At 40.8% G+C, this 71,772-nt stretch overlaps 1 protein-coding gene and 1 non-coding gene across 4 annotated transcripts; one reads left to right on the top strand and one right to left on the bottom strand.

Moving 5' to 3' along the window:
- Window positions 1-36,203: 36,203 nt before the first annotated feature.
- Window positions 36,204-62,714, top strand: Vom2r36 (vomeronasal 2 receptor, 36). 3 transcript variants are annotated; one of them, XM_063271848.1, is made up of 6 exons: window positions 36,204-36,763; window positions 46,699-46,990; window positions 50,414-51,211; window positions 53,270-53,479; window positions 57,968-58,091; window positions 60,564-62,714. In XM_063271848.1, exons 1-6 carry the CDS (start codon window positions 36,555-36,557, stop codon window positions 61,502-61,504), a joined length of 2,574 nt encoding a protein of 857 aa, XP_063127918.1. In that variant the 5' UTR covers window positions 36,204-36,554; the 3' UTR covers window positions 61,505-62,714. The 3 variants fall into 3 exon arrangements, with proteins under 3 accessions (XP_063127918.1, XP_038944185.1, NP_001092953.1); XM_039088257.2 differs by having other exon boundaries at window positions 53,270-53,506; NM_001099483.1 differs by lacking the exon at window positions 36,204-36,763 and having other exon boundaries at window positions 46,715-46,990; window positions 53,270-53,506; window positions 60,564-61,504.
- Window positions 50,249-50,329, bottom strand: Mir295-2 (microRNA 295-2). The gene has a single exon (NR_036047.1). It is a non-coding gene; the product is annotated as a microRNA 295-2 (primary transcript).
- Window positions 62,715-71,772: the final 9,058 nt, after the last annotated feature.

The raw sequence follows: 71,772 nt of genomic DNA, 5'->3' as shown, positions 1-71,772 counted from the left end.
TTTGATCTTAGCCAATCGCACTGGTGTGAGGTGAAATCTCAGGGTTGTTTTGATTTGCATTTCCCTTATGACTAAAGATGTTGAACATTTCTTTAGGTGTTTCTCAGCCATTCGGTATTCCTCAGCTGTGAATTCTTTGTTTAGCTCTGAACCCCATTTTTTAATAGGGTTATTTGTTTCCCTGCGGTCTAACTTCTTGAGTTCTTTGTATATTTTGGATATAAGGCCTCTATCTGTTGTAGGGTTGGTAAAGATCTTTTCCCAATCTGTTGGTTGCCGTTTTGTCCTAACCACAGTGTCCTTTGCCTTACAGAAGCTTTGCAGTTTTATGAGATCCCATTTGTCAATTCTTGATCTTAGAGCATAAGCCATTGGTGTTTTGTTCAGGAAATTTTTTCCAGTGCCCATGTGTTCCAGATGCTTCCCTAGTTTTTCTTCTATTAGTTTGAGTGTGTCTGGTTTGATGTGGAGGTCCTTGATCCACTTCGACTTAAGCTTTGTACAGGGTGATAAGCATGGATCGATCTGCATTCTTCTACATGTTGCCCTCCAGTTGAACCAGCACCATTTGCTGAAAATGCTATCTTTTTTCCATTGGATGGTTTTGGCTCCTTTGTCAAAAATCAAGTGACCATAGGTGTGTGGGTTCATTTCTGGGTCTTCAATTCTATTCCATTGGTCTATCTGTCTGTCTCTGTACCAATACCATGCAGTTTTTATCACTATTGCTCTGTAATACTGCTTGAGTTCAGGGATAGTGATTCCCCCTGAAGTCCTTTTATTGTTGAGGATAGCTTTAGCTATCCTGGGTTTTTTGTTATTCCAGATGAATTTGCAAATTGTTCTGTCTAACTCTTTGAAGAATTGGATTGGTATTTTGATGGGGATTGCATTGAATCTGTAGATTGCTTTTGGTAAAATGGCCATTTTTACTATATTAATCCTGCCAATCCATGAGCATGGGAGATCTTTCCATCTTCTGAGGTCTTCTTCAATTTCCTTCTTCAGTGTCTTGAAGTTCTTATTGTACAGATCTTTTACTTGCTTGGTTAAAGTCACACCGAGGTACTTTATATTATTTGGGTCTATTATGAAGGGTGTCGTTTCCCTAATTTCTTTCTCGGCTTGTTTCTCTTTTGTATAGAGGAAGGCAACTGATTTATTTGAGTTAATTTTATACCCAGCCACTTTGCTGAAGTTGTTTATCAGCTTTAGTAGTTCTCTGGTGGAACTTTTGGGATCACTTAAATATACTATCATATCATCTGCAAATAGTGATATTTTGACCTCTTCTTTTCCGATCTGTATCCCTTTGATCTCCTTTTGTTGTCTGATTGCTCTGGCTAGAACTTCAAGAACTATATTGAATAAGTAGGGAGAGAGTGGGCAGCCTTGTCTAGTCCCTGATTTTAGTGGGATTGCTTCAAGTTTCTCTCCATTTAGTTTAATGTTAGAAGCTGGTTTGCTGTATATGGCTTTTACTATGTTTAGGTATGGGCCTTGAATTCCTATTCTTTCCAGGACTTTTATCATGAAGGGGTGTTGAATTTTGTCAAATGCTTTCTCAGCATCTAATGAAATGATCATGTGGTTCTGTTCTTTCAGTTTGTTTATATAATGGATCACGTTGATGGTTTTCCGTATATTAAACCATCCCTGCATGCCTGGGATGAAGCCTACTTGATCATGGTGGATGATTGTTTTGATGTGCTCTTGAATTCGGTTTGCCAGAATTTTATTGAGTATTTTTGCGTCGATATTCATAAGGGAAATTGGTCTGAAGTTCTCTTTCTTTGTTGTGTCTTTGTGTGGTTTAGGTATAAGAGTAATTGTAGATTCGTAGAAGGAATTCGGTAGGGCTCCATCTGTTTCAATTTTGTGGAATAGTTTGGATAATATTGGTATGAGGTCTTCTATGAAGGTTTGATAGAATTCTGCACTAAACCCATCTGGACCTGGGCTCTTTTTGGTTGGGAGACCTTTAATGACTGCTTCTATTTCCTTAGGAGTTATGGGGTTGTTTAACTGGTTTATCTGTTCCTGATTTAACTTTGATACCTGGTATCTGTCTAGGAAATTGTCCATTTCCTGGAGATTTTCAAATTTTGTTGAATATAGGTTTTTATAGTAAGATCTGATGATTTTTTGAATTTCCTCTGAATCTGTAGTTATGTCTCCCTTTTCATTTCTGATTTTGTTAATTTGGACGCACTCTCTGTGTCCTCTCGTTAGTCTGGCTAAGGGTTTATCTATCTTGTTGATTTTCTCAAAGAACCAACTTTTGGTCCTGTTGATTCTTTCTATGGTCCTTTTTGTTTCTACTTGGTTGATTTCAGCTCTGAGTTTGATTATTTCCTGCCTTCTACTCCTCCTGGGTGTATTTGCTTCTTTTTGTTCTAGAGCTTTTAGGTGTGCTGTCAAGCTGCTGACATATGCTCTTTCCTGTTTCTTTCTGCAGGCACTCAGCGCTATGAGTTTTCCTCTTAGCACAGCTTTCATTGTGTCCCATAAGTTTGAGTATGTTGTATCTTCATTTTCATTAAATTCTAAAAAGTTTTTAATTTCTTTCTTTATTTCTTCCTTGACCAGGTTATCATTGAGTAGAGCATTGTTCAATTTCCACGTATATGTGGGCATTCTTCCCTTATTGTTATTGAAGACCAGTTTTAGGCCGTGGTGGTCCGATAGCACGCATGGGATTATTTCTATCTTTCTGTACCTGTTGAGGCCCGTTTTTTGACCGATTATATGGTCAATTTTGGAGAAAGTACCATGAGGAGCTGAGAAGAAGGTATATCCTTTTGCTTTAGGATAGAATGTTCTATAAATATCCGTTAAGTCCATTTGGCTCATGACTTCTGTTAGTCTGTCGACATCACTGTTTAATTTCTGATTCCATGATCTGTCCATTGATGAGAGTGGGGTGTTGAAATCTCCCACTATTATTGTGTGAGGTGCAATGTGTGTTTTGAGCTTTAGTAAGGTTTCTTTTACGTATGTAGGTGCCCTTGTATTTGGGGCATAGATATTTAGGATTGAGAGTTCATCTTGGTGGATTTTTCCTTTGATGAATATGAAGTGTCCTTCCTTATCTTTTTTGATGACTTTTAGTTGGAAATTGATTTTATTTGATATTAGAATGGCTACGCCAGCTTGCTTCTTCTGACCATTTGCTTGGAAAGTTGTTTTCCAGCCTTTCACTCTGAGGTAGTGCCTGTCTTTGTCTCTGAGGTGTGTTTCCTGTAGGCAGCAGAATGCAGGGTCCTCGTTGCGTATCCAGTTTGTTAATCTATGTCTTTTTATTGGGGAGTTGAGGCCATTGATATTGAGAGATATTAAGGAATAGTGATTATTGTTTCCCTTTATATTCATATTTGGATGTGAGGTTATGTTTGTGTGCTTTCATTCTCTTTGTTTTGTTGCCAAGACGATTAGTTTCTTGCTTCTTCTAGGGTATAGCTTGCCTCCTTATGTTGGGCTTTACCATTTATTATCCTTTGTAGTGCTGGATTTGTAGAAAGATATTGTGTAAATTTGGTTTTGTCATGGAATATCTTGGTTTCTCCATCAATGTTAATTGAGAGTTTTGCTGGATACAGTAACCTGGGCTGGCATTTGTGTTCTCTTAGGGTCTGTATGACATCAGTCCAGGATCTTCTGGCCTTCATAGTTTCTGGCGAGAAGTCTGGTGTGATTCTGATAGGTCTCCCTTTATATGTTACTTGACCTTTTTCCCTTACTGCTTTTAATATTCTTTCTTTATTTTGTGCGTTTGGTGTTTTGACAATTATGTGACGGGAGGTGTTTCTTTTCTGGTCCAATCTATTTGGAGTTCTGTAGGCTTCTTGTATGCCTATGGGTATCTCTTTTTTTAGGTTAGGGAAGTTTTCTTCTATGATTTTGTTGAAGATATTTACTGGTCCTTTGAGCTGGGAGTCTTCACTCTCTTCTATACCTATTATCCTTAGGTTTGATCTTCTCATTGAGTCCTGGATTTCCTGTATGTTTTGGACCAGTAGCTTTTTCCGCTTTACATTATCTTTGACAGTTGAGTCAATGATTTCTATGGAATCTTCTGCTCCTGAGATTCTCTCTTCCATCTCTTGTATTCTGTTGGTGAAGCTTGTATCTACAGCTCCTTGTCTCTTCTTTTGGTTTTCTATATCCAGGGTTGTTTCCATGTGTTCTTTCTTGATTGCTTCTATTTCCATTTTTAATTCCTTCATCTGTTTGATTGTGTTTTCCTGGAATTCTTTCAGGGATATTTGCCATTCCTCTCTGTAGGCTTCTACTTGTTTATTAATGATTTCCTGTGTTTCCCTAAGTGTGTTCATGTCTTTCTTGAAGTCCTCCAGCATCATGATCAAATATGATTTTGAAACTAGATCTTGCTTTTCTGGTGTGTTTGGATATTCCATGTTTGTTTTGGTGGGAGTATTGGGCTCCGAGGATGGCATGCAGTCTTGGTTTCTGTTGCTTGGGTTCCTGCGCTTGCCTCTCGCCATCAGATTATCTCTAGTGTTACTTTGTTCTGCTATTTCTGACAGTGGCTAGACTGACCTATAAGCCTGTGTGTCAGGAGTGCTGTAGACCTGTTTTCCTCTCTTTCAGTCAGTTATGGGGACAGTGTGTTCTGCTTTCGGGCGTGTAGTTTTTCCTCTCTACAGGTCTTCAGCTGTTCCTGTGGGCCTGTGTCTTGAGTTCACCAGGCAGCTTTCTTGCAGCAGAAAATTTGGTCTTACCTGTGGTCCCGAGGCTCAGGTTCGCTCGTGGGGTGCTGCCCAGGGGCTCTCTGCAGCGGCAGCAACCAGGAAGACCTGTGCCGCCCCTTCCGGGAGCTTCAGTGCACCAGGGTTCCAGATGGTCTTTGGCTTTTTCCTCTGGCGTCCGAGATGTGTGTGCAGGGAGCAGTCTCTTCTGGTTTCCCAGGCTTGTCTGCCTCTCTGAAGGTTTAGCTCTCCCTCCCACGGGATTTGGGTGCAGAGAACTGTTTATCTGGTCTGTTTCTTTCAGGTTCCGGCAGTGTCTCAGGCGCAGAAGTCCTGCCGCTCCTGGGCCCTCCCCCACGGGAGCCCAGAGGCCTTATACAGTTTCCTCTTGGGCCAGGGATGTGGGCAGGGGTGAGCAGTGTTGGTGGTCTCTTCCGCTCTGCAGCCTCAGGAGTGCCCACCTGACCAGGCGGTTGGGTCTCTCTCTCACCGGGTCTGGGAGCAGAGAGCTGCTGCGGGCCGGGATCCGCGGGTGTGGGGATTAGATATTTTTTTTTGTGTAGTTTCTTGAGACAGGGTCTTAAAGCTTAGCCTTGTGTCGGACTTGCAAAATAACTGTGGATGACCTTGAATTCCCGATTCTCCTGTATCAACCTTCTAAGTGCTGGGATTATAGGCCACCAACTAGGCTAGTTTTTTTTTATCTTTATTAACTTGAATATTGTTTATTTAGATTTCGATTGTTATTCCCTTTCCCGGTCCCTAACCCCTCCCCCTTCCCTTCTATATGGGTGTGCCCCTCCCCATCCTCCCCCCATTACCGCCCTCCCCCCAATAATCACTTCCAATGGGGGTTCAGTCTTGGCAGGACCAAGGGCTTCCCCTTCCACTGGTGCTCTTACTAGGCTATTCATTGCTACCTATGAGGTTGGAGCCTAGGGTCAGTCCATGTATAGTCTTTGGGTAGTGGCTTAGTTCCTGGAAGCTCTGGTTGGTTGGCATTGTTGTTCATATGGGGTCTCGAGCGCCTTCAAGCTCTTCCAGTCCGTTCTCTGATTCCTTCAACGGGGGTCCGTTCTCAGTTCAGTGGTTTGCTGCTGGCATTCACCTATGTATTTGCTGTATTCTGGCTGTGTCTCTCAGGAGAGATCTACATCCGGCTCCTGTCGGTCTGCACTTCTTTGCTTCATCCATCTTATCTAATTGGGTGGCTGTATATGTATGGGCCACGTGTGGGGCAGGCTCTGAATGGGTGTTCCTTCTGCCTCTGTTCTAAACTTTGCCTCCCTATTCCCTGCCAAGGGTATTCTTGTTCTCCTTTTAAAGAAGAAGTGAAGCATTCACATTTTGGTCATCCTTTTTGAGTTTCATGTGTTCTGTGCATCTAGGGTAATTCAAGCATTTGGGCTAATAGCCACTTTTCAATGAGTGCATACCATGTGTGTTTTTCTGTGATTGGGTTACCTCACTCAGGATGATATTTTCCAGTTCCCTCCATTTGCTATGACTTTCATAAAGTCATTATTTTTGATAGCTGAATAATGTTCCATTGTGTAGATGTACCACATTTTCTGTATTCATTCCTCTGTTGAAGGGCATCTGGGTTATTTGCAGCTTCTGGCTATTATAAATAAGGCTGCTATGAACATAGTGGAGCACGTGTCTTTGTTATATGTTGGGGCATCTTGTGGGTATATGCCCAAGAGAGGTATAGCTGGGTCCTCACGTAGTTCAATGTCCAATTTTCTGAGGAACCTCCAGACTGATTTCCAGAATGGTTGTACCAGTCTGCAATCCCACCAACAATGGAGGAGTGTTCCTCTCTCTCCACATCCTCGCCAGCATTTGCTGTCACCTGAGTTTTTGATCTTAGCCATTCTCACTGGTGTGAGGTGGAATCCCAGGGTTTAGTCATAAGGGATTTGCATTTCCCTTATGACTAAAGATGTTGAACATTTCTTTAGGTGTTTCTCAGCCATTCAGCATTCTGCAGCTGTGAATTCTTTGTTTAGCTCTGAACTCCATTTTTTTAATAGGGTTATTTGTCTCCCTGCAGTCTAACTTCTTGAGTTCTTTGTATATTTTGGATATAAGGCCTCTATCTGTTGTAGGATTGGTAAAGATCTTTTCCCAATCTGTTGGTTGCCGTTTTGTCCTAACCACAGTGTCCTTTGCCTTACAGAAGCTTTGCAGTTTTATGAGATCCCATTTGTCGATTCTTGATCATAGAGCATAAGCCATTGGTATTTTGTTCAGGAAATTTTCTCCAGTGCCCATGTGTTCGAGATGCTTTCCCACTTTTTCTTCTATTAGTTTGAGTGTATCTGGTTTGATGTGGAGGTCCTTGATCCACTTGAACTTAAGCTTTGTACAGAGTGATAAGCATGTATTGATCTGCATTTTTCTACATGTTGACCTCCAGTTGAACCAACACCATTTGCTGAAAATGCTATCTTTTTTCCATTGGATGGTTTTGGCTCCTTTGTCAAAAATCACGTGACCATAGGTGTGTCATTTCATTTCTGGGTCTTCAATTCTAGTCCACTGGTCTATCTGTCTGTCTCTGTACCAATACCATGCAGTTTTTATCACTATTGCTCTGTAATACTGCTTGAGTTCAGGGATAGTGATCCCTCCAGAAGTCCTTTTATTGTTGAGGATAGTTTTTTGATAGCTATCCTGGTTCTTTTGTTATTCCAGATGATTTTGAAAATTGTTCTGTCTAACTCTTTGAAGAATTGGATAGGTATTTTGATGGGCATTGAATCTGTAGATCGCTTTTGGTAAAATGGCCATTTTTACTATATTAATCCTGCTAATCCATGAGCATGGGAGATCTTTCCATCTTCTGAGGTCTTCTTCAACTTCTTTCTTCAGAGGCTTGACGTTCTTACCATACAAATCTTTCACTTGCTTAGTTAAATCACACCGAGGTATTTTATATTATTTGGGGTTATTATGAAAGGTGTTGTTTCCCTAATTTCTTTCACGCTTGTTTCTCTTTTGTGTAGAGGAAGGCTACTGATTTATTTGAGTTAATTTTATATCCAGCCACTTTGCTGAAGTTGTTTATCAGGTTTAGTAGTTCTCTGGTGGAACTTTTGGGATCACTTAAATATACTATCATATCATCTGCAAATAGTGATATTTTACTTCTTCTTTTCCAATCTGTATCCTCTTGATCTCCTTTTGTTGTCTGATTTCTCCGACTAGAACTTCAAGAACTATATTGAATAAGTAGGGAGAGAGTGGATAGCCTTGTCTAGTCCCTGATTAGTGGGATTGCTTCAAGTTTCTCTCTGTTTAGTTTAATGTTAGCGACTGGTTTGCTGTATATGGCTTTTACTATGTTTAGATATGGGCATTGAATTCCTATTCTTTCCAGGACTTTTATCATGAAGGGGTGTTGAATTTTGACAAATGCTTTCTCAGCATCTAATGAAATGATCATGTGGTTTTGTTCTTTGAGTTTGTTTATATAGGAATTGTGTTGATGGTTTTCCTTATATTGAACCATCCCTGCATGCCTGGGATGAAGCCTACTTGATCATGGTGGATGATTGTTTTGATGTGCTCTTGGATTCACCAGAATTTTATTGAGTATTTTTGCGTCGATATTCATAAGGGAAATTGGTCTGAAGTTCTTTTTCTTTGTTGGGTCTTTGTGTGGTTTAGGTATAAGAGTAATTGTGGCTCCATAGAAGGAATTCGGTAGTGCTCCATCTCTTTCAATTTTGTGGAATAGTTTGGATAGTATTGATATGAGGTCTTCTATGAAGGTCTGATAGAATTCTGCATTGAACCCATCAGGACCTGGGCTCTTTTTGGTTGGGAGACCTTTAATGACTGCTCTATTTCGGTAGGAGTTATGGGGTTGTTTAAATGGTTTATCTGTTCCTGATTTAACTTCGGTACCTGGTATCTGTCTAGGAAATTGTCCATTTCCTGCAGATTTTCAAGTTTTGTTGAATATAAGGTTTTGTAGTAGGATCTGATGATTTTTTGAATTTCCTCTGATTCTGTAGTTATGTCTCCCTTTTCATTTCTGATTTTGTTAATTTGGAGACACTCTCTGTGTCCTCTCGTTAGTCTGGTTATCTATCTTGTTGATTTTCTCAACCAACTTTTGGTTCTTTTGATTCTTTGTACATTCTTTTTTGTTTCTACTTGGTTGATTTCAGCTCTGAGTTTGATTATTTCCTGACTTCTATTCCTCCTGGGTGTATTTGCTTCTTTTTGTTCTAGAGCTGTTAGGTGTGCTGTCAAGCTGCTGATATATGCTTTCTCCCGTTTCTTTCTGCAGGCACTCAGCGGTATGAGTTTTCCTATTAGCATAGCTTTCATTGTGTTCCATAAGTTTGGGTATGTTGTACCTTCATTTTCATTAAATTCTAAGAAATCTTTAATTTCTTTCTTCATTTCTTCCTTGATCAGATTATCATTGAGTAGAGCATTGTTCAACTTCCATGTATATGTGGGCGTTCTTTCCTTATTGTTATTGAAGACCAGCTTTAGCCCGTGGTGTTCTGATAGGACGCATGGGATTATTTCTATTTTTCTCTATCTGTTGAGGCCTGTTTTATGACCTATTACATGGTCAATTTTGGAGAAAGTACCATGAGGTGCTGAGAAGAATGTATATCCTTTTGCTTTAGGATAGAATATTCTATAAATATCTGTTAAGTCCATTTGGTTCATGACTTCTCTTAGTCTGTCCATGTATCTGTTTAATTTCTGTTTCCATGACCTGTCCATTGATGAGAGAGGGGTGTTGAAATCTCCTACTATTATTGTGTTAGGTGCAATGTGTGTTTTGAGCTTTAATAAGGTTTCTTTTATGTATGTAGGTGCCCGTGTATTTGAAGCATAGATATTTAGGATTGAGAGTTCATCTTGGTGGATTTTTCCTTTAATGAATATGAAGTGTCCTTCCTTATCTTTTTTGATGACTTTTAGTTGAAAATTGATTTTATTTGATATTAGAATGGCTACTCCAGCTTGCTTCTTCCGACCATTTGCTTGGAAAGTTGTTTTCCAGCCTTTCACTCTGAGGTAGTGTCTGTCTTTGTCTCTGAGGTGTGTTTCCTATAGGCAGCAGAATGCAGGGTCTTTCATTGCGTATCCAGTTTGTTAATCTATGTCTTTTTATTGGGGAGTTGAGACCATTGATTTTGAGAGATATTAGGAATAGTGATTATTGCTTCCTGTTATATTCATATTTGGATGTGAGGTTATGTTTGTGTGCTTTTCTTCTCTTTGTTTTGTTGCCAAGATGATTAGTTTCTTGCTTTTTCTAGGGTGTAGTTTGCCTCCTTATGTTGGGCTTTACCATTTATTATCCTTTGTAGTGCTGGATTTGTTGAAAGACATTGTGTAAATTTGGTCTTGTTATGGAATACCTTGGTTTCTCCATCTATGTTAATTGAGAGTTTTGCAGGATACAGTAACCTGGGCTGGCATTTTTGTTCTCTTAGGGTCTGTATGACATCTGTCCAGTATCTTCTGGCTTTCATATTTTCTGGCGAAAAGTCTGGTGTGATTCTGATAGGTCTGCCTTTATATGTTACTTGACCTTTTTCCCTTAGTGCTTTTAATATTCTTTCTTTATTTTGTGCATTTGGTGTTTTGACTATTATGTGATGGGAGGAGTTTCTTTTCTGCTCCAATCTATTTGGAGTTCTGTAGGCTTCTTTTATGTTTATCACCATCTCTTTCTTTAGGTTAGGGAAGTTTTCTTCTATAATTTTGTTGAAGATGTTTACTGGTCCTTTGAGTTGGGAGTCTTCACTCTCTTCTATACCTATTATCCTTAGGTTTGATCTTCTCATTGTGTCCTGGTTTTCCCGTATGTTTTGGACCAGTAGCTTTTTCCGTTTTACATTATCTTTGACAGTTGTGTCGATGATTTCTCTGGAATCTTCTACTCCTGAGATTTTCTCTTCTTTCTCTTGTATTCTGTTGGTGATGCTTGTATCTACAGCTCCTTGTCTCTTCCTTTGGTTTTCTATATCCATGGTTGTTTCCCTGTGTTCTTTCTTTATTACTTCTATTTCCATTTTTAATTCCTTCAACTGTTTGATTGTGTTTTCCTGCAATTCTTTCAGGGATTTTCGTGATTCCTCTCTGTAGGCTTCTACTTGTTTATGTTTTCCTGCATTTCTCTAAGGGAGTTCTTCATGTCTTTCTTGAAGTCCTCCAGCATCATGGTCAAATATGATTTATCAAGACAGCGAGGCACCAATACCTACCACTGAGCAACATCATTTTTTGAGATAGCGTTTCACTAATCCAAGCTGGCCTTGAACTTGGCAATACTGTCGTTTCATTTTCCCTAATATTGGGACTACTGGTATGAGCCAATACTTCCTACTTTTAAACCTATACAATACCAAAAACGTATCCCATAAGCATACCAAAGAACAGTGTTGGAAGATTAAACATGTCCCAGTCCAAGAGAAACTTCAGAATAGTTAGACATTTATATCTTAGACTGTGATTAAAATAAAATCAGGTATAAACACTACTGATAACTGAGGACCAAACCCAGTCAATATTCTTTCAAACAAATGGACAAGTCATCAATTACAGGTTGTGGTTTTAGAAAACTACTTTTGGATTTGGAGTTTAATAAAATATTGTGGTCTTTCAGATTAAATATAAAAAAGTGTTGAAGTTAAATATTAAAACAAGAGTTTTCAAGTTGAACATGAAAGCTAAAGTTTACCATATGTGGTGATGTCCTACCAGCAATTAGAAGACAAAAATAGGAATATCAAGAATTCAAGTTCAACCAAGGTACATAGCCAAGTTCAAGGTTAGCCTGGGCTACCTGAGATCGTGTCTCAAAAACAAGTGCCAAAATAATAACAAAACCAAAAGGTTACTGGGCATTTAGGTAAAAAAAATCAATGAAAAAATAACTTCAGGAAAGGATTAGTTTTTTCATTTTCCAAAAAGGAAATTTCAGAGAACATAGGTTTGCAATGTGACGGACAATTGTTCAGAAGATGGTAGCATAACAACTGAATACATTTTTTTAAACAACAACGTTTACTTGGGTGTAGTGTACACATTCAGAGGCTTAATCTATTATTGTCATAGCAGAAGGCATATTGAATTACAGGCAGACATGGTGCTGGAGAAGGAGTCGGGAGTTCTACATCTGGTTCTACAGACAGCAGGAAGAAAGGATGACTGACACTATTTTTTTTTTTTTTGGAAAACACTACCACCTGCATTTCTAATATCCATGTTTTGTAATAAAATTTAAGAACAGCGTGAAGTCACCTAAGAATCTGTGAGACTCCACAGTAAGTAGTTCTAAATCAGAAATATTCTTATACAAAGCCTTTAAATCCTACCGCACATTGATTTATTATAAAATTATTAAAAGAGCCAAAAGGGGATTGGGACTTAGCTTAGTGGTAGAGAGCTTGTCTGCAAGCTCAAGGTTTGATCCTCCAAACCTCAACTTAAAAAAATATACCTAGTTTATTTTGGACTATGGAACTGAAGTCTGTGGCACTGACTGTTACTTAAAAAAAGTCAGCTGTGTGCTGAGACAGTATTCACAGAAATTCGATGAAGTTGCCATTTTGGAAACACTTTGCTGTTGTGTTTTCTAGGACTATCCCAGTCAAATTTAACTATTCTTTAGCACCACTTCAAGAATGTGATGCACAGTAACAACAAATTCTGACTTCATTTAGTTCTTTTACAGTTTTTACCATTTTGAACAGCTTTGATTTGGATTACGGTGAATCCTTGAATGCAAATGAAGACACTATCAACATATCTGTGCTTGCTTGCTCACTTTCTTCTTTGTAGATCCTACAACACATTGAGCATTCAAGATTGATGGACCTCAGTGTTGATGGTGTCCACATTTACTTACTGTTTGGATCCAGGAACAACTTTGAACTTGATGGTTCCCTGTCATTTCTGAGACCTCTGAGGAGAGTGTGGTACACAAAGGCTTATGTATATTTAGCTCTCATGGAATGGTAATGGTGACTCTAGTACTAGATGGGCTGGCCTAAGGCTTCCCCATGTGGAATAGGTCATACTCAGTATGAGTTCTCTGGTGTTTGGTAAGAGAAGGGCAGCATGTGAAGGTTTTTGCCACAGAGCCTGCACTCATACAGCTTCTCTTCTGTGAGGATCCTCTGGTGCTGAGTAAGACGGGTGCCCTGCCTGAAGGCCTTGCCACAATCCTGATACAGATAGGGCTTTTCCCGGTGTGTGTCCTTTCATGCTGGCTGAATGATGAGTAAAGGATTTTCCACACTCATGGCACCCAGAAGGCTTTTCCTTGGTGTGAGTTCTCTGGTGTTCCACGGGAAGGAAAAACTCTGGCTGAAGGTTCTAGTACACTTACTATATTCACTGGGTTTCTCTCCTGTGTGAATCCTCTGATGCTGAATGAGGGGAACAAGCTGCTGAAAGCTCTGCCATATTTCTTGTATTCATAGAACTTTTTCAGGATGAACCTGCTGCTGTTTTGTTACAGATGAGCTGTGGCTGAAGGCCTTGCCATTGCCATAGTCACTGTACTCAGAGGGCTTCTTTCTTGTGTGTGTGTGTGTGTGTGTGTGTGTGTGTGTGTGTGTGTGTATGTGTGTGTGTCTGCTCATGCTGGCTGGGAGATTAGTTATGACTGAAAGCTTTCCCATGCTCTTTACATCCATAGGGCTTCTTTCCAGTGTGGATCCTCCAGTGCTCAGTCAGGAGTGTGCTGACTGAAGGCCTTCTCACACTGACTGCATTCATAGAGCTTTCTCCTACGTGGGTTCTGTGATGCTGAATCAATGGTATAATGGGGATGGGTGGAGGTTTTCCTATACTTACACATGCACACGGCTTCTGGCCAGTGTTGATTCTATGGTGTTTGGTTAGGGATGAGCTATGGCTGAAGGTCTTCCCACAGTCCAGTGTGGATTCACAGGTTCTGAGTGAGGTGGATACCTTGCTAAAAGGCCCTCCCACATTCATTACACTCACAGGCTTTGTATCTGTGTGTGTCCACTTATGCTGGGTGAAGGAGGATCTGAAGCTGAAGGATTTCCCACATTTGCTACATACACGTGGCTTCTTGCCTGTGTGAGTTCTCATTGGTATTGGACCAATGGGGACAATCTGGTTGAAGGTCCTTCCACACTGAGAATATTTATAAGGTTTCTTACCAGTGTGTATTCTCTTGTGTTTGGTTAGTGCTGAACTGTTTCAGAAACATCTTCCACATTTGTAACACCTATAAGGTCTTTCTCCTGTGTGAATTTGCTGATGTTCAATGAGCACTGAACTGTGACTGAAAGCTTCTGCAAGTTCCTGGAATGTGCAGAGTTCCTTTGTCTGTTAGTTTTTGATTGATCATTTGAGTCCAGCTTCTTCCTCCTTCCATGTGTTCCCGACATGTAGTGATCTCACTTTTCAAAAGTCACTGGTTAAGCTGAGCGATCAGTGCCCACACTCAAGTTTCCCCCAATTCTGTTCTCCTCTCTCTTCCATGTGGGTATTTTCACAGGAATGAAGATTGCCTGCTCCACTTACTTCTCACACCTATATTCTCAGGATCTACACTGTTCTTATCCTTGAAGTGGCATACACTACCCTAAGTTTTCCTGTCAGAAAGAATACTATTTGATAATTCTCCAGAGATGCTTTGTTTTGAATCTAAAAACAAATCTATTTTCTTGTCTGATTTCTAAATCTGAAAAACAAAACAAAACAAAACAACATCACCATCAATAACAACAAAACCAAGAAACAGAAATGTCCCTTAAAACCCTTTCCAATAGAAGAGTTTGTGTGGCATATAGTTTGTGTGTGTGTGTGTGTGTGTGTGTGTGTGTGTGTGTGTGTGTGTGTGTAAAACTGATGATTTTGAAAAGTTTAGGGCACAAACTTAAAAAATATAGCTTTTTATAGGGGCTGGAAGGATGGCTCAGTGGTTAAGAACAGTTGTTCTTGCAGAGGATATAGATTTAACTTCCAGCATCCACATGTCATCGCACAAACTATAAGTACAGTTTCAAAGGAATCCAATGTCTTTTTCTGGCCAGGCACCAGGCACATGCATGGAACACAGACATACATGCAAGCACAACACTCAGACATAAAATAAAATTTAAATTTATTTATTTATATAGGTTTTAGTCAGATAGTGACACATAATTATCTTCATAGTACACAATAACCTGAAGAAGTAGGACTGAAAATATTAAAGTCTTCGAGTGGTGGTAGCAAACACCTTGATTCCCAGCACTTGAGGCAGAGGCAGGTGAATGAGTTCAAAGCCAGCCTGCTCTACAGAGCAAGTTCCAGGACAGCCAGGGCTACCATGAGAAATTCTGTCTTTAAAAACCAAAAGTGGGGCCTATGCCCCGAGCTGACCCTGGGACACAGCTCTCTGTACCCAGATCCTGTGGGTAGAGAGCTGGACTCTCAGATGTGTGGACAACCTGAGAGCACAGGTGAGACCACCACTTCTTCTCAAAAGCCCTGGTCCTAGAGGAACTTTCCTGGAGCCCTCTGGACACAGGAACCTAGGAGCAGTCTGGGACAGGATCCTTCTGGTTTTCTTTGACACCTGGAACAGACCCTGGGACACAGATCTATGTACCTAGATCCTGCCGGGAGAAAGTCGGTCTCCAGGAGTGCTGATACACAGGCTTATAGGAGGGTCAAGCCATTGCCAGAGAAAGCAAGACAAGCTAACACCAGAGAGAAGCAGATGGTGAGAGGCAAAGGCAAGAAGCTAAGCAACAGAAACCAAGTCCACTTGGCATTATCAGAACTCAGTTCCCCCACCACAGCAAGCCCTGGAAATCCCAACACACTGGAAGAGCAAGATTTTGATTTAAAAATCACAACTCATGATTATGTTTGAGGACTTTAAGGACATACTCCCTTAAAGAAATACAGGATAACACAGGTGAACTGGTAGAAGCCCTTAAAGAGGAAACACATAAATCCCTTAAAGAATTACAGGAGAACACAACCAAAAGTTGAAGGAATTGAACAAAACCATCCAGGATTTAAACATGGAAATAGAAACAATGAAGAAATCACAAAGGGAGACAACCCTGGAAATAGAAAACCTAGGAAAGAGATCAGGAGTCACAGACACAAGCTTTACCAACAGAATACAAAAGATGGAAGAGAGAATCTTAGGGACAGAAGATATCATAGGAAACATCAACACAACCATCAAAGAAAATGCAAAACACGATAAGCTCCTAGCCCAAAACATCCAGGAAATCCAGGACACAATGAGAAGATCAAACCTAAGGAGAATGGGCATAGAAGAGAGTGAAGATTCAAAACTTAAAGGGCCAATAAATATCTTCAACAAAATTTTAGAAGAAAAATTCGCTAACCTAAAGAAAGAGATACTCACAAACATATAAGAAACCTACAGAACTCCAAATAGATTGGACCAGAAAAGAAATTCCTCCTGTCACATAATAATCAAAACACCAACTGCACAAAAAAAGAAAGAATATTAAAAGCAGTAAGGGGAAAAGGTCAAGTAACATATAAACGCAGACCTATCAGATTTACACGAGACTTCTCACCAGAGTCTATGAAAGCTAAAAGATTCTGGGCAGATGTCATAAAGACCCTAAGAGAACACAAATGCCAGCCCAGGTTACTGTATCCAACAAAACTCTCAATTAACATAGAGGGAGAAACCAAGATATTCCATGACAAAACCAAATTTACACGATGTCTTTCCATAAACCTAGCCCTACAAAGGATAATAGATGGAAAACTTTAACAGAAGGAGGGAAACTATACCCTGGAAAAAGCAAGAAAGTAATCTAATTTCAACTAACCTGAAAGAAGAGAGCCACACAAATATAATTCCACCTCTAACAACAAAAATAACGGGAAGCAACAATCACTATTCCTTAATATCTATTAACATCAATGTACTCAATTCACCAATAAAAAGACATAGACTAAGAGACTGAATACATAAAGAGGACCCAGTAAAGAGCAGGTTGTCTACACATAAAGGAAACACAAGACAGTGACAAAGACAGACACTACCTCAGAGTAAAAGGTGGAAAACAATTTTCCAAGCAAATGGTCCAAAGAAACAAGCTGAAGTAGCCATTCTAATATCGAATAAAATTGACTTTCAACCAAAAGTCATCAAAAAAGATAAGGAAGGTCTCTTCATATTCATCAAAGAAAAAAAAAAACCCACCAAGATGAACTCTCAATCGTAAATATCTATGCTCCCAATGCAAGGGCACCTACATTCATAAAAGAAACCTTACTAAAGCTCAAAGTACACATTACACCTCACACAATAATAGTGGGAGGCTTCAACAACCCACTTTCATCAATAAACAGATCATGGAAACAGAAACTAAACAGAGACATAGAGAAACTAACAGAAGTTATGAACCAAATGGATTTAACAGATATTTATAGAACATTTTATCCTAAAACAAAAGAATAAACCTTCTCCTCAGCACCTCATGGTACCGTCTCTAAAATTGACTATATAATTGGTCACAAAACAGATACAAGAAGATAGAAATAATCCCATGCATTTTATCAGGCAACCATGGACTAAGGCTGGTCTTCAATAACAATAAAAAATGACAGAAAGCCCACATACACATGGAAGATGAACAATGCTCTACTCAATGATAACCTGCTCTAGGGAGAAATAAAGAAATAAAATTAAAGACTTTTTAGAAGTTAATGAAAATGAAGGCACAACATATCCAAACTTATTTGTATGGCCCAGCACCCATGTTAGTAGGTTTACAACTACATTTATTCTAGCTTGAGAGGATTTAACACCTTGTTCTAGACTTAGCCAGTTCTTGTATATTGTGATGTACACTCTATCAGATATGTAAATAAAACTGAATCACAACACGCATTTTTTCTTTGCAAGAGCAGAAAGTGCTTTTATCCACTAAGTCATCTTTTGAGCCCCTCTTTTGCCCTTTCTGCCATATGATGATGAAGCAAGTTACCATTAATGATGACTAAGCCCTCAGAAGACACTAGACCTGTTGGCACTTTGCTCTTGGAATTCTCAGCCTTCAGAATCAAGAGGAATACATTTCTACTATTTTATCAGTGACTCACTCTATTTTGTTACAAGAGCCCAAACAGACTTAATTTGGTGGTGGTAAAGAGTGTCAGAGCACCTGAGAACACAACAGGATGACCCAGTTCTACCTGAGATTTTAAAATCACTGGGCTCATATGTCTCACTGTGTGCTTTTGGTATTTTCAGGTCAGGTCTGTGACTTATTAAAATTTATTCTATTCGATATTTCCTACAATTAAATAATCAAGTTCCTGAAGTCCAAAGTAACAGTCCATGTATTTGCTTATACATGTAAGCCCTACACCCATTTTTAACTCAGGAGAGCTAGAGTCCACAGTGTGAGCAGGATAGGGAGGCAGTCTTACTAACAGAAAGCAATAGCCAAAACATCTGCATCACACTATGTTATGGGATACACTGAGAAGATTTCAGTTGCTCCTACTTCTCCTGGGTGAATTTTATAGCAGCTCTTGAAAGGTCACTTGTTCCTAAAACCACATGAACTTCAGATAAGAAATTCCTTATATCCTAAGCTGAGCTAGTCCAGACTCATTTCTGGTGGGGCAGCTGGTTAATAGGAACATTAAATACATCAGAAGGGTTCTCTCCAGTTAAGGAGGTTACAGTCAAAATTTCCTGGGGTTGGGGATTTAGCTCAGTGGTAGAGAGCTTGCCTAGCAAGCGCAAGGCCCTGGGTTCAGTCCCCAGCTCTGAAAAAAAAAAAAAAAAAAAAAAGAAAAAAAGAAAAAAAATTTCCTATGTAATCTAGTAGGCCTTGGGATATGTAAATAGGGAACAATGTCTTAGGCTATAAGATTGCTTTCAACAATTTAGATGAAGAAACATATTTTTAAGGATTTTTAATTCTGTATATGTGTGGGAAGTTCTCTCTCTCTCTCTCTCCCTCCCCCCTTTCCTCCCCCCCCGTGTGTGTGTGTGTGTGTGTGTGTGTGTGTGTGTGTGTGTGTACCTTTGCATGCAAGAGGGCAGAGGCATCAGATTGCCACACAATATGCAAACTGAGAATCCGATATGGCTACTCTTCAAGAGCAGTATTTACTGTTAATCACTGAGCAGTGGGATAAAATGATGTTGAGGAATTAACAATAAAGTGGCAAAAAATCACGGGCAAGTTAGGGTCCAACAGAAAGTGCTCTCCTGAAGGTACCCTTACAGCAGCTGTGTCTGGGCAGTGAGGAAGGGAGCATCTGCAAAAACTATTAGGTTGGACCCTTGTAGGGACCTGTGGGGCCAAAATTATTCATGAATATTCTTATGTGAGACTCTTGGAACCAGAAGTGCTTCAGATTTTAAGGATATGTGAAGTTTGGAATATTTGTATAGATTTTGTTTTTGTTTTGTTTTTTGGCTTAAAACGTATGAAGATTTCAGATTCTCAGATTAAGGATGCTTCAACCTGTATGCTTAATCTAATGAAACAAAATTCTTGCTGGGGCGTGGGGGAGATAATCCAGGGGCTGAAGTAGTGGCTCAGTGGTAAGAACACTTAGTGTTTTTGTAGAGAACCTGGGTTCACTTCCAGGCACCTATGTGTCAGCTCATAGCTATCTCTAACTCCAGTTCTGACAGAGCCTATGCCCTGACACTTGTAGGCAACCGGCAGGCACTTGGTACATATCCATAAATGTGTAAAACACTCTTACACGTACAGTGGGAAGAAGCCATAATCCCAGCAACAAATGCTTGTGTGGGTATAGGGAAAAGGGGAGCACTTATTCACTGATTAGGGCTGTGCAAAATAGTACAGTTACTATGTAAATCAGTGTGGAGGTTCCTCAAAAAGTTAGAGATAAATCTATGACATAACCATCTATATCATGGGTATATACCCAAAGAACTCTGTATCTTTCTATAGAAATGCCTGCACATCTATGTTTACTGCTGCTCTACTCACAATAGCCAGGAAATTGAAGCAATCTAGATATCCATAAACCAATGAATAGATAATGAAAAGGTTGTATAGTCACACAATGGGATACTATCCAGCTATTAAGAAATATTAAATTATTAAATTCTCAGATAAATGGATGGAGCTGGAAACAATCATTCTGAGGCAACCTGAACCTAAACAGAGAAACTTCATGTTTTCTGTTATCTGTGGATGTTAGCTTTGGATCTTAAACTAGAAATACACATAGAAGCTTGGAAATTTGTAAAGGCCCACCGTTTTCCGTGTGTTGTGTGTGCATGGCACGTGTGTGCTTGCTTGTTGCTTGCATGTATAGCTGAACGGGAAGGATGACAGAACAAAATGGTATAAACACTTAAAGGGGAATAATGATACAGGAAGGCTATGATCATGTGGAAACCTACTACTGTAGAAGTTTGTTGGTATTATTTTATTTTTTGCTGGATATCAGATATTCTCTTGTCTTGCCCTATGAGAACTAGGATTATGGACACAGGCAAGCACACTATGCAGCTGGCTTCACATGGGGTTGGGAATTAACTCAGTTTTTCATGTTTGTACTTTTCCTAGTCAGCATCACCCTAATTCTACATTTGCAGTATTAACAATATAATCATGAGAATGGTGACAGACATCCAGAGAGGTACTTAGTTTAATCGTGGAAGCCTGCTTCCTGGGTCCTTGGTAGCTGGGACAGAAGTCCCTCCCTTTGCGGTGCGGCTCGGCCCTACGTCTGCACTCTATCCTCAATCCTAGGATTTCCCGAGGGAGACGTAGGGCTGCTTTTAATCACTGAAATCTTCGGCCCAAGCTCGGGGATTTCAAATCTTGGACAAAAGCTTGCACACCAGTGCCCAACTCTTCCTCAAAGACCCTCAGATCCCTTAGAGGTCGGCCCCGCCCCCTTGGTCCTTCGAAGCCACTCCTTAGACAAAAGAAGCAGAAAAGACGTCACTCGCTTTTGAGCGGTCCGCTATTTGCTTTCACTGAGGCTTCAGACTCCTGCCCTCACCGGCGCAGCCTTTTCCTTTCCCACACCAACACCCGGTTAACTCATGCGAAATCGCAAAACAAAGACAGCGACTTTTCACTGGGAGTGCGCCTGCGCGCTGACTACACTTCCCAGAGGACCATGCATGTACTTCCGGTCTCCTTGGCTGACCAGTCAGCAGTCAGGACCCTCGAGCTGCAGTACAAAGATTCGGAGTCTGAGCGTAGTTTCCAGAACCTGACAAAGATGAAACCCAGTTCCTCACACGTCAGGAACCCTAGGAAGAAGGTTGAGAACACCGAGGCTGCGCGTGCGCAGACTGGCTTAATGTTGTAACTCTCAGAAGGCTGCGAGTGGCTTTAATGTCTGCTCTCCCATTCTCCGCAAACTCTTTTTTTTTTTTTTAATTAACTTGAGTATTTCTTTTTTTTTTTTTTGTTTGTTTTTAAATTTACATTTTTTTTTTTTATTAACTTGAGTATTTCTTATATACATTTCGAGTGTTATTCCCTTTCCCGGTTTCCGGGCAAACATCCCCCTCCCCCTCCCCTTCCTTATGGGTGTTCCCCTCCCAACCCTCCCCCCATTGCCGCCCTCCCCCCATAGACTAGTTCACTGGGGGTTCAGTCTTAGCAGGACCCAGAGCTTCCCCTTCCACTGGTGCTCTTACTAGGATATTCATTGCTACCTATGAGGTCAGAGTCCAGGGTCAGTCCATGTATAGTCTTTAGGTAGTGGCTTAGTCCCTGGAAGCTCTGGTTGCTTGGCATTGTTGTACTTTTGGGGTCTCGAGTCCCTTCAAGCTCTTCCAGTTCTTTCTCTGATTCCTTCAATAGGGGACCTATTCTCAGTTCAGTGGTTTGCTGCTGGCATTCGCCTCTATATTTGCTGTATTCTGGCTGTGTCTCTCAGGAGCGATCTACATCCGGCTCCTGTCGGTCTGCACTTCTTTGCTTCATCCATCTTGTCTAATTGGGTGGCTGTATATGTATGGGCCACATGTGGGGCAGGCTCTGAATGGGTGTTCGTTCAGTCTCTGTTTTAATCTTTGCCTCTCCCTTCCCTGCCAAGGGTATTCTTTTTCCTCATTTAAAGAAGGAGTGAAGCATTCACATTTTGGTCATCCGTCTTGAGTTTCGTTTGTTCTAGGGATCTAGGGTAATTCAAGCATTTGGGCTAATAGCCACTTATCAATGAGTGCATACCATGTATGTCTTTCTGTGATTGGGTTAGCTCACTCAGGATGATATTTTCCAGTTCCAACCATTTGCCTACGAATTTCATAAACTCGTTGTTTTTGATAGCTGAGTAATATTCCATTGTGTAGATGTACCACATTTTCTGTATCCATTCCTCTGTTGAAGGGCATCTGGGTTCTTTCCATTTTCTGGCTATTATAAATAAGGCTGCGATGAACATAGTGGAGCACGTGTCTCTTTTATATGTTGAGGCATCTTTTGGGTATATGCCCAAGAGAGGTATAGCTGGATCCTCAGGCAGTTCAATGTCCAATTTTCTGAGGAACCTCCAGACTGATTTCCAGAATGGTTTTACCAGTCTGCAATCCCACCAACAATGGAGGAGTGTTCCTCTTTCTCCACATCCTCGCCAGCATCTGCTGTCACCTGAGTTTTTGATCTTAGCCAATCGCACTGGTGTGAGGTGAAATCTCAGGGTTGTTTTGATTTGCATTTCCCTTATGACTAAAGATGTTGAACATTTCTTTAGGTGTTTCTCCGCCATTCGGCATTCCTCAGCTGTGAATTCTTTGTTTAGCTCTGAACCCCATTTTTTAATAGGGTTATTTGTTTCCCTGCGGTCTAACTTCTTGAGTTCTTTGTATATTTTGGATATAAGGACTCTATCTGTTGTAGGATTGGTAAAGATCTTTTCCCAATCTGTTGGTTGCCGTTTTGTCCTAACCACAGTGTCCTTTGCCTTACAGAAGCTTTGCAGTTTTATGAGATCCCATTTGTCGATTCTTGATCTTAGAGCATAAGCCATTGGTGTTTTGTTCAGGAAATTTTTTCCAGTGCCCATGTGTTCCAGATGCTTCCCTAGTTTTTCTTCTATTAGTTTGAGTGTGTCTGGTTTGATGTGGAGGTCCTTGATCCACTTGGACTTAAGCTTTGTACAGGGTGATAAGCATGGATCGATCTGCATTCTTCTACATGTTGCCCTCCAGTTGAACCAGCACCATTTGCTGAAAATGCTATCTTTTTGACATTGGATGGTTTTGGCTCCTTTGTCAAAAATCAAGTGACCATAGGTGTGTGGGTTCATTTCTGGGTCTTCAATTCTATTCCATTGGTCTATCTGTCTGTCTCTGTACCAATACCATGCAGTTTTTATCACTATTGCTCTGTAATACTGCTTGAGTTCAGGGATAGTGATTCCCCCTGAAGTCCTTTTATTGTTGAGGATAGCTTTAGCTATCCTGGGTTTTTTGTTATTCCAGATGAATTTGCAAATTGTTCTGTCTAACTCTTTGAAGAATTGGATTGGTATTTTGATGGGGATTGCATTGAATCTGTAGATTGCTTTTGGTAAAATGGCCATTTTTACTATATTAATCCTGCCAATCCATGAGCATGGGAGATCTTTCCATCTTCTGAGGTCTTCTTCAATTTCTTTCCTCAGTGTCTTGAAGTTCTTATTGTACAGATCTTTTACTTGCTTGGTTAAAGTCACACCGAGGTACTTTATATTATTTGGGTCTATTATGAAGGGTGTCATTTCCCTAATTTCTTTCTCGGCTTGTTTCTCTTTTGTATAGAGGAAGGCAACTGATTTATTTGAGTTAATTTTATACCCAGCCACTTTGCTGAAGTTGTTTATCAGCTTTAGTAGTTCTCTGGTGGAACTTTTGGGATCACTTAAATATACTATCATGTCATCTGCAAATAGTGATATTTTGACCTCTTCTTTTCCGATCTGTATCCCTTTGATCTCCTTTTGTTGTCTGATTGCTCTGGCTAGAACTTCAAGAACTATATTGAATAAGTAGGGAGAGAGTGGGCAGCCTTGTCTAGTCCCTGATTTTAGTGGGATTGCTTCAAGTTTCTCTCCATTTAGTTTAATGTTAGCAACTGGTTTGCTGTATATGGCTTTTACTATGTTTAGCTATGGGCCTTGAATTCCTATTCTTTCTAGGACTTTTATCATGAAGGGGTGTTGAATTTTGTCAAATGCTTTCTCAGCATCTAATGAAATGATCATGTGGTTCTGTTCTTTCAGTTTGTTTATATAATGGATCATGTTGATGGTTTTCCGTATATTAAACCATCCCTGCATGCCTGGGATGAAGCCTACTTGATCATGATGGATGATTGTTTTGATGTGCTCTTGAATTCGGTTTGCCAGAATTTTATTGAGTATTTTTGCGTCGATATTCATAAGGGAAATTGGTCTGAAGTTCTCTTTCTTTGTTGTGTCTTTGTGTGGTTTAGGTATAAGAGTAATTGTGGCTTCGTAGAAGGAATTCGGTAGGGCTCCATCTGTTTCAATTTTGTGGAATAGTTTGGATAATATTGGTATGAGGTCTTCTATGAAGGTTTGATAGAATTCTGCACTAAACCCGTCTGGACCTGGGCTCTTTTTGGTTGGGAGACCTTTAATGACTGCTTCTATTTCCTTAGGAGTTATGGGGTTGTTTAACTGGTTTATCTGTTCCTGATTTAACTTCGATACCTGGTATCTGTCTAGGAAATTGTCCATTTCCTGAAGATTTTCAAATTTTGTTGAATATAGGTTTTTATAGTAAGATCTGATGATTTTTTGAATTTCCTCTGAATCTGTAGTTATGTCTCCCTTTTCATTTCTGATTTTGTTAATTTGGACACACTCTCTGTGTCCTCTCGTTAGTCTGGCTAAGGGTTTATCTATCTTGTTGATTTTCTCAAAGAACCAACTTTTGGTTCTGTTGATTCTTTCTATGGTCCTTTTTGTTTCTACTTGGTTGATTTCAGCTCTGAGTTTGATTATTTCCTGCCTTCTACTCCTCCTGGGTGTATTTGCTTCTTTTTGTTCTAGAGCTTTTAGGTGTGCTGTCAAGCTGCTGACATATGCTCTTTCCTGTTTCTTTCTGCAGGCACTCAGCGCTATGAGTTTTCCTCTTAGCACAGCTTTCATTGTGTCCCATAAGTTTGAGTATGTTGTATCTTCATTTTCATTAAATTCTAAAAAGTTTTTAATTTCTTTCTTTATTTCTTCCTTGACCAGGTTATCATTGAGTAGAGCACTGTTCAATTTCCACGTATATGTGGGCATTCTTCCCTTATTATTATTGAAGACCAGTTTTAGGCCGTGGTGGTCCGATAGCACGCATGGGATTATTTCTATCTTTCTGTACCTGTTGAGGCCCGTTTTTTGACCAATTATATGGTCAATTTTGGAGAAAGTACCATGAGGAGCTGAGAAGAAGGTATATCCTTTTGCTTTAGGATAGAATGTTCTATAAATATCCGTTAAGTCCATTTGGCTCATGACTTCTCTTAGTCTGTCTACATCACTGTTTAATTTCTGTTTCCATGATCTGTCCATTGATGAGAGTGGGGTGTTGAAATCTCCCACTATTATTGTGTGAGGTGCAATGTGTGTTTTGAGCTTTAGTAAGGTTTCTTTTACGTATGTAGGTGCCCTTGTATTTGGGGCATAGATATTTAGGATTGAGAGTTCATCTTGGTTGATTTTTCCTTTGATGAATATGAAGTGTCCTTCCTTATCTTTTTTGATGACTTTTAGTTGGAAATTGATTTTATTTGATATTAGAATGGCTACTCCAGCTTGCTTCTTCTGACCATTTGCTTGGAAAGTTGTTTTCCAGCCTTTCACTCTGAGGTAGTGTCTGTCTTTGTCTCTGAGGTGTGTTTCCTGTAGGCAGCAGAATGCAGGGTCCTCGTTTCGTATCCAGTTTGTTAATCTATGTCTTTTTATTGGGGAGTTGAGGCCATTGATATTGAGAGATATTAAGGAATAGTGATTATTGCTTCCTGTTATATTCATATTTGGATGTGAGGTTATGTTTGTGTGCTTTCATTCTCTTTGTTTTGTTGCCAAGACGATTAGTTTCTTGCTTCTTCTAGGGTATAGCTTGCCTCCTTATGTTGGGCTTTACCATTTATTATCCTTTGTAGTGCTGGATTTGTAGAAAGATATTGTGTAAATTTGGTTTTGTCATGGAATATCTTGGTTTCTCCATCAATGTTAATTGAGAGTTTTGCTGGATACAGTAACCTGGGCTGGCATTTGTGTTCTCTAAGTGTCTGTATGACATCAGTCCAGGATCTTCTGGCCTTCATAGTTTCTGGCGAGAAGTCTGGTGTGATTCTGATAGGTCTCCCTTTATATGTTACTTGACCTTTTTCCCTTACTGCTTTTAATATTCTTTCTTTATTTTGTGCATTTGGTGTTTTGACAATTATGTGACGGGAGGTGTTTCTTTTCTGGTCCAATCTATTTGGAGTTCTGTAGGCTTCTTGTATGTCTATGGTTATCTCTTTTTTTAGGTTAGGGAAGTTTTCTTCTATGATTTTGTTGAAGATATTTACTGGTCCTTTGAGCTGGGAGTCTTCACTCTCTTCTATACCTATTATCCTTAGGTTTGATCTTCTCATTGAGTCCTGGATTTCCTGTATGTTTTGGACCAGTAGCTTTTTCCGCTTTACATTATCTTTGACAGTTGAGTCAATGATTTCTATGGAATCTTCTGCTCCTGATATTCTCTCTTCCATCTCTTGTATTCTGTTGGTGAAGCTTGTATCTACAGCTCCTTGTCTCTTCTTTTGGTTTTCTATATCCAGGGTTGTTTCCATGTGTTCTTTCTTGATTGCTTCTATTTCCATTTTTAATTCCTTCAACTGTTTGATTGTGTTTTCCTGGAATTCTTTCAGGGATTTTTGCGATTCCTCTCTGTAGGCTTTTACTTGTTTATTAATGTTTTCCTGTGCTTCCCTAAGTGTGTTCATGTCTTTCTTGAAGTCCTCCAGCATCATGATCAAATATGATTTTGCAACTAGATCTTGCTTTTCTGGTGTGTTTGGATATTCCATGTTTGTTTTGGTGGGAGAATTGGGCTCCGATGATGGCATGTAGTCTTGGTTTCTGTTGCTTGGGTTCCTGCGCTTGCCTCTCGCTATCAGATTATCTCTAGTGTTACTTTGTTCTGCTGTTTCTGACAGTGGCTAGACTGTCCTATAAGCCTGTGTGTCAGGAGTGCTGTAGACCTGTTTTCCTTTCTTTCAGTCAGTTATGGGGACAGAGTGTTCTGCTTTCGGGCGTGTAGTTTTTCCTCTCTACAGGTCTTCAGCTGTTCCTGTGGGCCTGTGTCTTGAGGTCACCAGGCAGCTTTCTTGCAGCAGAAAATTTGGTCTTACCTGTGGTCCCGAGGCTCAGGTTTGCTCGTGGGGTGCTGCCCAGGGGCTCTCTGCAGGGGCAGCAACCAGGAAGACCTGTGCCGCCCCTTCCGGGAGCTTCAGTGCACCAGGGTTCCAGATGGTCTTTGGCTTTTTCCTCTGGCGTCCGAGATGTGTGTGCAGGGAGCAGTCTCTTCTGGTTTCCCAGGCTTGTCCGCCTCTCTGAAGGTTTAGCTCTCCCTCCCACGGGATTTGGGTGCAGAGAACTGTTTATCCGGTCTGTTTCCTTCAGGGTCCGGCGGGGTCCTGCCGCTCCTGGGCCCTCCCCCACGGGAGCCCAGAGGCCTTATACAGTTTCCTCTTGGGCCAGGGATGTGGGCAGGGGTGAGCAGTGTTGGTGGTCTCTTCCGCTCTGCAGCCTCAGGAGTGCCCACCTGACCAGGCGGTTGGGTTTCTCTCTCACCGGGTCTGGGAGGAGAGAGCTGCTGCGGGCCGGGATCCGCGGGTGGGGGACTTCCGGTAAACACAGAACGTGCTGGGTCCTAGAGAAATTCTGCTTCCATGTGTCCCAAGCTCACCAGGCAGCTTTCTTGCAGCAGAAAATTTGGTCTTACCTGTAGTCCCGAGGCTCAGGTTTGCTCGTGGGGTGCTGCCCAGGGGCTCTCTGCAGCGGCAGCAACCAGGAAGACCTGTGCCGCCCCTTCCGGGAGCTTCAGTGCACCAGGGTTCCAGATGGTCTTTGGCTTTTTCCTCTGGCGTCCGAGACGTGTGTGCAGGGAGCAGTCTCTTCTGGTTTCCCAGGCTTGTCCGCCTCTCTGAAGGTTTTAACTTGAGTATTTCTTATACACATTTCGAGTGTTATTCCCTTTCCCGGTATCCGGGCAAACATCCCCCTCCCCCTCCCCTTCCTTATGGGTGTTCCCCTCCCGACCCTCCCCCCATTGCCGCCCTCCCACCACCAGTCTAGTTCACTGGGGGTTCAGTCTTAGCAGGACCCAGGGCTTCTCCTTCCACTGGTGCTCTTACTAGGATATTCATTGCTACCTATGAGGTCAGAGTCCAGGGTCAGTCCATGTATAGTCTTTAGGTAGTGGCTTAGTCCCTGGAAGCTCTGGTTGCTTAGCCTTGTTGTACATATGGGGTCTCGAGCCCCTTCAAGATCTTCCAGTTCTTTCTCTGATTCCTTCAACGGGGGTCCTATTCTCAGTTCAGTGGTTTGCTGCTGGCATTCGCCTCTGTATCCGCAAACTCTTTATCTTGGGTGCCAGAGAAGTCAGCCTCTTGCCTGATTACGCTTCCTGAAACTAAAATTCCCAGAGGGCCGCTCTTCCGCTTCTGCAGTTTAGTTTTTCCGCTCTGGTGTTTAAGGACCATTTCCAACTTAAGCTATGCTGTAGAACTACTGACAAAAGTGACTAACAAAAGTGCTAATTTAAAACCTAAAGAAGTTGAGGGAAGTAGTGGGAAGGGTACTGGTAACAATTTTCCAGACATGAAAAGCCCTGACGTGTCTAATGAAGAGACGGGGTTGGTAGATAATGCCAGGAAGTCCTAGAGAGGTATATTGGAACACTAATTTTCTTTTTCTTTTTTCTTTTTTCTTTTTTTTTATTATTAACTTGAGTATTTCTTATATACATTTCGAGTGTTATTCCCTTTCCCGGTTTCCGGGCAAACATCCCCCTCCCCCCTCCCCTTCCTTATGGGTGTTCCCCTCCCAACCCTCCCCCCATTGCCGCCCTCCCCCCCATAGTCTAGTTCACTGGGGGTTCAGTCTTAGCAGGACCCAGGGCTTCCCCTTCCACTGGTGCTCTTACTAGGATATTCATTGCTACCTATGAGGTCAGAGTCCAGGGTCAGTCCATGTATAGTCTTTAGTTAGTGGCTTAGTCCCTGGAAGCTCTGGTTGCTTGACATTGTTGTACATATGGGGTCTCGAGCCCCTTGAAGCTCTTCCAGTTCTTTCTCTGATTCCTTCAACCGGGGACCTATTCTCAGTTCAGTGGTTTGCTGCTGGCATTCGCCTCTGTATTTGCTGTATTCTGGCTGTGTCTCTCAGGAGCGATCTACATCCGGCTCCTGTCGGTCTGCACTTCTTTGCTTCATCCATCTTGTCTAATTGGGTGGCTGTATATGTATGGGCCACATGGAACACTAATTTTCTTATTGGAAACTCAGCTGTTAACTGCTGTAAGACAAAGTCGTGAGTAAAGCACAGGCACAAGTTCTAATCGAAAACACCAAAAACATCTCTAGAAGATCAAGCCAAAGGTAGTTACCAGACTATTTATTACATTAAAAATCAACATTTGCAAATATTCTGTTATGTTTTTTTAATTGATATTTTCTTTTTTTCACCTTTATTAACTTGGGTATTTCTTATTATATTTCGATTGTTATTCCCTTTCCCGGTTTCTGGGCCAACATCCCCCTAACCCCTCTCCCTCACCTTGTATATGGGTGTGCCCCTCCCCAACCTCCCCCCATTACTGCACTCCCCCCAACAATCACTTCCAATGGGGGTTCAGTCTTGGCAGGACCAAGGGCTTCCCCTTCCACTGGTGCTCTTACTAGGCTATTCATTGCTACCTATGAGGTTGGAGCCTAGGGTCAGTCCATGTATAGTCTTTGGGTAGTGGCTTAGTCGCTGGAAGCTCTGGTTGGTTGGCATCGTTGTTCATATGGAGTCTTAAGCCCCTTCAAGCTCTTCCAGTTCTTTCTCTGATTCCTTCAATAGGGGACCTATTCTCAAACCCCATTTTTTAATAGGGTTATTTTTCTCCCTGCAATCTAACTTCTTGAGTTCTTTGTATATTTTGGATATAAGCCCTCTATCAGTTGTAGGATTGGTAAATATCTTTTCCCAATCTGTTGGTTGCCATTTTGTCCTAACCACAGTGTCCTTTGCCTTACAGAAGCTTTGCAGTTTTATGAGATCCCATTTGTCGATTCTTGATCTTAGAGCATAGGTCATTGGTGTTTTGTTCAGGAAATTTTCTCCAGTGCCCATGTGTTCGAGATGCTTCCCCACTTTTTCTTCTATTAGTTTGAGTGTGTCTGGTTTGGTGTGGAGGTCCTTGATCCACTTGGACTTAAGTTTTGTACAGGGTGATAAGCATGGATTGTTCTGCATTCTTCTACATGCTGACCTCCAGTTGAACCAGCACCATTTGCTGAAAATGCTATCTTTTTTCCGTTTGATGGTTTTGGCTCCTTTGTCAAAAATCAAGTGACCATAGGTGTGTGGGTTCATTTCTGGGTCTTCAATTCTATTCCACTGGTCTCTCTGTCTGTCTCTGTACCAATACCATGCAGTTTTTATCACTATTGCTCTGTAATACTGCTTGAGTTCAGGGATAGTGATTCCCCCCAGAAGTCCTTTTATTGTTGAGGATAGTTTTAGCTATCCTGGATTTTTTGTTATTCTAGATGAATTTGAAAATTGTTCTATCTAACTCTCTGAAGAATTGGATTGGTTTTTTGATGGGGATTGCATTGAATCTGTAGATTGCTTTTGGTAAAAATGCCATTTTTACTATATTAATCCTGCCAATCCATGAGCATGGGAGATCTTTTCATCTTCTGAGATCTTCTTCAATTTCTTTCTTCACAAGCTTGAAGATACAGATCTTTCACTTGCTTGGTTACAGTCACACAGAGGTATTTTATATTATTTGGGGTTATATGAAGGGTGTCGTTTCCCTAATTTCTTTCTCAGCTTGCTTCTCTTTTGTGTAGAGGAAGGTTACTGATTTATTTGAGTTAATTTTATACCCAGCCACTTTGCTGAAGGTGTTTACCAGGTTTAGTAGTTCTTTGGTGGAACTTTTGGGATCACTTCAATATGATATCATATAATCTGCAAATAGTGATATTTTCACTTCTTCTTTTCCAATCTGTATCCCCTTGATCTCCTTTTGTTGTCTGATTGCTCTGGCTAGAACTTTAAGAAGTATATTGAATAAGTAGGGAGAGAGTGGGCAGCCTTGTCTAGTCCCCAATTTTAGTGGAATTGGTTCAAGTTTCTCTCCATTTAGTTTAATACTAGCTACTGGTTTGCTGTATATGGCTTTTAGTATGTGTAGGTATGGTCCTTGAATTCCTTTACTTTCCAGGACCTTTATCATGAAGGGTGTTGAATTTTGTCAAATGCTTTCTCAGTATCTAATGAAATGATTTTATGTTTCAGTTTGTTTATATAGTGGATTACATTGATGGTTTTCCGTATATTTAACCATCCCTGCATCCCTGGGATGAAGCCTACTTGATCATGATGGATGATTGTTTTGATGTGTTCTTGGATTCGGTTGGGAAAAATTTTTATTGAGTGTCTTTACATCAATATTCATAAGGGAAATTGGTCTGAAATGCTCTTTCTTTGTTGGGTCTTTGTGTGGTTTAGGTATTAGAGTAATTGTTGCTTCATAGAAGGAATTCAGTAGCGCTCCATCTGTTTACATTTTGTGGAATAGTTTGGATATTATTGGTATGAAGTCTTCTATGAAGTTATGATAGAATTCTGCACTGAACTGATCTGGACCTGGGTTCTTTTTGGTTGGGAGACTTTTAATGTCTGCTTCTGTTTCTTTAGGAGTCATGGGGTTGTTTACATGGTTTATGTGTTCCTGATTTAACTTTGATACTTGCTATCTGTCTAGGAAATTGTCCATTTCCTCCAGACTTTCAGGTTCTTTTGAATATAGACTTTTGTAGTAGGATCTGATGATTTTTTGAATTTCCGTTGATTCTGTTGTTATGTCTCCCTTTTCCTTTGTGATTTTGTTGATTTGGACACACACTTTGTGTCCTTTCGTTAGTCTGGCTAAAGGTCTATCTATCTTGTTGATTTTCTCAAAGAACCAGCTTTTCGTTCTGTTCATTCTTTGTATAGTCCTTTTTGTTTCTACTTGGTTGATTTCAGCTCTGAGTTTGATTATTTCCTGCCTTCTACTCCTCCTGGGTATATTTGCTTCTGTTTGTTCTAGAGCTTTTAGGTGTGCTCTCAAGCTACTGATACATGCTCTCTCCTGTTCATTTCTGCTGGCACTCAGAGCTATGAGTTGTCCTCTTAGCACAGCTTTCATTGTGTCCCATAAGTTTGGGTATGTTGTACCTTCATTTTCATTAAATTCTAAGAAGTCTTTAATTTCTTTCTTTATTTCTTCCTTGACGAGGTTATCAGTGAGTAGAGCATTGTTCAGCTTCATAATATATGTTGGCATTCTTTCCTTATTGTTATTGAAGAATAGTTTTAGCCAGTGTTGTTCTGATAGGGTGTATGGAATTATACCTATTTTTCTGTATCTGTTGAGGGCTGTTATGACCAATTATACGGTCAATTTTGGAGAAAGTACCATTAGGTGGTGAGGAGAAGGTATATCCTTTTGTTTTAGTATAGAATGTTCTATAAATATCTGTTAAGTCCTTTAGGTTCATAACTTCTCTTAGTCTGTCTATGTCTCTGCTTAATTTCTGTTTCCATGATCTGTCCGTTGATGAGAGTAGGGTGTTGAAATCTCCTACTATTATTGTGTTAGGTACAATGTGTGGTTTGAGCTTCATTAAGGTTTCTTTTATGTAGGTAGGTGCCCTTGCATTTGGAGCATAGTTATTTAGGATGGAGAATTCATCTTCGTGGCTTTTTCCTTTGATGAATATCAAGTGACCTTCCTTTTCCTTTTTGATAACCTTGGGTTGAAAATTGATTTTATTCAATATTAGAATGGCTACTCCACTTTGCTTCTTCAGACCATTTGCTTGGAAAGTTGTTTTCCAGCCTTTACTTTGAGGTAATGTCTGTCTTTGTCTCTGAGGTATGTTTCCTGTAGGCAGCAAAATGCTGGGTCCTCATTGTGAATCTAGTTTGTTAACGTGTGTCTTCTTTTGGGGAATTGAGTCCATTTATGTTGATAGATATTAAGGAATAGTGGATGTTGCTTCCTGTTATATTCGTATTTGGAAGTGAGATTATGTTTGAGTGCTTGTCTTCTCTTTGTTTTGTTGCAAAACAATTATTTTCTTGCTTTTTCTAGGGTGTAGTTTGCCTCCTTATGTTGGGCTTTACCATTTATTATCCTTTGTACGGCTTGATTTGTTGGAAGATATTGTGTAAATTTGGCTTTGTCATGGAATATCTTGGTTTCTCCATCTATGTTAATTGAGAGTTTTGTAGGATACAGTAACCTGGGCTGGCATTTGTGTTCTCTTAGGGTCTGTATGACATCTCTCCAGAATCTTCTCGGTTTCATAGTCTCTGGTGAGAAGTCTGGTGTAATTCTGATAGGTCTGCCCTTATATGTTACTTGACCTTTTTCCCTTAGTGCTTTTAATATTCTTTCTTTGTTTTGTGCATTTAGTGTTTTGACTATTATGGGATGGGAGGAGTTTCTTTTCTGGTCCAATCTATTTGGAGTTCTGTAGGCTTCTTTTATGTTTATGGGCATCTCTTTCTTTAGGTTAGGGAAGTTTTCTTCTATGATTTTGTTGAAGATATTTATGGTCCTTTGAGCTGGGAGTCTTCACTCTCTTCTGTACCTATTTGATCTTCTCATTGAGTCCTGATTTCCTGTATGTTTTGGACCAGTGGCTTTTTCCGTTTTACATTATCTTTGACAGTTGTGTCGATGATTTCTATGGAATCTTCTGCTCCTGAGATTCTCTCTTCTATCTCTTGTATTATATTGGTGACGCTCGTATCTACAACTCCTTATCTCTTCCTTGGTTTTCTATATCCAGGGTTGTCTCCCTTTATGTTTTCTTTATTGCTTCTATTTCCATTTTTAATTCCTTCAACTGTTTGATTGTGTTTTCCTGGAATTCTTTCAGGGATTTTTGTGATTCCTCTCTATAGGCTACTACTTGTTTATTTTTGTTTTCCTGTGTTTCTCTAAGGGAATTCTTTATGTCTTTCTTGAAGTCCTCCATCATCATGATCAAATGTGAATCATAATCCTGTTCATGCTTTTATGGTGTGTTTGATGTTCCGTGTTTGCTTTGGTGGGAGAATTGGCCTCCGATGATGCCATGTAGTCTTGGTTTCTGTTGCTTGGGTTCCTGGGCTTGCCTCTCGCCATCAAGTTGTCTCTGGTGTTACCTTGTTCTGCTATTTCTGACAGTGGCTAGATCGTCCTATAGGCAGTGTGTCAGGAGTGCTGTAGACGTGTTTTCCTGTTTTCTTTCAGCCAGTTATGGGAACAGAGTCTTCTGCTTTCCGGCATGTAGTCTTTCCTGTCTACCAGTCTTCAGCTGTTCCTATATGCATGTGTCCAGAGTCTACCAGGCTGTTCACTTGGAGCAGAAAAGTTTGTCTTACCTCTCGTACTGGGCCTGTAGTTGCTCCTGAGGTGCTGCGTTTGAGCTCTCCTTGAGGGTGGGAAGCTGAAGGGCCTTCCCCGTCTTTTTTCGGGCCCCTGTGCACTGGGGTCCCAGATGGTGTTAGGTTTTTTTTCTCTAGAGTTAGAAATGTGGGCAGAGTGTAGTCTCTTCTGGCTTCCCAGGCCTGTCTGCCCTTCTGAAGGTTCAGCTCTCCCTCCCACAGGATTTGGGTGCTGGCAACTGTTGACTAGGTCCCTTCAGATCCAAGCTGTGTCTGGACTGCAGGGGACCTTCAGCTTGAGTGCCCCTATCTCCCTTTTCCCAGCGGCCCTATACAGTTTCTTCTTGGGCCAGGGATGTGGGCAAGGGTGGGCTGTATTGGCAGTCTTTTCTGCCCTTCAGTCTCAGGAGTGCCCACCTGTTTGGGCAGTGAGCTCTGTCCTCCACGGGGTTTGGGAGCAGGGAGCTGTGGGCCAGTGTGTGTCAGTACTCTAGTAGAAATGTTTTCCTGTTTTCTTTAAGCCTTTCCTAAGAACAGTTGCTATGATTTCAGGTATATTGGTGCTTTTGGAGACTGTCTTCCAGCTCAAGATGCTTCTGATTGCTTGTGTAGGTCCTTGCTCCCTGTGGTCACAGTTGGCACTATACGATTCCCTCTTGGGTCTGGACTGTAGGAAGAGGGTATTCTCTCCTGATTTCTCAGGAGTATCCACACTTCTGGGGTCCAGCTCTCTCCCCCATGTGATTCGGGTGCAGGAAGCTGTTTGGCTGGTTCAGTTTGGTCCTGGGCACAGACCAGAATGGCGGGTATTGGCAACTGTCTTTTCCTATATCCCTGTGTCCAGAGGTACTGTGCAGTTTCCCCTTGGACCATGAATGTGGGCAGAGGTGTGCAGCGGTTGCATTCTGTCCTGCAATTTCAGGATGTCAGTACTCCTGGGTAGTTTACTCTCTTCCCCTTATTTTTTTAAATTTTATATTTAATTGTTGATAATTTGGTGTGTTTATTTTTCTTTTGTGTTTGCATCTATTTTTTGATATGCAAGTACAACAGCATATATGTGGATATTGGATTCTAAGTTGTAGAAGTAAGTTCTCTCCCCCACTGAGTGGGACTTGTAGATTTTGTTGGGGTCATCAGGGTTAGCAGCTGGTGTCTTTACCTGCTAAGCTGCTGAGCCATCATCTTTGACTCTTATTTTAAACTTGAAGAATGGGATTATGGTTATGTTTGAAAATCATATATTTCATTTGGAATAACCATGTTTGCAATTTTTCTTTTCACATAAAATTATGTAATGTGTATGTATGAAGTGTGTATGTATACATTTGTGTGCACACACATGTTCTTCCCCATGGGTGAACATGGCATGGTTCACATGGGGAGTCTGAATTCACTTTTGGAGAGTTAGTTCTCTTTTTCTCCCCGTATATGAGTATTGTGATCATATATAGGTATTATGGTTTGTATATCAAGTGACTTTTTCCAGATGAAGTATCTTGCCAGCCTTGGGATTTGTTTCCAAAAACAGAAAAAAGCTCAGTAGCCAGGGAGGATTGGTCATGGCTCCACAGTGACCAATTTATTGTTTTCTTGTAGTTCCAAATTCTCCATGATAACATTTTCTGAAACGTCCTTAAGGAACTGCAAAGACCATGAAATTTGGATTGATGTCTGAACGTAGTTCAAAAACATGGTGGTGTGGTAAACAACCCAGTGAGTATAGTTTATGAAATATGTGCTAAACATATCACATTTCTGCCACTGGGATATTTGCTTCTTATATCCACCTGTCTCTTTCCTCTTTCTCCAAAACAGTGCCCTGAGCATCCTGGCCACAACTACTCTTGGACTTGCAAGTTTCCCAGGAGACAGTTTCATCCTCTCCCTTCCTGTAATTGTCAGATGATGCCCAGAGGTGTGACCCTGGATAGAGACTAGGAAACCTCAAGAGAAGTGGATACAACTTTTAATGGCTCTGGGATTTAGTGGCCACTCACCTCTTCTAATGCATGATCAATATTCTCCCTGCAGTCCATAAGATTACAGTTTCCAGTGTGATCTTAGCCTCAGGCCCTTGATCAAGGGCAATCTCTAAGATAAAATCCTCCTACAATGCTAGCCAATGCCCCATATGGGGCTCTCCTTTTTTTGGGTGTCTGACTTCTAGCAGGCATGTGGTTGTGTACTTTCCTTTTTGCTCTATTTGGCTGTCTCTCAGAGTCTGCCTTTTTTGGACCAAGAGCCTGGATATTGCCAAGGAAGGGTCCTCACTTTGACCGTCCTGGAGATGTAATCATTGGGGGCAGCTTCTGCATCTTTCGCTTCTCTGATGGTACCCTGTCTAATTTCACTGCCCCACCAACTGGGCTGCAGGCTTCAAGGTAAGTGCTGGAGATGGGGTTGGGGTCTCTGAAAGCAAGAAACAGCTTTACAAGTTGTGTGAATCCTTGGGCAAGAGTTGACTCTCAGAATCCTGTCTAGATGGCCATCACCTTTCTTCATGTATGTGCAGTAGGTCTGCTGCTCTCCCCTTTACATCTCCTCTCTCTTTCTTCCTTATTTGTACCAAACAGAAATCTAGGTGCTCATGAACTGACAGAATTATATGAGTCCTACAGGTCAGGTGTGGATTCTTGACCCTTTTACATTCCTGCTTCTTAAAATAGGGTTCAGGTAGGCATTTGTTAAATGAGTAATTGTGTAATTAATAGATATCTCATATGTCATCAGCCTCCCATATTTCCTATATACTGTATTGCTTTTGCTATTTTTTTCTAAGAATCTCATGTTACCTCCAATTTACTAGGAAGTTGTGGATGACGTTGAATGTCCAATTATCCTGCCTCCACCTTTAGAGTCCTGGGCTTATCGGGTATGCTAACACATTTAGTATATGAGTAGCTAACTCTGAACTGAGTCATATCCACAACCTTTTTGTGTCCATTTTTGTTCCAGCCTTTCTAATGTACTGTTGCATAGAGTAGTTGTATTTGTTTAGTATTTTTCATTAATATTCCTCTTTTGAACATTTTCATTTACCTTTAAATAATTGCAACAATTGCTTAGTATAGGTACATGACTTTACCTCTAGTACTCATGAAGCTTAGGTAGTAATATTGCTAATTTCAGGCAATATTAAAGTATATAGTAAGACCTGAGTCAAAAGTTGTTGAAAAGAGTGTTTCCTAAAGAAACTACCATCATTCTGTATTCAACCACAAATACCAGTCTTTTATTTCTGCATTTTCACATTTAACATTACTTTAAATGATTTTGTTTTTTGTATGTGCAACTATATCTCACTTTGTGCTATAACTACTCTGGAACACTTTATGAATTTCAGGCTATCTTCAAACAGGATTATAGCTATGTTTGTCTTTTCTTTCTTTGTTTCTTTCTTGAAATATTTCTTTCTTTGTTTCTTTGTTTCTTTCTTGAAATGTTTCTTGGTTTCTTTCTTGAAATGTTTGTTTGTTTGTTTGTTTCTTTTTTTTGTTCTTTTTTTCAGAGCTGGGGACCGTACCCAGGGCCTTGCGCCTCATAGGCAAGCGCTCTACCACTGAGCTAAATCCCCAACCCCAGTTTCTTTCTTTCTTATTTCTATCTTCTTCCTCTTCCTCCTATTCCTTCTTTCTTTTCTTCTTTCCTTCCTTCCTCTTCTGCTTCTTCTTTGTAAACAGTTCCTGTCTGTCTCTTTCGATGAGGCTATTTCAGCAGTCTCTATGTTTTTGCTGACACCTGAGTGCCGGAATCACAAGTGTGTGCCATCATACTTGTCCACCATGTTGTTTCTTTTCTTTCTTTCTTTTTTTTATTAACTTGAGTATTTCTTATATACATTTCGAGTGTTATTCCCTTTCCCGGTTTCCGGGCAAACATCCCCCTCCCCCCTCCCCTTCCTTATGGGTGTTCCCCTCCCAACCCTCCCCCCATTGCCGCCCTCCCCCCATAGACTAGTTCACTGGGGGTTCAGTCTTAGCAGGACCCAGGGCTTCCCCTTCCACTGGTGCTCTTACTAGGATATTCATTGCTACCTATGAGGTCAGAGTCCAGGGTCAGTCCATGTATAGTCTTTAGGTAGTGGCTTAGTCCCTGGAAGCTCTGGTTGCTTGGCATTGTTGTACTTTTGGGGTCTCGAGCCCCTTCAAGCTCTTCCAGTTCTTTCTCTGATTCCTTCAATAGGGGACCTATTCTCAGTTCAGTGGTTTGCTGCTGGCATTCGCCTCTATATTTGCTGTATTCTGGCTGTGTCTCTCAGGAGCGATCTACATCCGGCTCCTGTCGGTCTGCACTTCTTTGCTTCATCCATCTTGTCTAATTGGGTGGCTGTATATGTATGGGCCACATGTGGGGCAGGCTCTGAATGGGTGTTCGTTCAGTCTCTGTTTTAATCTTTGCCTCTCCCTTCCCTGCCAAGGGTATTCTTTTTCCTCATTTAAAGAAGGAGTGAAGCATTCACATTTTGGTCATCCGTCTTGAGTTTCGTTTGTTCTAGGGATCTAGGGTAATTCAAGCATTTGGGCTAATAGCCACTTATCAATGAGTGCATACCATGTATGTCTTTCTGTGATTGGGTTAGCTCACTCAGGATGATATTTTCCAGTTCCAACCATTTGCCTACGAATTTCATAAACTCGTTGTTTTTGATAGCTGAGTAATATTCCATTGTGTAGATGTACCACATTTTCTGTATCCATTCCTCTGTTGAAGGGCATCTGGGTTCTTTCCATTTTCTGGCTATTATAAATAAGGCTGCGATGAACATAGTGGAGCACGTGTCTCTTTTATATGTTGAGGCATCTTTTGGGTATATGCCCAAGAGAGGTATAGCTGGATCCTCAGGCAGTTCAATGTCCAATTTTCTGAGGAACCTCCAGACTGATTTCCAGAATGGTTTTACCAGTCTGCAATCCCACCAACAATGGAGGAGTGTTCCTCTTTCTCCACATCCTCGCCAGCATCTGCTGTCACCTGAGTTTTTGATCTTAGCCAATCGCACTGGTGTGAGGTGAAATCTCAGGGTTGTTTTGATTTGCATTTCCCTTATGACTAAAGATGTTGATCATTTCTTTAGGTGTTTCTCAGCCATTCGGCAATCCTCAGCTGTGAATTCTTTGTTTAGCTCTGAACCCCATTTTTTAATAGGGTTATTTGTTTCCCTGCGGTCTAACTTCTTGAGTTCTTTGTATATTTTGGAAATAAGGCCTCTATCTGTTGTAGGATTGGTAAAGATCTTTTCCCAATCTGTTGGTTGCCGTTTTGTCCTAACCACAGTGTCCTTTGCCTTACAGAAGCTTTGCAGTTTTATGAGATCCCATTTGTCGATTCTTGATCTTAGAGCATAAGCCATTGGTGTTTTGTTCAGGAAATTTTTTCCAGTGCCCATGTGTTCCAGATGCTTCCCTAGTTTTTCTTCTATTAGTTTGAGTGTGTCTGGTTTGATGTGGAGGTCCTTGATCCACTTGGACTTAAGCTTTGTACAGGGTGATAAGCATGGATCGATCTGCATTCTTCTACATGTTGCCCTCCAGTTGAACCAGCACCATTTGCTGAAAATGCTATCTTTTTTCCATTGGATGGTTTTGGCTCCTTTGTCAAAAATCAAGTGACCATAGGTGTGCGGGTTCATTTCTGGGTCTTCAATTCTATTCCATTGGTCTATCTGTCTGTCTCTGTACCAATACCATGCAGTTTTTATCACTATTGCTCTGTAATACTGCTTGAGTTCAGGGATAGTGATTCCCCCGAAGTCCTTTTATTGTTGAGGATAGCTTTAGCTATCCTGGGTTTTTTGTTATTCCAGATGAATTTGCAAATTGTTCTGTCTAATTCTTTGAAGAATTGGATTGGTATTTTGATGGGGATTGCATTGAATCTGTAGATTGCTTTTGGTAAAATGGCCATTTTTACCATATTAATCCTGCCAATCCATGAGCATGGGAGATCTTTCCATCTTCTGAGGTCTTCTTCAATTTCTTTCCTCAGTGTCTTGAAGTTCTTATTGTACAGATCTTTTACTTGCTTGGTTAAAGTCACACCGAGGTACTTTATATTATTTGGGTCTATTATGAAGGGTGTCGTTTCCCTAATTTCTTTCTCGGCTTGTTTCTCTTTTGTATAGAGGAAGGCAACTGATTTATTTGAGTTAATTTTATACCCAGCCACTTTGCTGAAGTTGTTTATCAGCTTTAGTAGTTCTCTGGTGGAACTTTTGGGATCACTTAAATATACTATCATGTCATCTGCAAATAGTGATATTTTGACCTCTTCTTTTCCGATCTGTATCCCTTTGATCTCCTTTTGTTGTCTGATTGCTCTGGCTAGAACTTCAAGAACTATATTGAATAAGTAGGGAGAGAGTGGGCAGCCTTGTCTAGTCCCTGATTTTAGTGGGATTGCTTCAAGTTTCTCTCCATTTAGTTTAATGTTAGCAACTGGTTTGCTGTATATGGCTTTTACTATGTTTAGGTATGGGCCTTGAATTCCTATTCTTTCCAGGACTTTTATCATGAAGGGGTGTTGAATTTTGTCAAATGCTTTCTCAGCATCTAATGAAATGATCATGTGGTTCTGTTCTTTCAGTTTGTTTATATAATGGATCATGTTGATGGTTTTCCGTATATTAAACCATCCCTGCATGCCTGGGATGAAGCCTACTTGATCATGGTGGATGATTGTTTTGATGTGCTCTTGAATTCGGTTTGCCAGAATTGTATTGAGTATTTTTGCGTCGATATTCATAAGGGAAATTGGTCTGAAGTTCTCTTTCTTTGTTGTGTCTTTGTGTGGTTTAGGTATAAGAGTAATTGTGGCTTCATAGAAGGAATTCCGTAGGGCTCCATCTGTTTCAATTTTGTGGAATAGTTTGGATAATATTGGTATGAGGTCTTCTATGAAGGTTTGATAGAATTCTGCACTAAACCCGTCTGGACCTGGGCTCTTTTTGGTTGGGAGACCTTTAATGACTGCTTCTATTTCCTTAGGAGTTATGGGGTTGTTTAACTGGTTTATCTGTTCCTGATTTAACTTCGATACCTGGTATCTGTCTAGGAAATTGTCCATTTCCTGAAGATTTTCAAATTTTGTTGAATATAGGTTTTTATAGTAAGATCTGATGATTTTTTGAATTTCCTCCGAATCTGTAGTTATGTCTCCCTTTTCATTTCTGATTTTGTTAATTTGGACACACTCTCTGTGTCCTCTCGTTAGTCTGGCTAAGGGTTTATCTATCTTGTTGATTTTCTCAAAGAACCAACTTTTGGTTCTGTTGATTCTTTCTATGGTCCTTTTTGTTTCTACTTGGTTGATTTCAGCTCTGAGTTTGATTATTTCCTGCCTTCTACTCCTCCTGGGTGTATTTGCTTCTTTTTGTTCTAGAGCTTTTAGGTGTGCTGTCAAGCTGCTGACATATGCTCTTTCCTGTTTCTTTCTGCAGGCACTCAGCGCTATGAGTTTTCCTCTTAGCACAGCTTTCATTGTGTCCCATAAGTTTGAGTATGTTGTATCTTCATTTTCATTAAATTCTAAAAAGTTTTTAATTTCTTTCTTTATTTCTTCCTTGACCAGGTTATCATTGAGTAGAGCATTGTTCAATTTCCACGTATATGTGGGCATTCTTCCCTTATTATTATTGAAGACCAGTTTTAGGCCGTGGTGGTCTGATAGCACGCATGGGATTATTTCTATCTTTCTGTACCTGTTGAGGCCCGTTTTTTGACCAATTATATGGTCAATTTTGGAGAAAGTACCATGAGGAGCTGAGAAGAAGGTATATCCTTTTGCTTTAGGATAGAATGTTCTATAAATATCTGTTAAGTCCATTTGGCTCATGACTTCTCTTAGTCTGTCGACATCACTGTTTAATTTCTGTTTCCATGATCTGTCCATTGATGAGAGTGGGGTGTTGAAATCTCCCACTATTATTGTGTGAGGTGCAATGTGTGTTTTGAGCTTTAGTAAGGTTTCTTTTACGTATGTAGGTGCCCTTGTATTTGGGGCATAGATATTTAGGATTGAGAGTTCATCTTGGTTGATTTTTCCTTTGATGAATATGAAGTGTCCTTCCTTATCTTTTTTGATGACTTTTAGTTGGAAATTGATTTTATTTGATATTAGAATGGCTACTCCAGCTTGCTTCTTCTGACCATTTGCTTGGAAAGTTGTTTTCCAGCCTTTCACTCTGAGGTAGTGTCTGTCTTTGTCTCTGAGGTGTGTTTCCTGTAGGCAGCAGAATGCAGGGTCCTCGTTGCGTATCCAGTTTGTTAATCTATGTCTTTTTATTGGGGAGTTGAGGCCATTGATATTGAGAGATATTAAGGAATAGTGATTATTGCTTCCCGTTATATTCATATTTGGATGTGAGGTTATGTTTGTGTGCTTTCATTCTCTTTGTTTTGTTGCCAAGACGATTAGTTTCTTGCTTCTTCTAGGGTATAGCTTGCCTCCTTATGTTGGGCTTTACCATTTATTATCCTTTGTAGTGCTGGATTTGTAGAAAGATATTGTGTAAATTTGGTTTTGTCATGGAATATCTTGGTTTCTCCATCAATGTTAATTGAGAGTTTTGCTGGATACAGTAATCTGGCCTGGCATTTGTGTTCTCTTAGGGTCTGTATAACATCAGTCCTGGATCTTCTGGCCTTCATAGTTTCTGGCGAGAAGTCTGGTGTGATTCTGATAGGTCTCCCTTTATATATTACTTTACCTTTTTCCCTTACTGCTTTTAATATTCTTTCTTTATTTTGTGCGTTTGGTGTTTTGACAATTATGTGACGGGAGGTGTTTCTTTTCTGGTCCAATCTATTTGGAGTTCTGTAGGCTTCTTGTATGTCTATGGGTATCTCTTTTTTTAGGTTAGGGAAGTTTTCTTCTATGATTTTGTTGAAGATATTTACTGGTCCTTTGAGCTGGGAGTCTTCACTCTCTTCTATACCTATTATCCTTAGGTTTGATCTTCTCATTGAGTCCTGGATTTCCTGTATGTTTTGGACCAGTAGCTTTTTCCGCTTTACATTATCTTTGACAGTTGAGTCAATGATTTCTATGGAATCTTCTGCTCCTGAGATTCTCTCTTCCATCTCTTGTATTCTGTTGGTGAAGCTTGTATCTACAGCTCCTTGTCTCTTCTTTTGGTTTTCTATATCCAGGGTTGTTTCCATGTGTTCTTTCTTGATTGCTTCTATTTCCATTTTTAATTCCTTCAACTGTTTGATTGTGTTTTCCTGGAATTCTTTCAGGGATTTTTGCGATTCCTCTCTGTAGGCTTTTACTTGTTTATTAATGTTTTCCTGTGCTTCCCTAAGTGTGTTCATGTCTTTCTTGAAGTCCTCCAGCATCATGATCAAATATGATTTTGAAACTAGATCTTGCTTTTCTGGTGTGTTTGGATATTCCATGTTTGTTTTGGTGGGAGAATTGGGCTCCGATGATGGCATGTAGTCTTGCTTTCTGTTGCTTGGGTTCCTGCGCTTGCCTCTCGCCATCAGATTATCTCTAGTGTTACTTTGTTCTGCTATTTCTGACAGTGGCTAGACTGTCCTATAAGCCTGTGTGTCAGGAGTGCTGTAGACCTGTTTTCCTCTCTTTCAGTCAGTTATGGGGACAGAGTGTTCTGCTTTCGGGCATGTAGTTTTTCCTCTCTACAGGTCTTCAGCTGTTCCTGTGGGCCTGTGTCTTGAGTTCACCAGGCAGCTTTCTTGCAGCAGAAAATTTGGTCTTACCTGTGGTCCCGAGGCTCAGGTTTGCTCGTGGGGTGCTGTCCAGGGGCTCTCTGCAGCGGCAGCAACCAGGAAGACCTGTGCCGCCCCTTCCGGGAGCTTCAGTGCACCAGGGTTCCAGATGGTCTTTGGCTTTTTCCTCTGGCGTCCGAGATGTGTGTGCAGGGAGCAGTCTCTTCTGGTTTCCCAGGCTTGTCTGCCTCTCTGAAGGTTTAGCTCTCCCTCCCACGGGATTTGGGTGCAGAGAACTGTTTATCCGGTCTGTTTCCTTCAGGGTCCAGCGGTGTCTCTGGCAGGGGTCCTGCCGCTCCTGGGCCCTCCCCCACGGGAGCCCAGAGGCCTTATACAGTTTCCTCTTGGGCCAGGGATGTGGGCAGGGGTGAGCAGTGTTGGTGGTCTCTTCCGCTCTGCAGCCTCCCACCATGTTGTTTCTTAAGCTAATGATTAATAATTGTATGCATGTATTAGGTACAATGCAATATTTCAAATCTTTATATATTATAGAGTTATTAATCACACTCATCAACAAATACTTCATTTACACACTCAAGTTTTGGAGATGTGAACATTTAAAGGCTAATGTGATAGTTGCATCAGGAGAGTGAGGAGTTAAGGTTATAGGTGTTGTAGAAATGCCTGAGTTAGAGAAGTGTCTTTTGTGTGAGATTGAAGCCAGACTTTGGATTTCCCAGAACCCACATGAGAGCTTAATATGTTGAACACCTGTAATCTTGGTTAGGAACTTAGAGCCAAGTGGCTTCCTAAAGATTGCTGGCCAGTGGCCTAGCTGAATGGATGGAGTACAGGTTTAGTGAGGCAACCTGTCATAAAACATAAGGTAGAGAGGAGAAGGCTCATGGGATAAAGTGCTTGGCATGGAAGCCTGATTCTTGATGACTTGAATGATCTCCTCCTGGGATCCACATAAAGGTGGAAGAAGAGAAGTATCTCATGTGTTGTAGCATGTGTGGGTCTATAAAAACACATGTGCACAGCATAATTATTTTAAAAGATGAAGAAGCAATCGAGAAAGCTATCCTGATATCCCATCAGGCTTTACAACCTCAGAGGAAAATATAGCCATATACACTACAAACACACACACACACACAGACACAGACACACAGACACACAGACACACACACACAACACCCACAAACACATGGTGAGCATTGTTGAAGAATACATTAGAAGGTGACATTTAGTTTATATATGCATACACACACACATACATAAAAGAAGTTCATGGTCAATCTCTGTTACATAGTTACTGAGGTCTGATTGAGCGATATGGAGAGTCAAATTTAAAAGAATAATATCTACTCTCAACAATAACAATTTTAAAAAATTAGTTAAAATGTAACATCAGTTGGATTTATTAGATCTCATCTTTAATCACAGTGCTCAAGAGGAAGTGGTGGGTAGATCTAGGTAAATTTTGGATAATCAGGACTACACAGAGAGACCCTGTCTGAACACGCCCATCCATATGTATATGTATCTCTCTCTCTCTCTCTCTCTCTCTCTCTCTCTCTCTCTCTGTATATCTATCTATATCTATATCTAAATCTATATCTATATCTTTTTCTCCTTCCTTAAACTCATTCCATATGCACTCTCCCTTTTAACTTCATGGCCTTTTAGTCTTCAATCATTATTATTGTTGCATTTGAATAAATACATTAATAAATATACACATGTAATATGTTGCTTAATTTTGGTGATGGTTTTATCTATGTGTTTTGATATTTTATTAGATTTGCTATTTGATGATTTCATGTTTTTATGTTACATTTAGTTTATTCTCATTTCCCCAGCCCCTCTTATTATCCTTCCATGTCTATTATTACCTCCTCCACACTGAAGGTCCCTTTTCCACATTCCAGCCCTTTTGTTTAGTGCTCACTAATTTTACCCAAGGCTGTCGTGTGTGATTTGGAATTATGGGGTTTTGAAATGTCTATTACAGCTTAGTGGATTCACTTGTTAGTGACATGAATAAAGACAAGACAGTTTTTAACCAGTTGCCCTAGTTAAACAGGAAAATGTAAGGCCAGGCAAAGAGATTGCCAGTGATTGATTGAGTGTTGATAGGCTCACATGCCTGCAGGGTCTGAGCCATGTCCTCAAGGGTGTATTTCACTTCTCATTCATATATCTTCTGGCTCTTGATGACAGAAAATATGAAATATATGTTATTGCCATTATTATAACCAATCACACTATTCAGTAGATTTATTTTCCTTGTTTCCTTGAAATAGAATCTGTCTGTGCAGTTCTAGCTTCCTTGGACTAGCCATGTAGATCACATTCTGTTCTCTGATTCACAGTGATCTACCTCTTTCTTCCTTCTGAGTTGTGGGATTGAACAAGTGTGTCACTGACACAGCTCACTGTCTTCTGAAACACTTCCTGTGATTAGTGTCTCTATCTTCCCTATGGCTCCACTTTGACTCTTTTGAAATGTGCTCATGTGCACATCTCTGTACAAATATTTGAGGAGATGTATATTTTTACTCAGATCACTTGGGTCACAGTGTTCATTCTTGTTCAATTATGTCCAATAATGAGTGACAAATGTGGGCTTCTTTTTCCCTCAGTGTCTCCGAGTGGGGCTACCGGGTGATGCAGAGTTTTGTCTTTGCCATTGAGGAGATTAATAAAAGTGCTGAATTGTTGTCAAATTTGACACTGGGCTTCTCCATTCGAAACTCTGGGGACTCAGTGCATGGAGCCCTCTATGAGATGATGGGTTTTCTAACAGGGCAAGATGAACCCATCCCCAATTACACATGCCAGTATGGCTCTGCTCAGGCTGCCTTGGTTGGTGACACACGGTCATCCCTGTCTGTATCCATGGCCAGACTTCTGGGGCTGTACAAGTTTCCCCAGGTGAGTTGCTTAAAGCCTTATTCTTTAGTGAATGTGGTGAATGTGATGATAGTGACATTGATGGTGATGGTCATAGTATTGTGGAGCTCTACTGAGGATTCAGGTTCCCTGAATATTTTGAATGTCCAGCATGGTTCTCTCCTCCATGTACAGATGGTTTAGAAATAATTATCATTCCTCTCCATTGAAAAGAACAGTGAGAAAACTTCATTTTTATGATTTTAAATATATTTTAAAGATTTATTTATTTTTATTTTATGTGTATTGAGTATTTTGCCCTTATGTATATGTGTGTGTGTGTGTGTGTGTGTGTGTGTGTGTGTGTCTGTGTGTGTGTATTTGTTTGTGTGTACCACAGGAGTGTCTGGTTGCTGTGAACATCAGAAGAGAGCATTGAACTCTGTAAAAATGTGGTTACATATGGTTTTTATGTGTCATGAGGGTCCTCTGAAAGGGCACCAAGTTCTGTTAACCACTCAGCCATATCTCCATCACCCTATTAACCAACCTATCAAATGATTATTCTTATTAGAGGGTGAGCAACTGTGTCTGTGTTTGTATGCATGAGTGTGTGTGTGTGTGTGTGTGTGTGTGTGTGTCTAGGTGCACGTACGTGTAGGCAGCCATCTCTCTGTGTAACATAGATTGCACTTGAACTCTTCATCCCTTTTCCTCAGATTTCTGAGGACTGTGCACTATTACGCTCAGAACAGAAACTTGATATATTGAATATTTTAAAAAGACTTCTTGAATTCCAACTTGTAGGGCTGAAAGATAAATTTTAGTTAAAATTAAATATGATGGCTGGAGATATGTTTCAGAGGTGAAGAGCACTGGGTGTTCTTTTTGAAATATTTCAAATCCCAATAACCACATGGTGGCTTATATGAATCTGTTAACTCCATCTCCAGACATATGACTCTCTCTTCTGTCCTGCAAGTCTAGCAGACACACATATGGTGCAGATCACACATACAGGCAAAACACTCATTTGTAAATAATAATAAAAAATTGAGTTTCTAAGAGTCAATGAATTCCTTTTAGTATAAGTTTGACCCAATATTTGTATTAAAATATAATTTGTTTTCAACTAGTACTGTGTGTTTCATGGGACAAACTTATACATAGAAATGATCATTGCTTACCTGAAATTCAAACATAACAAAAGCTGGCAAGACCACCTGCATGAGTTTGTTTGAGCCTTTCCCTCCACATGAAGCAACCAGATGCTAGGCCATTTGCCTTAAGACAGTACAAACTTTACACATTTTGTAGAAGAAGCTTTTCACTCATACTCTGATACTGACCAGTCACATTCATTGCCTCTCAAAACCAAAGAGAACAGACTAGACCTGACCACATGGGATCAGACCACACCAGACTACACCAGACCACAGCAGACCATAGCAGAGCAGACCGAACAATCAAAGACCCAGAACCCACTTGTTACATCTCCAAGTACTCTCTGTTTTGAGAACATATTAACACCTCCTCTTTGAAAAAGTGATAAATGAGATTCCTATTTCTCTTAAATTTGGAAATGTTCATACTGGTAGTCTGATAAGAGCCTATAATTTATGCATTCTTATCAGGTGCAGCAAGGTGGTTCATTGGGAAAAGGTGCTTTCTAGAAAGCTTGATGATTTGAATATGAGCCTCTGGAAACCACGAGGTGGAAGAAGAAAACCAGCCTGCACAATTTGTCTTCTATGTCTACATATGCATCATCACAGACAGGTAGATAGACATACAGACACATTCACACACAGACACACACACACAAACACACAAACACACACACATGAATCTTCTAAAGAATATTCTAATAGCTGTATGCAAATGAGAGGATCAGACCAAGCCTAGCTGAAGTGCTGGAAACAAATATAGGAGTGGGCAGGGGGAAGGACAGGTGCTGATAGTAAAGATATGGTTCTGGTCTTCTTTTGAGAAGCTGCAGTGCTGTCTATGATGAACAGCTAGTGAAGGGCACACAGCTACTTGGTAGAATCAGGACTTTTCTCAAAGCATTATTGTAGGGTTGGTTTTTATGCTGTCTTGTTCCCAGTTGGTTCTTGATCTGTCAGTGAAGAAGCCATGGGTAAATTGCTGGGTGTAAGGAATAGGTGGGACATCCAGGTCCCTGGAGGGAAAGAGACAGATAGATGCAAGAGAGTAGAGAGTAGAGTTCACCATGCCTCAGAGAGGGGGGGGGGAGAAAGAGATCAACTGGCTATGTGAGCTCTCAGGAGGAGTGTGACCTGTGGCCTCTCCTATAGGCAAGTGGTCAGGGAAGTTTAGCAGTAGCTAGATGTATCTTAGCAACTAAAGTTGAGGGCAGGTGGGAGGTGTGTCAATAAGAATATTGTTAAGGGAACACTTTTCCAGGCAGGAGATAGTAGTGTTCAGCAATTGTGTCCAAACGCAACTTGAAGAGGAACAATCGTGTTTGTGTCTTTTATCAGTGGTTTCAAGGATACTTGGGTTGTGGCTGGTAGTGTGACACATCATTTCCATTTCCATTCATGAAAATTGTTATGCTTTAGATTACAATATACATTTATGTGTATGTGTATATGTCTGTGTGAATCTATGCAACAGGTGTGAGAGAAAGCCAGAAGCAAGTCAGATTTCCTGGGGCTGGAGTTACAAACAGTTGTGAGCCACCAGATATGGGTGTTGGGAGTCTAAGTGGAGTCCTTTACAAGTTGAACAAGCACTGGAACTGCTGAGCCTTCTCTTTAGCCTCATCCTTCCAACATTCCATTCAGACCATTATCGTGCTCCTGAGTCTTCGATCTCATCTACTTTTTTTTTTTTTTTGAGAACAAGACTTTATTGAACGTTAAAGGTTTGGGGGCTGAGGGTATGAGGTGGCTCACTGGTTAAGAGTAGCACAGGTTGGCTCTTTCTTGTATGGTTCAATTCATAGCACCCACATGGGCAGGTTCCAGGGACTCCGAAGGCACTGATTGATACATGCAGGAAAAACATGAGGTCAACTCTGCTTAAACCAGCTGTACCCACCTAATGATAGGGAAACCTGGACATGTCTAAAGATAACCCAGGCATGGTGCCCAAATTAGACTAAGTTGAATGAGCCCTTATTAGTGCATGTATGTACAAGCCCACTATAAGCTCAACTTCTGGGAGACCCACACCTCCCTCAAACACAGCTGGGACTTATTACCCCCAATCTAATTACAGTAAGGCTCAGGCCTATTACAGTAATTTTAAAGGTTCAGGGATCTGTGAGTAGTGCCCACAGGAGACACCCAAAAGTAGTAGCACTTTCTACGCATAATCCAGAAGTGTGCCCCACATTTGAGTCTCACCAAAATGAACAAGTCAGGTTGATTGAAGTCCCGGATGCCTTCTTCCACACAGCATCATCTACTTTCTTATTGCCTGTCTCTTCCTTGACAGATCAGTTATTCATCTTCCCTACCTAGCCTGAGTGACAAGATCCAGTTTCCATCCTTCCTTCGGACACTGCCTAGTGATCTCACATCCTGTCATGCAGTTACTCAGCTGATAATTCACTTTCAGTGGTCCTGGGTGATCATTCTTTCCCAAGATGATGACTTTGGAGAGCAGGCCAGTTCTCTGGCCACTCAGCAGCTGAGTGCAGCTGGTGTGTGCATTGAGTTTCACCTCCATGTCCCTTCCCAAGAGTCCTTGGGGAAGATTGAGGAGACTGTCCAGAAGATGCAGAAATGTACAGCTAGAGTTGTTCTGGTTTTCTTAAACAACTCAAATTTCCAGCTCATCTTGTCTGGCTTACTGGCTGCCTCTGTCTCAGGACAGGTATGGGTCAGCAACGGCATTCTGCACATAGCAATGGCTCTAAGCATTCCAGGCATTTCCCAGGTCTTGCAAGGCACACTTGGGCTTCTTTATGACTGCAGCAGGGCCATTGGCTTCCCTGATTTCCTTGCTCACTTGCGTCCCAGCCAGACCCCAGAAGACATGTTTATAAAGAAGTTCTGGGAATCTACATTTGATTGTACATGGCCCTACCAGAACAGCACAGTGACAGAGGGTGTTCAGGTCTGCTCAGGCAATGAGAGTCTGAAGAACAAGCCACATTCTTTCCCAGAAGTGAGTAAAATTGATGATGCTTACACAGCTGTCTACAGCATTGCCCATGCCCTGCATGATATGATAGCCAGTGCGCACCAGGATGGGATAGATACAAACCCCCAGGACTTCCATCACTGGCAGGTGAGAGAAACATCTGTAGAGTGGGTGGTTCAGGGATGGCTGGGGGATAGGCATAATGCTTTTTACCAAACTGTAGACGTGCAGCATACTATATGCTTCAGCAAGGATGTCCCATATTTGCACCGAATAGCCACCATAGAAGTTGCATTAGAGGAGGAATCCATACTCTGTGTGTGATCTCGGATGAATCCAGTCCCTATCGTGTTACTTCTCTATCAGTATGAGATGCCTAGTACATTTACTTTTCATATTATAGTAAATTTTTTAGTGTCCCAAATTTGAACTTTGATATACAGTGAATGCGTTTAGTATAATCATGTTTAAAGCCAGAATTTCAAAGAGTTATCTCATGTTATTATATATAAATATATATTCATATGTTTATATATATTTATATATATGTGTGTATGTGCATATGTGGCAGGCATACGTATGTAGGCATGCAGGCACAGGATGGACATGTGCACAGTGCACACAACTAGTATATATTTGTGAGAATGTCTGTGGACATGAGAAATTACTTTTTAATCACACTTCTTTATCCTTTGTGGCATGGTCTCTCACTCAAACCCAGAACTTGTTGATATGGCTAGTCATTGTAGACAGCTTGCTTTGGGCATCTCCTGTTTCTACCCCATGAAGCTATAATTACAGAGGAGCTGCCACATCCACTTGACATTTAGGAGGGTTCTGGGTATTTGAAGTCCTATTCTCAAGCTTGTGTGGCAAGACCTTTAGTGACTGAGCCAACTCTCATGTCCTTACCTTATTTTCTATGTATACTATTATTTTATAATTTCACACATTTATGTAATACATTTTTCATTTCCCTAATATCTGCCTGCCTGCATGCCTATCTATCTATCATCTATGTATGTATGTATGTATGTATGTATGTATGTATGTATGTATGTATGTATGTATCTGTCATCTATCTTTTGTAGTCTGCCTTGGTAGATTAGGCCCAGATCTGCAAGATGACCCTTGAAAAACACATTACTCACTGATGAGGTAAAGTGAATATAGTTGCTAAGGAAGGGCTACTTTTTTTTTATAACATTCTGTGAGCATCTGAGTCTCGGTGTGTTTGCTGTAAGATACACATAGTTTTGAACAGTTATATTTGTTGTCTTTTTGGCTGAGATGGACATGTTAAAAGGTTTCAGGAAGCCTGTCTCAATGATTTTTGCCTGTCATCTTAGTACACAGGAGATTGAGGCAAGAGAATCGAGTTCCATGCCAACCTAGAAAGCACAGCAAGATACTGTCACAAAATAACCAGTATCTGGGTATATTGATAACTGTGTGTGTGTAATCTAGAATGAAGATGTAAAGTAAATGAATTAGTGATGAGGAAGTGAAGGGTCAAGTAAGGCCTGACGAGTCCTGTCTGTCAGGAAATACCTGAGGAGATCCAAACCAAGGATAGTAAATCTCACAATGGGAAGAAGTGATAAGATTGCAGTTGGTAGGGCTATCATGTGCCAACACTTTAGAATGTTGATAAATAAGATCAGCCACATGTGTGCAGCTGAAGAAGTGGGACAGATTTACAGGGGGATTGGGAGGCTTCAGTGGACTGGGGCCTGTCTGTGGAACCCTAGCTATGATTTAGAGTCTAAAGAGTATGATGGAAATTTTGAGATAGTAGTTCACAGCCAAATAAGACACTGGAGCCAGCATCACATTGTGATGTTTCGGATTTCATTTTAAGGCCAAGGAGATGGCTCACTGGGTAACCAAATGCTCCTGTCTCCAAGCATATGTTCAATTCCTATGTCTCACATGGCAGCAGAACAGAACATTCCTGTGACTTCTTCCCTGAAATCTCCAGTGTGTGAGATGTATATCATCTCTTAAAAATGATCTGGATCACGTATTATAAATTATTAATTTAATAATGGTAGAATATTTTCATGAGTCCTTGAAAATATCACACGTCCTTTAGCCCCCCTACGGCTACTGTGGCTAGTTTTTGGTTGAAGTGGCTCTATGTTACTTCAGACACCATTTAGTCAATATACTGGACAGTGAACAATATTTTCTTTTCTTTCTCAGCTGCTCCATGCCCTCAAAAAAGTACACTTCAAGACTCTTGATGGAACCAAGATTATGTTTGATGTCAATGGAGATTTGGTGACAAAATTTGATATTTTACAAGGGCAGAAGACCCCCACAGGTGTATTCCACTGGGTCCACGTAGGCATGATAGACCCTCAAGTCTCTTCAGGGAACAAAATGATGGTCCAGTTGAAGGAGGATCTCCAAGTGGGTGCCCTGAATGCAGAAATAACTGTTGTCCTACTGTTTTAAAGTCTCAGGGAAATTCCAAATCTAGGGTTCTGTATGTCTACTTATGCATGAAGTGGAAATGGCTCTGGATTAGGCCATTATGTTATAATTCACCATGCTTTTTACCGTACAAGAGACCTTCTTCAGAGTGAGACTTTTTGACCAGCAAAAATGAGCACATCAGACCTGGGGCTGTAAGGATCCTAAGTGCTTAAAGTGTTCGCTGTGTAAGCAAGCTGAAGGTCAAGATCTCCAGAACACGTGTACATGGTTACTGGGCAGTGTGGCTCAAAACAAACTAACTAGTAAGCCTAGCTGTATCAGTTATCTATGGGTTTCATTTTGAACCTCAATGTGCATAGTGGAAAAGCAATGGAGGATGATTCCCAATATTAACCTTGGGTCTCCTCATACACTCATACATACATGAACATAATCCCGCATGGATGAAAAGCACACATATACATATTAACATCATAACCCTGTGTAAAAGGGGAGAATATACTAGACTTACAAAAGAGAAACAGCATGTGTACCTGATGGTGTTTTGAGAGTATTATCATTGTTTTCAGGGCCTGCTCAGTGAAGTGGAAGAAAGTGACCCACTAAACCAACACCTTTCCATGGGCCACCAAGGAAGTAGGCTGAGCAGACACTCTCATGTTACCTGCTGTGATAGATTTCCCAATCATGACAAATACCCGAGAAACACTGTGATGTGTGAAAAGGTTTTTATTGACTCCTGGTGTGTAGGGTTCAAGGACAAATGGATCCATTGCTTTTGGTGTATGTTTGTGGTTGTGGCAGCAGACATGTGGAGGAGGAGGTTTTCTGATTCATGGGAACCAGTGAAGAGATATTGAAGGAGGTTGTGATATAGATAGATTAGGTAGGTAAACACATTACATCTTAACAGTGACTAACCCCCATAATACCTTCCTCAATTAATTCCCAAATTCTTATCCCACTATCTACAATGGTTAATCAAATTATGAGTCCTTTGAGGAATTGATTAGATCAGATGTATCCATATCCAATGGTTCTTTAAAAATACTTCATCTTGTAACCACTTGTGCAATACACAAGACTTTGGGAAACATTTGAGTTTCAAATGTTGATGTTTATTAAGAAAAGTGTCAGCTGCTTTGATGTAGACCTGTCTATGTGTGTAGTCTGATGCATCAAAATAACTCAGCTTCCTGTCCTATGCCTGTCATAAGCCATCTAGGAAAGGGTATGTCAAGCAAGTAATTTTTTGGAGATGGCCCACTATTTTGGATAGCTAAGATAGATGCACTCTGACATATGGGGTTTTCAGAGACTTCATCATAGGTTTGCTTCTTGGTGTTGATATACCTTTCCTATCAGTATTATATAGCCTAATGAATCCTGCATATCAACCTACCCTATTTGGCAGATTTCCTGCAGAGTCAATATGAATTTGTACTTTCTAGTAGTAATGCTGTGTAGATGAATTGATGATTTCCTAATTCCTGATAATGATTTCATTGCATTCCTAAATTGATACAAGTGATCTCAAGGCCCCTATAGAATAAAAGCTGCAAATAGTTTCATATGTCACAGGATATTTTACTAGGAAAAGAAAGCAAGATTGGAACAAATGTACAGTCAAGAAAAACATTCCTTCTAGGTTAAGAACAAAGCCACTAACTGGTAAGTAAAGGCCACAAATCTGGTAAGTGCAAATTATTATAGGTACAAGGACAGAAAAGAAATGCTCATCTAGTCTATCTATGCAATACTTCAAAATAATAAGATACAAGGCAGATGATTTGGCTCTTGACAAAGCAGTGCTGCTTACTTATGACATAAAATTATTGCGTCAAACTTATAATGAACTTATGGATCTAGAAACAGATAATTAATGTTTAGATAATAGTCTTAATAGAAAGACATGAAGCAATTCTGCTGTAAGTCATTAAGTCTTATAGATCTATTACATGTATCATTGGCTTCAACTTACTATCAACTTATGGAATGCAACTTAGAAAACCATGTGAACAGTTATTCTGAGAAAGTATAAAAACTAAGAACTATAAAAAAGTTTCAGTGTATCCTTCTTTATCTTCATATTGTATATGTGTCTCTGTATGTCTTTGATATTCTTCTCTTCCATTTTTATCCTTTCCTATTCTTTCCTTTCCTTTCCTCTCCTCTCCTCTCCTCTCCTCTCCTCTCCTCTCCTCTCCTCTCCTCTCCTTTCCTTTTCTTTCTCTTTGGGTTACAAAGAGTTAAGGAACTCTAAGCCTCTTGCCTGGCTAGTGCTAAGCCTGGGTCAAAGAGAAAGAACTCAAGTAACTAAGGCTTTTCTTTTCCCTTGCTACTCTCAGCAGGAACTAACTGCCAGAAGCCAACAGTTTTTGTCATAGAATAGCAAAGAGTTAAAAATTAAATTGCAAGAAGCCATCAGCTTCTGGCCCTGATTTCCATTGCTACCCTTGCTATATTCCTGGATAATCATGTGATGCTGGGCTGGACCTCAACATATGCTAGTGTACAGAGTCCTCACCTCTCCAACTTTGTCTAACTTAGATCTGGTGGCATCTCCTGTCCTTGTGTTCTTAAGGTTTTTTTCATGAGAAGGAGGTTCCATTCTAAGATTTGTAAGGTATAAAGGACAAATGTTAAGTGTTCAGAAAATTGTTTTAAAGTACCTTTCAATGGGGTTTACCTATATACCCAAAAGATGCTCCAACATATAACAAGAACACATACTCCACTATCTTCATAGCAGTCTTATTTATAATAGCCAGAGGCTGGAAAGAACCCAGATATCCTTCAACAGTGGAATGGATACAGAAATTGTGGTACATTTACACAATGGTGTACTCCTCAGCTATTAAAGACAATGACATCATGAAATTCTTAGGCAAATGGATAGAGCTAGAAAATACCATCCTGAATGAGATAACCCAATCACAAAAGAACTCACATGATATGCACTCACTGATATTAGCTCAAAATCTCGGAATACCCAAGATAAAATTCTCAGACCATATGAAAAACCAACGTGTAGATGCTTCATTCATTCTTAGAAGGGGGAACAAAATACTCGCATGAGAAAATATGGAGAAAAATTGCGGGGGAGAGACTGAAGAAAAGGCCATCCAGAGAAGGCCCCAACTGGGGATCCATTGCATAATACATTCATCAAACACAGATACTGTCAGGGATGCCAAGAGGTGCATGCTGACTCTGCCATAGCCTGACAAATACAGAGTCGAATGCTCATAGACAACCGTTGGACTGTGAATGGGGAGGGATAGCAGTTCTCCACAGGGAAAACCAGTAAGGGGGATAACATTTGAAATGTAGATAAAGAAAATATCCAATAAAAAATGAGAAAAAAATGGGGTTGACCTGGTTGGGTTTTCTGTTGCTTTCTGCTGTGGCAGATACCTCAGCATCACACGTTTCTATCTTGATGATCCTTGCCTGCAGGTAGAGCTGTGTTAAGAGAAACTGAGTTAGTCCTTGTAAGTCCCATGAAAATGGGTGTACAGCTGAGTGCATTCTGAAAGTTTGTGTGTGTGTGTGTGTGTGTGTGTGTGTGTGTGTGTGTTTTAATGGAGTCATTATCTACAATTTTAGTCTTTCTGAAGCTCAATGACACTTTATTATTAGAGTTTATGAGAAAACCACAGTACAGTCAAACTGTAAATCTCAACATGTTCACAGGGGAGGGAGATGGGGAAGAGGAAGAAAGACATTCTTCTGAGTTAGGCCTGGAGGCCAGCAAGCAGTCACATGGCAGCAGGGAGCATCAGAATTAGAAAGAGAATGTTGAGTGCATCAAAGGAAGAATGCTCAGGTTATTGGCTGTAGTCAAGAAAAGAGAAATAGAGGGAAATAGTGAACAATGATGGTTTTCTGAGTAACTGAGATAAGCAGGCTGACTTGACAGAAGGGCACGGTAATGTTTCAGAAATGTATGACAATATTATAATTGCTTTCATTGTTTCTTTAGCATGTATGAATATTTTGCCTGCTAACATATTGTGTGTTATGTTTTCATCTGGTGCCTGAGGAAGTCAGAAGAGGGAATTGGATCCTCTGGTACTGGTGTTCAAGTGAGGTGCTCAGTGGTTGCTGGGAACTGAACACTGCTTCTTGCAAGAGTACCCTGTACTACAGAGAGCTCAGTCATCTCAATAGCCCTTTACCTTCAATTGTTAACATATGAGCTACAGAGAGATTGGAAACCAAACCTTCCCATAGTTTCCAATATTTTTGAAGCTATTAGCTAAGGAAACTACATGTAGCCCATCCTCTATTATGTACAATGTTACCTCTACATCTGGCATCACTAGGGACACCAATGTTTTCTGATAGGCCTCTCCTCTAGTGAGTCGAGAGGAAACAGTTCTATTCTGCTTCTCAGTGTGATTTCAAGCATCTGTATCCCTGGAGAGTCATTGGTAACACTATACTCCTTGTCACTAGGTGCCCACCTCCATCTGCAGTGAAAGCTGCCTTCCAGGGTTTAGCCAAGTGCCCAGACTGGGAGCCCCCCACTGCTGTTTTGATTGCAGTCCATGCCCTGAAGGACAGTTTGCAGACCAAAGAGGTAAGAGTTTATAGACCAGTAATCTGAGTGAGCTACATGGCACTGTGAGCCTCCTGTATTTCTCCAATTCCTCAGCAACTGTTCTCCTGCTGTGAAGAGAGACCATTACCAAGGCAGCTTTTAAGAGAAACATTGAAATGGTGCTTATGTAGAGTTTCACACGCTGAGTCCATGATCATAATTGTAGGATATGTGGCAGAGGTGGTCAGGCATGTTGCTACACCAGTATCTGAGAACTTAAATTCTAATCTACAGGCAGCATGTGAGCAGAGATGTGGAGAGTGGACCTGCTGTGGGATTTTGAACTCTCAAAGGTGATCTCATGGAATAGAAGGATCCAGTGCAAGAGTCAGATTGCATGTAAGGCCAAGTGGCTGGGAGTAGGTAGCTTTACACAGAGCAGATGAGTATCTGCCTGGCATAATCCCTGAAGTCTGTTAATAAATTTACTAGGTCTCTGTTACATATTTGGAAGCTGAAATGGGCTAAAGCAGGCATAGAAATGCCCTGTTGCTATTTTGCAGCAAAAGGGTGCAGAAAAACTTTCAGAACTACATTTACCAAACAGTGTACACCCTTTGGACCCTGATCAAGACATATGGTATAACTGAGTATTAGTGGTGTAGGCATTTAATTCCAGCATTGGGAAGCAGAGGCAGGCTCATTTCTATGAGTTAGAAACCAGCCTGGTCTACAGAGTGAGTTCTAGGACAGCAAAGGATACACAGAGAAACCATGTCTTGATAAACTCAACCCAACCAACCAACAAAAGAAACAGACAAACAAACTTGAAAGAAGCATAGTATTAGGTAGTTTCACAAGGTTCTACTGGTCTCATAAAGACACCCGGATTTCCATTGACACTAATCAATTTCACTTGTTTTTTTAAACCTCATGCTGGAAGTTGTATTGTGACTTAATTTTTTTTGTATTAATGGGGTTCATCTTGGTGTTTGAGTTGGAACAGACTACCACATTCTGGATTGTTTTTCTGCAGAACTTACTACTTTATATGCTGAAAGCTGGAAATGTAAGATGAAGTTGTCTTTAGGATTGAATTTTGCTGAGGTTTGAGTCTGAGGGTGTGCCTGAGTGCATGTGTGCATGTCTGTATGTCTGACTGCCCTCTTTAAGTTTGTTCTTTGGCTTTTAGACAGGATTTTACCATACACCAAGGGCTCACATTGAACTCACATTTTTGATCAGTCTATGAACTGAAAGATATTTACCTTTCTCTGCCTCTCAGGTGCTAACATTAAATTACTTACCATCACACCCTTTCCCAACTTGCCCTTCTCATTAATGTCGCAGTCCTGTTGGAACTTGGATCTACCCTGGTGACATCACTTAGCTTTTATTACATCATCTCCAGTTAATGAGAAATTTCAAGATACTGATCGATACGAGTTTAACAAATGTATTATTGGGTGCATGACTCAGTCTAAAACAGTTGTTAATGTGACGTTTTACTAATTGAGAACAAAATGAAACACTAAAGAGCTCACATAATTGAAATGTATAGCTGCTGCTCAATGTTGTCAACTCAGTGAGCTCTAGGTTCAGTGAGAGATCTTTTCTAAACAACTGGAGTGGAAAGGGTTTGGAGAGAAATGGCTCAGCAGTAGAAATATCCACATGGTGACTCACAACCATGGGTAAATTCAGGGCATTTGCTGCCACCTTCTGACTTCTACCCCTACCAGGCATTCACATGATGGCCTTCTATATGTACAGACAAAACCCCCAAATAGCAAAATAAAGTAAGTAATTCTAAAAGATAAGTTGTTGAGACTTGTGAAATGGTTTTGAGTACTCACTATTAGCTTTGATAACCTGAGATCAGCTCCTGAGATCCACATAGTGGAAGTAGAGGATCAAATTTCTAAAATTTGTCCTGATCACCAAGTGTATACCGTGGCATTCCTAAGCCTACCTACATACATATACACAGCAAAATGTAAAAATATATAAAATATGTACTATATATGAAGAAATTTTATTAGTAAGATAAGGTGTGGGAAGTTACTAAGAAACAATATCTGATGGTAATCTTTGATCTCACATGAATGTGATTCCAATACACATACATATACACACACAAACATGGACACACACAAACTCACATAATTTAGGTATAGTAGTGTAATTTTATAATCACAGCACTTAAGGGGATGAGGAAGGAGGCTTAGGAATTCAAGATAATCTGCTACTCAGCCAATTTAAGGCCAAGTGGTGTTAAAGGAGATAACATTTTAAGACATAAATTCCCGCACCTCTCCAAGTAATATGGCTATAGAGTATTCATGTTTTTTGTACCTCTTACTCAATTGCATCCCTGGCCGCCAAGAATAATTCATAAATATATTAATTGCTGTGGAGGCTGCAAGAGAAATTAACACTTGAAATACCTTCCTTGACAGCTAGTGAAGTCCCTATACTGTTTCAGACATAGTGTTTTTGTGTCTCTCATAGACATGAAGAGATGTCTTCTGTGTCCCAAGGAGCAGTACTCGAGCCATACCAGAGACCATTGCCTCCCCAGGACAGAGATCTTCCTGGCCTTTGAGGAACCATTGGGATTCATATTGACTTTGATGGCAATCTTGCTGGCTGGTCTGGCTCTCCTGGTACTTGGAGTTTTCCTGAAGCATCGAGACATACCTGTGGTCAGGGCCAACAACAGAACTCTCAGCTACTTCCTCCTGATCTCTCTTTCCCTCTGTTCCCTATGTTCCTTGCTTTTCCTTGGGAGACCCACTGTCACCACCTGTCTCCTCCGTCAGACCACGTTTGCTGTGGTGTTCACAGTGGCTGTCTCCTCTGTTCTGGCCAAGACTCTCACAGTAGTCCTGGCCTTCAGAGTCACCAAGCCAGGAAGCAGGATCCAGGTATGCCTGAGCCCTGGTGCTTCAACCTCAGTCATCCTTATTGCTTCCTTAATACAGGCTGTTCTTTGTGGAGTGTGGTTGGCTACCTCCCCACCATTCCCAGAGAGGGATATGATATCAGAGCCCCGGCACATTGTGATCCAGTGCCAGGAAGGTTCTGGTGCCACCTTCTTCTGTGTGCTGGGCTTCTTAGGTTTCCTGGCAGGGGGTACTTTCTCTGTGGCTTTTCTGGCGAGGGCCCTACCCGATGTCTTCAATGAGACCAAGTTCCTCACCTTCAGCATGCTGCTCTTCTGCAGTGTCTGGACAGCTTTCCTGCCCCTGTACCACAGTGCCCGGGGAAAGTCCACTGTGGCGGTAGAGATCTTCTCCATCCTGGCCTCCACTGCCGGACTTTTGGGTGGCATCTTCATCCCCAAATGCTACATCATCTTGTTGAAACCAGAAAAGAATACCCCTGCCTGGCTAAGGCAAGGCCACTGTGCACATCAAGACAGGCAGTTTTCGATGCTCCATAGAAGGTGATAGTTCTCTGGGGTGTAACCAAGAGCAAGTGGTTGAATTTGACTCATTGTTTCTTTGTGGATCAAAATGTATTTAAAAGATAGATCAAGATTCAAGTAAGGTACTTATAACAAAACACAAATGACAATTAAGCTTAGAGTAGACATATAGTCACTGAATATTCTGTCAATATGTATTACTGAAAGTGATCACAATGTGGAAACTTGAAAGGGGAGCACAGAAGATTGCACAATGGATTAAAATCTTTGCTAGCAAGTATGCCAACTTGAGTGTGACACTCAGGACCCACATGATGGATGTAGTGAAGGACATTACTAATTTGTGCTTTGACCTCTCCTTGATAATCACATAACATCTGTCACATCCATATACACAAAGTATCAGTGTGAAGGTGGGAAAAAGTGTCATGAGGTGATGATGATGATGATGATGATGATGATGATGTCAAGGGTTGCTGAGTAACTGTGAAACTGAGAGGCAGATCGTTGATCTGTCTTTTTTGTTTTGAGAGGAGCAGTAGTGGGAATTCAACCTTTCATTGACAATTCCTTTATAGACTTGCCATTTGATTGATCAATGTCGCTCTTAAATAAATATCCAAGAAATATAAACTATGTCTGTAATGAATGTAAATGAATTTTCAGAGAATCATTTTTCATATACTAAAAGAATCTGTATGTTTATGAGTTGACAAATGTTTCGTATTGCTTACTCAATGACTAGGACCATTTTTGTAAATAAGAATTAAATGTAAGCAGGAGTATACTTTTTAATATATAGTTTACCATTCAGAATTTTATAGTCATTTAAGGAAGACAATCAAAATAATATATTTTAATATTCCATTTAATGAAATATTCTATAGAAGCAATCTCATAGCAACACACATTAGACTAATGGTTTCTTGAGTTTTGTTGAGGGGAGATTAGTAAGGGTGCAGTATTTCTCTGTGGAGTGATGAAGTTCTAACAGCTGATTCTGTGGGAGTGAAGAGATAGCCTAGTGTTTCAGAGTACTTTCTACTCTTTCAGAGGACCCCAGTTTTGTTGCTAGGATCGATGTCAGGCAGTTTATATCCACCTGTAATTCCAGCTCCAGGGATCTAACAGCTCTGACCTCTATGTTCACATGCAATTCTGTGCTCATGCTGCCTACCACATATTGTCAAAAATAAAAAAAAGTAATAACGAGTATAAGACAACCCAAATATATATGAGACTGGTAACTTGTCATCACTTTTTATTTATTTATTTGGGGTATGTCATGACGTTCAGGCTCCTTTAGACTTGTAGCAATTTTCTTGCCTAACCTCCCAAGGGCTTGTACTTTAGGTTTGCTCCCACACCTGGACAACTGCATAATATAAATGGATGAATTGTACACTATGTGATTTATATCACAGAAGGCTAATAGTAAATAGAATTATCCATCAATTATAGAGTGTAACATTTTGTAATAGTCTGATATATAAGAAAATGTCAACTATTGATAATGAATGTTAAATATCTATAGGTATCAATATCAGTGAACCAGAATTATTAGTAATATATATTAATTAATTAATTAAAAAATTATTAGATGTATTTCTTTACTTACATTTCAAATGCTTTTACCCTTCCTGTTTTCCTGTCCATATGCCTGCATTCCCTCCCCTCCCCTCCCTCATGTGGGTATTCCACTTATACATCCCCCTTATTGTCCTCCCATATTCCCCTACAGTGTGGGTCCAACCATGGCAGGACCAAGGGCTTCCCCTTCCACTGGTGCCCCAATAAGACTATTCTCTGCTACATATTCAGTTGGAGCCCTGGGTCAGTCCATGCATAGTCTTTCGGTAGTGGTTTAGTCCCTGAAAGCTCTGGTTGGTTAGCATTGTTGTTTTATGGGGTTGTAAGCTTCTGCACATCTTTCATTAATTCTTCTAATAATCCCCAAGGGGGTCCTTCTCATTTCAGTGGTTTGCTGCTAGCATTGACCTCTGTATTGGACATGCTCGGGATATGTCACTCAGGAGAGATCTATATCTGATCCCTTTCAGCATGCATATTTTAGCTTCATCAATCTTATCTAGTTTTGGTGGCTGTATATATATATATATGCTACATGTGGGTCAGGCTCTGAATGGCCATTGCTTGAGTCGCTGTTCTAAACATTGCTTCCATATCCCCTCCTGTGGATATTTTTTCACCTTTTTTATGTTATACTTGATTTACTTTGATTTTTTTTATCTTTATTGACTTGAGTATTTCTTTTTTCATCTTTATTAAATTGAGTATTTCTTATTTACATTTCGATTGTTATTTCCTTTCCCGGTTTCCCGGCCAACATCCTCCTAACACCTCTCCCTCCTCTTCTCTAAGGGTGTTCCCCTCCCCATCCTCCCTCCATTAATGCCCTCCCCCAACAATCACGTTCACTGGGGGTTCAGTCTTGGCAGTACCAAGGGCTTCCCCTTCCACTGGTGCTCTTTTTTTTTTGTTTATTTCTCTCTATATATTTTTTTATTAACTTGAGTATTTCTTATATACATTTCAAGTGTTATTCCCTTTCCCGGTATCCGGGCAAACATCACCCTCCCCCCTCCCCTTCCTTATGGGTGTTCCCCTCCCAACCCTCCCCCCATTGCCGCCCTCCCCCCCATAGTCTAGTTCACTGGGGGTTCAGTCTTAGCAGGACCCAGGGCTTCCCCTTCCACTGGTGCTCTTACTAGGATATGCATTGCTACCTATGAGGTCAGAGTCCAGGGTCAGTCCATGTATAGTCTTTGGGTAGGGGCTTAGTCCCTGGAAGCTCTGGTTGCTTGGCATTGTTGTACATATGGAGTCTCGAGCCCCTTCAAGCTCTTCCAGTTCTTTCTCTGATTCCTTCAACGGGGGTCCTATTCTCAGTTCAGTGGTTTGCTGCTGGCATTCGCCTCTGTATTTGCTGTATTCTGGCTGTGTCTCTTAGGAGCAATCTACATCCGGCTCCTGTCGGTCTGCACTTCTTTGCTTCATCCATCTTGTCTAATTGGGTGGCTATATATGTATGGGCCACATGTGGGGCAGACTCTGAATGGGTGTTCCTTCAGTCTCTGTTTTAATCTTTGCCTCTCTCTTCCCTGCCAAGGGTATTCTTGTTCCCCTTTTAAAGAAGGAGTGAAGCATTCACATTTTGATCATCCGTCTTGAGTTTCATTTGCTCTAGGCATCTAGGGTAATTCAAGCATTTGGGCTAATAGCCACTTATCAATGAGTGCACACCATGTATGTCTTTCTGTGATTGGGTTAGCTCACTCAGGATGATGTTTTCCAGTTCCAACCATTTGCCTACGAATTTCATAAAGTCGTTGTTTTTGATAGCTGAGTAATATTCCATTGTGTAGATGTACCACATTTTCTGTATCCATTCCTCTGTTGAAGGGCATCTGGGTTCTTTCCAGCTTCTGGCTATTATAAATAAGGCTGCAATGAACATAGTGGAGCACGTGTCTTTTTTATATGTTGGGGCATCTTTTGGGTATATGCCCAAGAGAGGTATAGCTGGATCCTCAGGCAGTTCAATGTCCAATTTTCTGAGGATTCTCCAGACTGATTTCCAGAATGGTTGTACCAGTCTGCAATCCCACCAACAATGGAGGAGTGTTCCTCTTCCTCCACATCCTCGCCAGCATCTGTTGTCCCCTGAGTTTTTGATCTTAGCCATTCTCACTGGTGTGAGGTGAAATCTCAGGGTTGTTTTGATTTGCATTTCCCTTATGACTAAAGATGTTGAACATTTCTTTAGGTGTTTCTCAGCCATTCGGCATTCCTCAGCTGTGAATTCTTTGTTTAGCTCTGAACCCCATTTTTTAATAGGGTTATTTGTTTCCCTGCGGTCTAACTTCTTGAGTTCTTTGTATATTTTGGATATAAGCCCTCTATCTGTTGTAGGATTGGTAAAGATCTTTTCACAATCTGTTGGTTGCCGTTTTGTCCTACCCACCGTGTCCTTTGCCTTACAGAAGCTTTGTAGTTTTATGAGATCCCATTTGTCGATTCTTGATCTTAGAGCGTAAGCCATTGGTGTTTTGTTTAGGAAATTTTTTCCAGTGCCCACGTGTTCCAGATGCTTCCCTAGTTTTTCTTCTATTAGTTTGAGTGTATCTGGTTTGATGTGGAGGTCCTTGATCCACTTGGACTTAAGCTTTGTACAGGGTGATAAGCATGGATCAATCTGCATTCTTCTACATGTTGCCCTCCAGTTGAACCAGCACCATTTGCTGAAAATGCTATCTTTTTTCCATTGGATGGTTTTGGCTCCTTTGTCAAAAATCAAGTGACCATAGGTGTTTGGGTTCATTTCTGTGTCTTCAATTCTATTCCATTGGTCTATCTGTCTGTCTCTGTACCAATACCATGCAGTTTTTATCACTATTGCTCTGTAATACTGCTTGAGTTCAGGGATAGTGATTCCCACTGAAGTCCTTTTATTGTTGAGGATAGCTTTAGCTATCCTGGGTTTTTTGTTATTCCAGATGAATTTGCAAATTGTTCTGTCTAACTCTTTGAAGAATTGGATTGGTATTTTGATGGGGATTGCATTGAATCTGTAGATTGCTTTTGGTAAAATGGCCATTTTTACTATATTAATCCTGCCAATCCATGAGCATGGGAGATCTTTCCATCTTCTGAGGTCTTCTTCAATTTCCTTCTTCAGTGTCTTGTAGTTCTTATTGTACAGATCTTTTACTTGCTTGGTTAAAGTCACACCGAGGTACTTTATATTATTTGGGTCTATTATGAAGGGTGTCGTTTCCCTAATTTCTTTCTCGGCTTGTTTCTCTTTTGTGTAGGGGAAGGCTACTGATTTATTTGAGTTAATTTAATACCCAGCCACTTTGCTGAAGCTGTTTATCAGCTTTAGTAGTTCTCTGGTGGAACTTTTGGGATCACTTAAATACACTATCATATCATCTGCAAACAGTGATATTTTGACTTCTTCTTTTCTGATCTGTATCCCCTTGACCTCCTTTTGTTGTCTGATTGCTCTGGCTAGAACTTCAAGAACTATATTGAATAAGTAGGGAGAGAGTGGGCAGCCTTGTCTAGTCCCTGATTTTAGTGGGATTGCTTCGAGTTTCTCTCCATTTAGTTTAATGTTAGCAACTGGTTTGCTGTATATGGCTTTTACTATGTTCAGGTATGGGCCTTGAATTCCTATTCTCTCCAGGACTTTTATCATAAAGGGGTGTTGAATTTTGTCAAATGCTTTCTCAGCGTCTAATGAAATGATCATGTGGTTTTGTTCTTTCAGTTTGTTTATATAATGGATCACGTTGATGGTTTTCCGTATATTAAACCATCCCTGCATGCCTGGGATGAAGCCTACTTGGTCATGGTGGATGATTGTTTTGATGTGCTCTTGGATTCGGTTTGCCAGAATTTTGTTGAGTATTTTTGCATCGATATTCATAAGGGAAATTGGTCTGAAGTTCTCTTCCTTTGTTGTGTCTTTGTGTGGTTTAGGTATAAGAGTAATTGTGGCTTCGTAGAAGGTATTTGGTAGTGATCCATCTGTTTCATTTTTGTGGAATAGTTTGGATAATATTGGTATGAGGTCTTCTATGAAGGTTTGATAGAATTCTGCACTAAACCCGTCTGGACCTGGGCTCTTTTTGGTTGGGAGACCTTTAATGACTGCTTCTATTTCCTTAGGAGTTATGGGGTTGTTTAACTGGTTAATCTGTTCCTGATTTAACTTCGGTACCTGGTATCTGTCTAGGAAATTATCCATTTCCTGCAGATTTTCAAATTTTGTTGAATATAGGTTTTTATAGTAAGATCTGATGATTTTTTGAATTTCCTCTGAATCTGTTGTTATGTCTCCCTTTTCATTTCTGATTTTGTTAATTTGGACGCACTCTCTGTGTCCTCTCGTTAGTCTGGCTAAGGGTTTATCTATCTTGTTGATTTTCTCAAAGAACCAACTTTTGGTTCTGTTGATTCTTTCTATGGTCCTTTTTGTTTCTACTTGGTTGATTTCAGCTCTGAGTTTGATTATTTCCTGCCTTCTACTCCTCCTGCGTGTATGTGCTTCTTTTTGTTCTAGAGCTTTTAGGTGTGCTGTCAAGCTGCTGACATATGCTCTTTCCTGTTTCTTTCTGCAGGCACTCAGCGCTATGAGTTTTCCTCTTAGCACAGCTTCCATTGTGTCCCATAAGTTTGGGTATGTTGTACCTTCATTTTCATTAAATTCTAAAAAGTTTTTAATTTCTTTCTTTATTTCTTCCTTGACCAGGTTATCATTGAGTAGAGCATTGGTCAATTTCCAAGTATATGTGGGCATTCTTCCTTGATTGTTATTGAAGACCAGTTTTAGGCCGTGGTGGTCCGATAGCACGCATGGGATTATTTCTATCTTTCTGTACCTGTTGAGGCCCGTTTTTTGACCAATTATATGGTCAATTTTGGAGAAAGTACCATGAGGAGCTGAGAAGAAGGTATATCCTTTTGCTTTAGGATAGAATGTTCTATAAATATCCGTTAAGTCCATTTGGCTCATGACTTCTCTTAGTCTGTCTACATCTCTGTTCAATTTCTGTTTCCATGATCTGTCTATTGATGAGAGTGGGGTGTTGAAATCTCCCACTATTATTGTGTGAGGTGCAATGTGTGTTTTGAGCATTAGTAAGGTTTCTTTTATGTATGTAGGTGCCCTTGTATTTGGGGCATAGATATTTAGGATTGAGAGTTCATCTTGGTGGATTTTTCCTTTGATAAATATGAAGTGTCCTTCCTTATCTTTTTTGATGACTTTTAATTGAAAATTGATTTTATTTGATATTAGAATGGCTACTCCAGCTTGCTTCTTCTGACCATTTGCTTGGAAAATTGTTTTCCAGCCTTTCACTCTGAGGTAATGTCTGTCTTTGTCTCTGAGGTGTGTTTCCTGTAGGCAGCAGAATGCAGGGTCCTCGTTTCGTATCCAGTTTGTTAATCTATGTCTTTTTATTGGGGAGTTGAGGCCATTGATGTTGAGAGATATTAAGGAATAGTGATTATTGCTTCCCGTTATATTCATATTTGGATGTGAGGTTATGTTTGTGTGCTTTCATTCTCTTTGTTTTGTTGCCAAGACGATTAGTTTCTTGCTTTTTCTAGGTTATAGCTTGCCTCCTTATGTTGGGCTTTACCATTTATTATCCTTTGTAGTGCTGGATTTGTAGAAAGATATTGTGTAAATTTGGTTTTGCCATGGAATATCTTGGTTTCTCCATCTATGTTAATTGAGAGTTTTGCAGGATACAGTAACCTGGGCTGGCATTTGTGTTCTCTTAGGGTCTGTATGATATCAGTCCAGGATCTTCTGGCCTTCATAGTTCCTGGCGAGAAGTCTGGTGTGATTCTGATAGGTCTGCCTTTATATGTTACTTGACCTTTTTCCCTTACTGCTTTTAATATTCTTTCTTTATTTTGTGCGTTTGGTGTTTTGACTATTATGTGACGGGAGGTGTTTCTTTTCTGGTCCAATCTATTTGGAGTTCTGTAGGCTTCTTGTATGACTATGGGTATCTCTTTTTTTAGATTAGGGAAGTTTTCTTCTATGATTTTGTTGAAGATATTTACTGGTCCTTTGAGCTGGGAGTCTTCACTCTCTTCTATACCTATTATCCTTAGGTTTGATCTTCTCATTGATTCCTGGATTTCCTGTATGTTTTGGACCAGTTGCTTTTTCCGCTTTACATTATCATTGACAGTTGAGTCAATGATTTCTATGGAATCTTCTGCTCCTGATATTCTCTCTTCCATCTCTTGTATTCTGTTGGTGAAGCTTGTATCTACAGCTCCTTGTCTCTTCTTTTGGTTTTCTATATCCAGGGTTGTTTCCATGTGTTCTTTCTTGATTGCTTCTATTTCCATTTTTAATTCCTTCAACTGTTTGATTGTGTTTTCCTGGAATTCTTTCAGGGATTTTTGCGATTCCTCTCTGTAGGCTTCTACTTGTTTATTAATGTTTTCCTGTGTTTCCCTAAGGGAGTTCTTCACGTCTTTCTTGAAGTCCTCCAGCATCATGATCAAATATGATTTTGAAACTAGATCTTGCTTTTCTGGTGTGTTTGGATATTCCATGTTTGTTTTGGTGGGAGAATTGGGCTCCGATGATGCCATGTAGTCTTGGTTTCTGTTGCTTGGGTTCCTGCGCTTGCCTTTCGCCATCAGATTATCTCTAGTGTTACTTTGTTCTGCTATTTCTGACAGTGGCTAGACTGTCCTATAAGCCTGTGTGTCAGGAGTGCTGTAGACCTGTTTTCCTCTCTTTCAGTCAGTTATGGGGACAGAGTGTTCTGCTTTCAGGCGTGTAGTTTTTCCTCTGTACAGGTCTTCAGCTGTTCCTGTGGGCCTGTGTCTTGAGTTCACCAGGCAGCTTTCTTGCAGCAGAAAAGTTGGTCTTACCTGTGGTCCCAAGGCTCAAGTTCGCTCGTGGGGTGCTGCCCACGGGCTCTCTGCAGCGGCAGCAACCAGGAAGATATGCGCTGCCCCTTCCGGGAGCTTCAGTGCACCAGGGTTCCATATGGCCTTTGGTGTTTTCCTCTGGTGTCTGAGATGTGTGTGCAGAGAGCAGTCTCTTCTGGTTTCCCAGGTGTGTCTGCCTCTCTGAAGGTTTAGCTCTCCCTCCCACGGGATTTGGGTGCAGAGAACTGTTTATCCGGTCTGTTTCCTTCAGGTTCCGGCGGTGTCTCAGGCAGGGGTCCTGCCGCTCCTGGGCCCTCCCCCACGGGAGCCCAGAGGGCTTATACAGTTTCCTCTTGGGCCAGGGATGTGGGCAGGGGTGGGCAGTGTTGGTGGTCTCTTCTGCTCTGCAGCCTCAGGAGTGCCCACCTGACCAGGTGGTGGGGTCTAACTCCCACGGGGTCTGGGAGCAGAGAGCTGCTGTGGGCTGGGATCCGCGGGTGTGGGAATCCCGGTAAACACAGGAGGTGTCCGGTCCTAGAGGAATTCTGCCTCCGTGTGTCCTGAGCTCACCAGGCAGCTTTCTTGCAGCAGAAAAGTTGGTCTTACTTGTGGTCCCGAGGCTCAAGTTCGCTCGTGGGGTGCTGCCCACAGGCTCTCTGCAGCGGCAGCAACCAGGAAGATATGCGCCACCCCTTCCGGGAGCTTCAGTGCACCAGGGTTCCAGATGGCCTTTGGTGTTTTCCTCTGGCGTCCGAGATGTGTGTGCAGAGAGCAGTCTCTTCTGGTTTCCCAGGCTTGTCTCGCTTTTCTTCTCTTTGTTTTGTTGCCAAGACAATTAGTTTCTTGCATTTTCCAGGGTATAGCTTGCCTCCCTTTTTTTTTAAATTAACTTGAGTATTTCTTATATACATTTCGAGTGTTATTCCCTTTCCCGGTCTCTGGGCAAACATCCCCCTCCCCCCTTCCCTTCCTTATAGGTGTTCCCCTCCCAACCCTCCCCCCATTGCCGCCCTCCCCCCAAACGTCTAGTTCACTGGGGGTTCAGTCTTAGCAGGACCCAGGGCTTCCCCTTCCACTGGTGCTCTTACTAGGATATTCATTGCTACCTATGAGGTCAGAGTCCAGGGTCAGTCCATGTATAGTCTTTAGGTAGTGGCTTAGTCCCTGGAAGCTCTGGTTGCTTGGCATTGTTGTTCATATGACGTCTGAGCCCCTTCAAGCTCTTCCAGTCCTTTCTCTGATTTCTTCAACGGGGGTCCTATTCTCAGCTCAGTGGTTTGCTGCTGGCATTTGCCTCTGTATTTGCTGTATTCTGGCTGTGTCTCTCAGGAGCCATCCACATCCAACTCCTGTCGGCCTGCACTTCTTTGCTTCATCCATCTTGTATAATTGGATGGCTGTATATGTATGGGCCACACATGTGGGGCAGGCTCTGAATGGGTGTTCCTTCTGTGTCTGTTTTAATCTTTACCTCTCTAATCCCTGCCAAGGGTATTCTTGCTCCCCTTTTAAAGAAGGAGTGAAGCATTCACATTTTGATCATCTGTCTTGAGTTTCATTTGTTCTAGGCATCTAGGGTAATTCAAGCATTTGGGCTAATAGCCACTAATCAATGAGTGCATACCATGTATGTCTTTCTGTGATTGGGTTAGGTCACACAGGATGATATTTTCCAGTTCCAACCATTTGCCTACGAATTTCATAAAGTCGTTGTTTTTGATACCTGAGTAATATTCCATTGTGTAGAATAGGTCCCCTATTGAAGGAATCAGAGAAAGAACTGGAAGAGCTTGAAGGGGCTCGAGACCCCAAAAGTACAACAATGCCAAGCAACCAGAGCTTCCAGGGACTAAG

Source organism: Rattus norvegicus, chromosome 1, assembly GCF_036323735.1.
Source record: "Rattus norvegicus strain BN/NHsdMcwi chromosome 1, GRCr8, whole genome shotgun sequence".
In the NCBI taxonomy this organism is placed as follows: domain Eukaryota; kingdom Metazoa; phylum Chordata; class Mammalia; order Rodentia; family Muridae; genus Rattus; species Rattus norvegicus.
Note: the sequence above shows the minus strand (reverse complement) of the source record. Positions and strands in the feature narration are given on the sequence as shown.

Bases quoted from the DNA above. Each gene is read 5' to 3' on its own strand.
- Vom2r36 (XM_039088257.2), top strand. From the start codon at position 36,555: ATGTGGTTGTGTACTTTCCTTTTTGCTCTATTTGGCTGTCTCTCAGAG. The intron at 51,212-53,269 runs GTGAGAGAAACA...TTTCTTTCTCAG, and splicing joins AGGACTTCCATCACTGGCAG to CTGCTCCATGCCCTCAAAAA. The intron at 58,092-60,563 runs GTAAGAGTTTAT...TGTCTCTCATAG, and splicing joins ACAGTTTGCAGACCAAAGAG to ACATGAAGAGATGTCTTCTG.